This window comes from Furipterus horrens, unplaced genomic scaffold (assembly GCF_987537825.1).
Source record: "Furipterus horrens unplaced genomic scaffold, mFurHor1.1.pri manual_scaffold_1, whole genome shotgun sequence".
NCBI lineage: Eukaryota > Metazoa > Chordata > Mammalia > Chiroptera > Furipteridae > Furipterus > Furipterus horrens.
In genome coordinates, this window is record NW_028327171.1 from 162,405,183 (window position 1) to 162,477,271 (window position 72,089).

The 72,089-nt window shown below is 36.7% G+C and overlaps 1 pseudogene; it reads left to right on the plus strand.

Annotated features, from left to right (window-relative positions):
- Nucleotides 1–11,018: 11,018 nt before the first annotated feature.
- Nucleotides 11,019–41,213, plus strand: LOC150022162 (KATNB1-like protein 1; annotated as a pseudogene).
- Nucleotides 41,214–72,089: the final 30,876 nt, after the last annotated feature.

The window sequence follows — 72,089 nt, forward strand, 5'->3', positions numbered from 1 at the left end:
CTTGCTTACCCCATGTATTTGTGCATATAGCCAACTCAATAAAAACCCTAAATGAGAAAAGAGTGATCAGTGATCTCCTCTGAGAGACACTCACCCGATTCTCTCTCCCCAGATAATTCATCTCTGGGTCAGTTTTTTTTTTTTTTTAATGTGTTTTATTGATTATAATATTACATTTGTGCCAATTTCCCTTCCCTCTGCTCCCCTCCACCCGGTGGCCCCCCTCCCTCCAGTTGTCCCCCCCTTTTATATCATGTCCATTAGTTGTGCATACAGTTCTTCTCAACCTCTCTGTCTATTCCATTCCCTCCTACCATGATCCTTAATTCCTATATCATCTCCCTCCCTCTCCCCATTCCCCCTCCCTGTTGACCTCCCCCCAATATGATCCCCGTACCTATAGTTCTTTTTCCAGTCTCGTTGCCTGTTTAGTTTGCCTTTGTTTCAATTCCCTAGCTTCTGTTGTTTCTTGTGATGCAGTTTTCATTTTAGATTTCATTGTCTTGATCCTCCTTTTTCTAAACCAGTCCCTTTAACATCTCATATAACAGTGGTTTGGATCTAATGAACTCTTTCAGTTTTATTTTGTCCTGGAAACACTTTCTCTGTCCTTCTATTCTGAATGACAATTTCGCTGGATAGAGTATTTGTGGTTGTAGGTTTTGGATTTTCATTACTTTGAATATTTCTTGCCAGTCCCTTCTTGCCTGCAGGGTCTCCCTTGAGAAGTCAGCTGATAGTCTAATTGGGACCCCTTTGTACATAATTCTTTTCTTCTCTCTTGCTGCTTTTAAGATTCTCTCTTTATCTTTAACTTTTGACATTTTGATTATAATGTGTCTTGGAGTGGTTCTCCCTGGGTCCAGTTTTTTTTAGAACTCTCTGTGCTTCCTGGACCTGTAAGTCTATTTCCTTCCCCAAGTCTGGGAAGTTCTCCTTTATTATATTTTCACTCAATTTTTCAAGTTCTAGTTCATCTTCCTCGCTCTCTGGCAAACCAATGATTCTTATGTTGGGCCTTTTATAGCTGTCCCAGAGGTTTCTGATCCTCTCATTGTTGCTTCCCATTTCCTCTCGCTGCATTGGTTGACTGCTTGTTCCTTCTCCATATTCCAGTTTGTTGAAATGAACTCTGGATTGTTTTTCCTCACCATCTGTCTCGTATGTGGTTTTGTTCCTTTCGTTATGAGTGTTTTTCGCTTCTTTCTCATCTTTTTCCAGATCTTTTGTGAATTCTGTAAGCCACCTGATAACAATGGCCCAGAACTGAGCCTCTGACAGGTTTCTTATCTGTTCATCTGTCAGGTTCTTCATCTGTTGCCTGGTGAGCTGCGCCACCAGGATTTCTATAGTTGTCTGCCTCAGTTTGACAGATGCGTTTTGTTTTCTTGGGCCGGCTGTAGGGGGCAGTGCCTGTGTACTCGTAATGACCCAGCGACCGGCCGCCATTCGGCAGCCTTTCTTGCTGTGCCGTGGTGCTTTGTTGTCACAATCCAGCGACAGGTGCCTGTCCGCGACCTGTGGCGCTTTCTTTGGGGGCGGGGGTCCAAGATGGATTCACACAGTTATTCCGCTAGGAGACCGGGATCTGTCCTCCCGCCCCCCTGGGCCTCACTGTTCAAGGCGATGTGGTGGCTGCTTTCCCCAGCGTTGGGGTCGCGAGCTGCCGAGGGTTCGACTGCAGCCGGGATTGTTCTCCCCACCGCTGTCCCAGGTGCGACCGCAAACACCGCCGCCCCCTTTCGCTCTTACCTGCCCAAAGGGTGCCGCTGGTTTATAACTTCATACGTTGGGCTTCCGTGTAGTTTTATTTTCTGGAATTTCTAGTTATCCTTTGTTTTGAAGTAGTTGTATTCCTCTCTAGTTGTAGAGGGAGACCTAGCGCGTCCGTCTAAGCCTCCATCTTGGCCGGAAGTCCTGGGTCAGTTTTTTCATCTGCACCGAGAGATCTGTGGGATCAGAAACTCTTGCAATTTCCATTATTCACAATATTAATAAAGATTATGACTACAGTGGCTCAAATTATCACACACTGGAACAAAGGTAGACCCATCCAATTCTCTTTTGTGTTTTTTATTTACTACCAGTCATTCCTACAAGCATCCTTGTTTTCTGACAATAATATGATATTCTAGGAGCATTCAGAGTTCTTCCAACTCCTAAGCATAGCATCAGCTAGACTCTGAGGATCCCAATCCATTTCAGTAGAAAAGGGACAAAATTTGGAAATTTAGACTTCACCAGACTGATGGTGGTGGGTCAAGTCCTGCTGCTGTTGTTAGCCAGGTTGAAAGATAACATTTGAAATGCCACATGTTCACACTAAATCCAGGAAAAGTCTCATGCATGTGATGACTTAGTCAATGGTAGAAGTGCCAATATATATTGGAGAAAGGATATATATTCAATATATGTTGTTGTGACAATTGGCTATCCACAGAGCAAACAAGTAAATGCTAAACACCTAAATATAAAACATGCAATTAAAATACTTAAAAGAACCTTGAGGATGTTTAGTTAATGATTTTAATACCCAGGAAGCGAAGGACACATTGTGAGCAAATATAAAAGGTGGATCACGATACTGAATTACTAAGATCTCAATGACAAAGACACAATAAGCAAAATGAAAAGACTTTGAAAAGACCCAGTTGAGAGAGAGTATTTCCAGCACATATAACTGAGAGAAGGTTAGTATCAAGAAAATATATGTTTAAAAGTTCTACATAACATTAAGGGAAGGAATTGATATTAAAAGAAGCAAAGAATGTAAGCAAGCAATTCACAAAGGAAAATAACATATTGTCAATATCGACACGGAAAAATGTTCAATCTTTCAGATATCACACAAACACAAATTAAACAACTAAAAACTAATACCATTCAGATTGACAAATCAAAAGGAGTCTGATAATTCCAAGTGTTAGCATGAAGGTGGGAAAATCAAATCTCTGTGCAGCGCAGATGAGGAAGGGAGATATAAATTGATATAATCGCTTTGAAGAACAATTTTTTCTTATGTAGTGGAGCTGAATTTATAAATACTCCATGTGACCCAGCAATTCTGCTTCTCAGTATATAAAGCAGGATGGCATTTTTTCATACCTTTTCAACACCTGTGCATAGACATATGCAAGCTCACACAGAAGTTTCAAGAAATAATTTTTATATTTTAACTTGAAATGCACTGTTGTTTTTATTCCATTTTTATCACTGCATAACATGTCCTATCCTATGCAGAACTGCACAGACCCCATGGTACTGAGGGGCAGGATGATCTGACACCCTCAGTGTTAATGGTGACAAGGTCCACGCCAGTCGGCACTCCCAGATTGGTAGAGCTTAGCGCCAGTTCCCATAGAAAGCCTCCCGAGGACCGAGCCTGACCAGACACAAAGGCTCATTCTGGTATAGGTCCGTTCACACACCCAGCATCTCGGACAACTGTTGCTGAGGAGAGGAGCATATTTATCCTCCACCCACCCTTTTAGGAAGCTGGGGTAACAGTATGTGATTTGTCTTTTCTGAGTAATTTCCGGGGGTCCTCACAGACTCTTTCAGAGGGGATGTTTTCATTACTCCAAGGCGATTTTCTGATTCCCATCTCACAATAAAAAATATGTGTGTATGTATTTATTTTTTTATATAAATAAATTTGGACAGGGCCCCAGCCACAGATAAACAGCAAAAAATACTACCAAAGACTCCCCACTCTCCTCTGTGTCTGCAGCCCCTTGCTGTTCCCCACACAGCTGCCTTGCTCTTTGCTGAGGCTTTGTTTCCTGGATCATTTGGACTCAGGTTCGCTTGTCTTTCCAGACCACTTACCGTGTGTCCCACACCACTGCTTGGGTAGCAGCCTGCAACCATCCTCTCCGACCCTCCCTCCCACCTACTGGTCTTACCTTCCGTTACTCTGTATTTGCCCACTACTGGGAGAACGGCATCTAAGGCAGTGACGAAGAGGAACTTGCCTGTATATTTCAACATTATTATTCAGTGAGAATTTGCCTTGATAAAGTAGTTTTATTTTCAAAATTTAAAGGAAGTTAAAGAAGATATTTGACACAGATTTATCCATTAAATAATTAATGATGCAAAATGTGTCTATCAATGTTTATGGCTGGTTGTTCTTGATCACATAATTTAAATGGCATCTTTCTGTATTTTAACTTTATTTGATGTGCCTCCTACATAGAGTCTCTTAAAAACAGTTGTTACAGGACTGTATGTTTATCTTCAGAAACACCATTCTAGATGGATTTTCCAAACGAATAATTCTCAGTAAGAACTTTAAGGCACCAGGGATTCATTTCCTTTTGTGTGTTCTCTTTAGTATTCTGATTCCAATATAACCAATTCATATTTACAGTATATTTTAATTGTTCATGATTATTGAAATAACTCTTGGATTTAAAATTTTCTTGCTCTGTGTATGTGAATACAGCAAGTGGAGAGGCACCCTCTGACAGCCTCCTGTGGAAAATAATCTGCAAAAATCAAAACAAAACAAAAAAACACAATGGCAAAGAATAAAGTTAATGACTATAGCCTGGCCCTGAGAAGTAAATGGTTTTCATTGTATGTTTTATTTTCTTTACATTGTAAACACAATGACTAGATGTGTCAAGCAGGTTGCAATGTTAATAACATTTATAGGTGGATGATTTGCAGCAAACACCTGAACTGAGCCCTTGGCAGATGGCATATTAATATGTCCTGTTTGCTGGTTGGAATGCATTTCGTTTGTCACTATTTGATGCCTCAGAAGACCAAAGGATACATTTTAATTAACCCTGGTGAGGTGCAGTATACAGAGTTGTTTTGTCTTTTTTTTTTTTTTTCCTTTTAGTAAATTTAAGAAAGCATATAACAGGAGTTTTAAAACCAAAGGCAGGGTTCCCCTTTGTGAAAGCATGTCAGCAGTACCACAAAAGACTTACTGTGAATAATTTACTGACTTCCTACAATTTGTATGTTATAATTTATAACACAACTCTCAGGACAGTTTGGGGGTGAGTCATACATTTAAGGAAAATATGTATCACTTTATGTCTCTGATATGATGGTAGAAAAATATGCATATGTATTTTGCTAATTATTGCTTTAAGTATGGTACAGTAAACAATGCTTGAAAATATATTTTAAGAAGATAACATTCTCATCTTCAATAAGAAAATAAAATATTCTTGAACTACTGGAGAAAGAATTTAAAGGTTAGAGATGAATAACTTCTTTAAATGAAATTTGCTTATCATTTGAGTTTTTTGTGAGAAGTAGATAAAAGGCGTTTAAATGAATTAATGATATAAAGGGTCTAATGTGGTATCTGACACTTTAGATCCCTCCTTTACAGGACTTGGAGTAGTTTGATGCAACGTGGAGTCTGGACATCTCTCTAAAATGAAAGAAATAGTATTCCATCTCAACTGTGGTGACCACCCAATTTTGGCATATAAGAGTCACTTAGAGAACTTTTTCAACCCAGATTAGCTAGCCCTTCTTTATAATCCACTCTGAAGATTCTGATAGGCTCTCTCCTCAGTGAAACTAATGGAAAAAACAAAACAAAAACACAAGGATTCTTCTCTAGAAAGCTACCCTAAATTTTTTGATGACTTCTCTTTTTTTAATTTTCCCTTCTTTCTATGTCGCCCACACATCTTAGAACTCAGTTTGGACTATGAGTATGTCCAATTATTTTATGCCATATTTACTTATCTGTAAAGTGAGTGAATGTTCCTCACACAAATATTTTATAATGCAGACTATTTACGTTTCTCCTTTCTTGTTGAAGGAGAGAATATAGGAATTACACTTGAACAATTCACATACTGATTTGGTCATTGTAGTGAATGGATATGTTATGAGGAAAAGTTCTAGAACAGGTAGAAAGGGTGGTTTGGTTATTTGCATATTATAAATAAGAAGGAGGGTTTGGTGGTTGTGATGGTTAATATTATGTGTCAATTTGACTGGTCCCAGACAGAAACATTATCTCTGGATTTGTTTGGGAGGGTGTCTCAGGAGTAGATTAGCATTTGAATTGGTAGATGGAGTAAAGAAGATTGTTTGCACCAATGTGGGTGGGCATCATTCATTCTGCTGAGGGCTTGAATAGAACAAAAAGGTGAAGGAAGTACAAATTTGCTCTTTTGCTTGAGCTGAGATGTTCATCTTCTGCCATAGACAGGGATATTCCTGCTTCTCTCACCTTCTGACTTTGACCAGGACTTGCACTACAGGCCCCCAATTCTCAGGGTTGTGGACTTGAAGTACATTGTTCATGCCCCTGGCTCTCAGGTCCTCAAACTTAGACTGAATTGCACACTGGCCTTCCAGTTTGCCAAGGGCAGATGGTGGGACATCTCAGCCTTCATAATCATGTGAGCCAATTCCTATAGTAAAGCTCCTCTTATCTAACCCTGATATATCTATATTTTATATTTATCTCTATCTCTGTATATTTACCATTGGTTATGTTTCCGTAGAGAATCCTTACAGTGGTAAATCAAAGGTTGATTTTAAAAAATATTACTGCTAGACTAGTAGTTAAAAACTGCAATTATTTCTTATTTTTCTCTATAAAATTACTTCATCAATGTAAGCTAGTCATGTAAAGCCTCAGCCTAATGTGGTCATCCATAAATGAAGGAGTCGAACAAAATGAACTTCAGTGTCCTTTCAGCTCTAAAAATCTGGATTTTATTATATCTTTTTCAATAAACTTTGATTGTTAGGAATGCTAAATGTTTCTTGTCCTCCTGCATTGCTTTCAGTTTCTGTGTGTGAGTGTCTTTTATACTCATCAATTCTAATAATCAACCCTATTTTCTAAGATTCCTGTTTAGAAAGTGGAAGCGTAGTGAATCCACAGATTGAATGCACGCTTTCTGCTTCATTTTTCTTTCTATCCAAACATCAGCTATGGAGTGTGTCTTCTCAAACTCATGACTAAATTGCCTCAACATCTCTCATAATTGTAAAAAACATAGTCATGAGTTTCAGTGTTTTCAGACTGCAGCAATTTCCAGATATTTCTGAAGAGTATTTAGGAGACTGTGAAAGAGCTATAACAGTTGTCAGTTTTACTTATCTGTTTGTTTGCCAGTATTTACTGACAGTATTTACTTGTGTCTGGTTTGCTAAATGATGGAAATATGTCAACTTTCTTTGTCTTATCCATTAATATTACTTGGCAAGGGCTTATTCTGAGTCTATTTTGCACCACTGTAATTTTAAAGTCTTGTGTCAGCTGTGTTTTTAAAGATACATAAAGAATATTCAGTGTCTAGAAATGGTTTCTTAGGAAATAAAATGTACCTTGTCATTTAAAAAATATTGAATTATCAATGTGTTTTTTTGTGTTCCATGTAGTTTGAAAAATCAACATTAAATAGCTCTGTGGGAGAGGAATTTATTGATATTCTAAAATCTGGACTGCCTTTGGTTATGCTTTTCTGATTGCTTCTCATTGATTATGGCATACCTGCCATGGTTGAAATGGTTAGATAAACACTTTTCTATCATTACAAACAGAGAATTTTATTCTGTGGATTTAATGAAACAGAAAAGGGGGTTTATGGTACCAGTCATAAAATGATCTATATACATTTGACAGTCTGTTTGTATGATATAGACAATTTATACTATTGAATTATGAAGTGAAGAGGGAAGGATAATAGAGAAATGAAGTTACCAATGTGGTCAGAGTCTGGAAAATCCAAATTTCTGTCAGCTAGTGCCTGTATTTCTAGGATCAGATTACTCTGTTCAAATCTCGACTCCACATCTTACTAGCAATGTGATATCGGTCAGCTTATTTAAGTGGTTAAAATTATTGTATGACATGGATGTACTCCTTGTCTGCATGCTACTTCAGTTAGATCTTAAACTGTTAGACTCATTCACGTAGCATATATACTGTTCTACTGATCCAGCCAGGAGCTAGAACTACAGTCCGTCCAAGCAGGTAAACGTGTTTTTTGAGTGTTTTCTTCTCTGTATGTGATAAATACACTATGAAGGAGGTCCGCTGTCCTTATATAGGTTAATTTGGTCAAGTCATTTATCTGTTCTTTCTCAGCTCCAATTCTTCTCAGCTATAATTTGTTTGGTGCTGAGATTCTGCAAACTACCTTTTTTGACACTCCCTTGTTGGCTGCTTTTCTATTGGGTTACAACACAGGAGAATTTGAGGGATATCGGGAGGAGAGAGGGTGGGAGAAGATACTCCATTTCTATTGTACTGTCACGGTTCACATAGTTTCTGCGACCACAGTTGTGTTAGCCTCCAACTTCCTTCAACCAGCCCTGCAAGGTCGCCTCAGTGGTTCCAAGAGCAGCTCAAAGGCTCTAGCTTGTTAGAACTCTTGCCATCAGCTCCTTGAGACCTTCCTTTAATATCTTGTAACTTCACCTCTTTCTCTTTTGTTCTTCCTGGACTTGTGTTGTGACTGCTACCTGCTGTTATTTTATCTGGATTATCTCAGTATAAATTTAGGAATAAAACCTTTCATACTAAGAAGCTTTGACAATGAAAAGGTCAACAATTAAAAAGCGTTCTTTTTATGGTAATGGAAGGAGACTTGACTTGGGGTGGTGAATGTACAATACAATATACAGATGATGTATTATAGAATTGTACAGCTGAAACCTGTATAGTTTTATTAACCAATGACACTCCAATAATCAAAAATTTTTTAAAAATGGCTTTTGTTTGGAATGGCTATACTTACCCTGTGACTATGCAGTTGGTTATGAAAGCTATGATGATAAAAATGCCTCAAAATTAAAGAGCAGGTGTTCTTATGTTTCTCATGGCCTTTTCTTACCACTAAAATGTTACCTGTGCAGATAACAATTAACTCTATTTGTTTATGCTATAAGAATTACTGTATTTTCTCCTTCTTTCCATAATATGACATGAATAGCTCTATTGTAATATGACTGCTAGTGCAGTAACATCTATTACCTTACATAATTATAGAACAATATTGTTGTTTATATTCATTACACTGTGCATTAAATCTCTGTGGCTTATTTATTATTCATTACAACTTTTTGCCCTTAAGCTCCACCAGTCTTATCACACATGCCCCCCTATCCCCAGGTAACATTTTACAGGTCTCTGTTTTTCACAGGTTTAACTTTTTTAGAATTCCACAAATAAGTGATATCATATAGTACTTGTCTTTTTCTTCCTGATTTATTTCACTTAGAATAATGTGCTCAAGGCTCATTCATGTTGTAAATGGGAGGATATCTTCCTTTCTCATGGTTGGATAATATTCCATTCTGTATATGTACTATATATTTTTTATCCATTCATCCATTGATAGGCATCTGGGTTATTTTTATGTCTTGGCTATTGTGTATAATGCAGCGATAAATGTGGGAGTTCACATATCTTGTGGAAATTCTATGTTCATTTCCTTTGGGTATATACGCAGAAGTGAACTTGCTGTATGGTATGATAAATCTCTTTTTAATTTTTTGAGGAAATGCCATATTGTTTTCTGTAGTGATTGGACCAATTTACATTCCCATGAACAATGAACAATGAATGAGGGTTCCCTTTTCAGCACATGCTCTCCATCACCTGTTGTCTTTTGTCTTGATGGCAGTCATTCTAACAAGTGAGAGATGATATCTCATTGTGATTTTGATTTGCATTCCCACGATGATTCATGATGTTGAGCATCTTTTCATGTGTATGTGGTCTATAGAACAGGAAAAAAAATATTTGCAAACCATATATAGGATATAAGGTTAATATTTAAAAATGTAAAAAGATCTCTGTCAACTCAACAATAAAAAATGTGGTTAAAAATTGGAAGAATAGCTAAATATAAATGAAACAGAGACAATGTTTAGGTGTAGTTCTGATATCTCATCTTAGAAAATATTAGAGGATTAGATCCCTGAAAAAGGATTTATGAAGTTTTTATGAGTTTTGTTTTGTTTTGGAAGCTCTGCTTTTAGGTAGATTAGGAGTTTCAGAAACTCATATGCCTTAAGTTTAAAATAATATTTATGTGAACCCCTATATGTCCATATGGCCCAGGCAGGGCACCTGCAAAACCACCCCAGGGCCAGCGAAGGCAGGCACAGGAACCAGTGCATGAGCACAAGTCTGGTGAATTTCCTAATCAGCTTTATTTTTCTGACTCTTCACTGCAGTTTCAGAAGGCGTGTGTTCTAGGTCACTGATTCCTTGGCTTTTCTGAACAGGGTTTGGAGGTGAGTAGAGCAAAGGTGGTCCTGCTTGTTTATGAAGCCCTCCTCCCACCCGAGGAGCCAGAAGGGAGGCTGGGTGCACTGAAGGCTCAGCAGCACCAGCCTCTGGGGTTCCCTCTTAGCAGATGCATGTTTCAGATGAGTCTGTCACTGCACCAAATATTCCACCTCAAAAGCAGGGTCAGGACAGAATGAAAAAGTGACCCTATGCTCATCAGATTTGTTTAAAGACAGTTTTCACTGTCTCCACCCTGAAAGATGAGGGTTTAGGGCTGGGAATGGCACAGGGGTCAGTATGCAAAATGAGCGTGGGATAATACAGAACCTTATGTAGAGGAGAGAAAATATTCACGTGGACCTAGCCCTGTTTCCAAATGATTATAAATTATTTTACCTGTGCATTTGCATAGGTTTATAAAAAATCTATTATATATTTTCCCCTTAGATTGTAGAGATTCCAGCGTGACAGGTAATGAAATAATGATTTGTTTCAGATGCCAGTGTTTAAGCTGTATAAAGTTGATTTTATATATTTTTCTTGTCAGCTTCATTGAAGTCAATGAAATTAAACACACCCATTGCATTTGTCATCAAGAGACAAGAAACTGAACACATTACTGCTTTATTTTTATAATAAAATAAATTGCAGACTACTGCATTTGAATGACCCCGAGAGGGTTCACCCAGGAGCAAAGGGACTATGGGCTTCTAGGTGCAGCTCATCAGCTCCAAGGCTCAGCTGGGAGTATGACACCTGAAATCTATGGTGTGAAAAAAAAATGAAACTTAAGTGGGATCATTCTGTGCATCTTTCCAGAAAAAGGATCTTTAATTTCACTAATAAGAACATGAAGAAGTTTAAGAAGTCTACAAAACAGTTATCTACTTACATAAATAGAAGAGTTGGATGAGCTGTGAATAGCCCAGATAAACTACATAAGGTGATGTCCTATGGGAAGAAAGTTCACCATCCTTTTCCAGATGCTTGTTATAAAAAGAAACAGCCTCCTAGAATTTGGGGTTGTGATATGGAAAATAAAGAAAATGAATTGACTTGTGCAGCCACTTGCCTGAAAAATTACACCATGATAGTCAACATATTTGCTTAACTCCAGGGATGATGGTTCTTCACAGTCAGAAAGCCCATCATCAAAATACGGTGTTATTTATTTGTTTGTTTGTTTTCTGAGGTTTCTCAGGGCCATGAAACAATGGCACAAGTTTTGTTCAGCAGGAATTTGAGATTGGGTGTAATTTGAACTTTCTGGAAAAAGAGAAGTATAGGTGAACTTGTAGCTTATTTGGTGAGGATGGAAAACCTTGGAGTGGTAATGGGTTGCCTTCTTGACCTCATCAACAGTTTACAGGAAGAAAAATTATACATCTCACTTGGCTGCTGTGTAGACCTGTCTCTAGTAAAGTCACTAGTTAAAAGGAAATTTGAAGAATATATAATAGTTGGCTCAAACTGGCTTCAAGCGGTCATGTAAAGATGGTGGTCAGAACTATCAACCAAAACAAAAGTTGTAAATAATGAAAATATTCACATTTTATTTATTTATTTATTTATTCATTTTTATGGTTATTTAACTTTAATTTTTTATTATTATTTATACTTTTATAGTTGTCCCAATTTTCCCCCCTTTGTCCCCCTCCACCCAGCTCACCCCTCACTTCCATAGTCAATCCCCACACCACTGTTACAGAACCCCTGGGCTGCTCCAGTTGAAAACAAACCCGTGGGCTCTTTAGTTAGGGGCCCGATTGCCCGCCGCCAAAATTATAACTCTCAATACCAGAGTTTAGTGAAAAGAAAAAGAATAGTTTATTTAACAGTTATATAGATTTAGTTATTTGCGGATTTCTGTTGTTAAGTCTTATGTTCTTTAAAACACCCACAAACACATATCCTTGCCTCCCCCCTACCAAACCAGGCTAGTTTTAGAAAAGTCAGAGAAACCCTTTCCCTACTTTCCAAACACAGTTCAGCTTTACCAGTAGCTGCCAATCATTCAATCCTGATTGGGGAGACCTCGTCTGTGTTATGGGGTCCACCAGCTTTTAATCCAGAACCTCATGGATTCTCAGCCTCCTTGTAAACTGTATAGTTAGTCCTTTTGTAATCCGCACAGTCCGCCTTAACCTTAGTTAAATCCGCACAGTCCGCCTAAAATGTCTGCCGCTTATTTTTAAATCCCTGACTACATCCTCTGATGTAGTGGGTGCGGTAACCAGTTCTGACCATTCACAGAACCTTACGTAGGCTCTGTGTGCTTTCTCCATACCATCCCCTGGTTCAAGACTCCTCCCATCTGCCTGAGGCTTTGGATGCATTAAAGCCATTTTGCATAAAAAAGACACTAGCCACCTCAGGCATGTGGAGGCATTCTGAAAAGCTGCTTCCTTCTCCCCATCCCCCAGCTGCAAACTCTGGGGTTTTTTGGAACACCCCTGTTTCTGTAACACCACTGTCCATGTTCATTGGTCCTTCATATACAGGTGTCCCCCATATAACTTGGTACTTTTATAACATGGTTTTGCTCTAACACAGTTTCACTCCAACATGGTTTTGCTCTAACATGGTTAGGGAATTGGGGAACCCCCCCTGTATAATGTGATAAAAGCTTTTAAGAGCAAAAGATAACTCATTTAAATTTTTTTATTTGGGTGTGTACATCATATCAGTTTACTCTAAAAAGCATAAAGAAAGGCCTAGACTTAGCTGAACAGTTAGAGTTATATTTCTCAAATGAAGGTCCTTGCACCGAGAGGAGCACAAAATTTAAGAGAGAACTTCAAAAGTGCTTAGCACCATATAACAAAATTTATAAAGATCTCTCAGCTAAAAGCAAGCAATATAAAATAACAGATTATTTTGCAAAAAGTAGAGCATAGAAATCAAGATAATGCTGAAGAAAGTTCAGAGGAAGAGGATATCTTGTCAAAAAGAAAACATATTCCGTTAATGGAGCTTAGTAGCGATAACAAAGAAAACATTACTTAATTCATATTAATATGTTGTGCTTTTGATGAAAATTGCTTTAATAAATATATTTTTCATAATTATAACATGTAATAGTTTTTATTTTTTTAATTTTTGGAACCTAACCCCCCTTTTTGTACTATTTCTTTGTTTCATATAACACGGATTTACATAACATAGCATTTGTTAGGAACCTTAACAACTGTTATACGGTGTTACCTGTATGTTCTTTGACTAATTCCTTCACCCTAAAATTACAATTAAGTGGACTGTAGGAACAAGAGAACCATCTTACTTTGGTTCCAGGATATATTGATAATATAGCTAAGGATGTAGATGCCTATCTATTATAGTTGCATGGAGAGACTTCATCTACTAAAAAGCATTTGGTCATTCAAAACATTCCTGAACTACTTGATTTCCAAAATATTTCTCATAAAAAACTGTGAACTGTAGAAGACAAAACATTTTTTTAAAGCCACATGATGAAACCACCAACAAAACTGTAACAATCTGCTTTGTATTGAGTGGGAAAATACCTGAAAGGAGCAGCTTCAACTTCAATAAGGTGAAAGTGCACTATGGAGATTGTTCACATTTGCTGCATTGGGATTTACATGGTTATTTGGTAATATTGTTTAAAAACCGTTAGAACTTAATGCCATGCTGCCTAAGAATATACTTTATGTTATGTCAAAAAGTAAGAAAACATTATTAGAAACCACAAAGATCATTCATTATTACTTTTATTATGATTGCAGTTTATAAGAAAAAACTTGAATCTATGCAGCTATTTTCTTATGTTGAAAAGACTTTGAAAAAGACTATGTATTTGTATGAATCACTTAGTAAATTATATAATGTCTAACCACTGGGTTTTACACCTGAAAGTAATATAGTATTGTTATTTAAGGAAGAAAGCAAAACACCATGTGAAGATGCAGACACAGAGGAAGAACACAAAGTGTTACAGAGGCAGAGGTTGGAATGATGCAGCTTCAGGACAAGAACATCAGGGGTTGACTACCATCACTAGAAGATATGAATAGACAAGGACAGTTTTTTTTTGCCTGCAGGTTTTAGAGAAAGCATGGCTCTCCTGTGGGGTCACAAATAATAACTTTTTCCCACTGTCTTAAGTTCTAGATGGCCCAGTAATCACATTAACAGAGACAGATTAACAAGAGAAAATGTACAAAGTTTATTATGGACGTACATGCCATGGTTGTCATAAGATACAGGATCGAAGGCACACTGGGCAGTTGACGTTTACATGCTATTCTGGACAAAGGAGAAGGGGAGCAGGGATCTGGTATTTCAGAAGGAAAGTAGGTAATTCACAGGTAGAAGAAAGAACAAACAGATGGTAAATGAATTCTTGCCAAGCAACCCAGAAACAGTGGGAGCCAGAAGTAAATTCAACAGGCAGGCTTTGCTAGATGTCTGCCTGTCTGCCACATTTAGTTCAGACATGCTAAGGTGAATATGCTAAAGTGCTTCTTCCTTACATTCAGCAAGTTTTTCCTTCTGAATTTTTTAGGTAAGAAAGGGGAGAGTTAAAGGTTCTTTCTTTGTCTTTTGTTTCTTAATAATCAGTTTAAATTTAATATCCCGAGTGGCACATTTTGGATGGCAAAACTTTTGTTCCCTTTACTGACTACATGTTAAATTTTAGACTATATCTTCAAGAACTATGAGATAACACATTTCTGTTTTCTTAAGCTGTGCAGTTAGTGATACCTTGTTATGTCAGCCCTAGGAATCTAATATAACCAGGTATGCTAAACCTAAAAAGTAACTTTCTTTACCACAGCATTTTTAATTTTTATAAAAATTATGTAGAATATAACTGAAAAAAAATGAAAAGAAAAAGAGATACACACACACACAAACACACACACACAAACAATTTAAACCAAAACTGAGACCACCTGTATTGCTTATAAATTGATTTTTCAACTTGAAAAGCAGGTTTCGTTGGTCTCATAGGCCCAAAAATAAACAAACAAAAAAGATTGCAATTTCTGTAAGAAAAATTTCAGCAAAGATTAACCAGATCTGAAGCTGTTTTGTGAGTAGTAAATTATTTACCTGATTCATTAATAAATGCTATCATTTATTCATAAACAAATGACAAATTGTTCAAAATACAGCAAGTGATATATTATATATTTATCTCTGCATCTGTTTATTACCACATATAAATCAATTCAAGATTCTATTGTTTAGAAGAAGCACCATAAACTGACAGAGTGGCTCAAGGGTATGACAATAGTGATACATTTTCTTACAAATACTTACTAAATTCTTTCTAGTGAAAGACACTTCAGATAAATAAATATTGAAAAGATGTGCTTTTTCAGGAACTTTCATCTAGAAAGGACAGGACCAATGACAGCCTAAGTAAAGAGCTTGAACACACCAATAGAAAAGCACAATAGGGTATGTACAGGAAGTAAAAATCGGCTCTGATGGGATGAGACATAGAGTTTATAAACAAGAAGGGTGAGAGACAACGCTCAATGGGTAAGCTGGAGAAGGATTATGGGAGATTCTGAATAACGATGAATAATACTAACATTAATTGAATATTTAACATTAGTCCTATAGTTGCTTTGTCGTCGTCGGCAGCCGTCCGTCTCGAGAGACGATGGTGTAGCTTCTTAAGTGTCTATCTGCACCGCCGAGAATGGCTGTGCAGTCCGACTCGGGAGTGACACGGTATCTGTCTCCTCCCGTGTTGAATCGACATCTTGCGATGACGCTGGAGTGTCCTCTCCAGTGGAGCTGAAGCTACAGAGCCTGGGCAGGGTGATATGGAGGGTCTGCTGTTGCCCATGCAGCAGACCCCCCCTCTCTTCGCAGCTGAAGGGTCCAAGGGAAGACGGAGTCGATACAGCTTGGCTTCAGGTGCGCCGCAGGAGTTGCCGGTGTTGACTACAACGTCAAACCGCCTTAGGGACTCCGGCTCCGGATTTTCTGTCGGGGTTTACTCCCTTAGCCTTTCCCCAGAAGAGGTATGCCGCAAGGCAGCGGAGGTTTTTTGGAGTCAGAGTTTTCCTTCTCTGATGTACCCTGACTGGAAGATCGAACCAGCGACACTTAGCTCGCAGGCCGACGCTCAATCCACTGAGCTAAACCAGCCAGTTGCTTTGTATACATCAATTATTGAAATATTCACAATAATGCTCTGAAGTAGATACTAATATTAACATCAAATTATGTAAATCAGGATATGGAGGCACAAAGAAGCTAGGCAATTTACTCAAGAATAACAGCTGGAATTCACAGGACTTGAAACTAGGCAGTCTAGCTGCAGAGCTCTTAATTATTGTGCAATGCAGGCATTAAAAAAGAATGGCTACATGGAAAGCTGAATAATCTGACACATTTTTGCAGGCAATGACATATAAAAATAGGTAATTACAATGAAGTACGTGCCATGTGGTAGGCACCCTACTAAACACTTTGCATGTGTTACCTAATTTTAATCATCACATATTCTTATAAGCCACAGGACTAAGATTTTAGAGCAAATAATAAAATTTACCAAAACATTAAACTGATATTCTGGGGAAAGTATCTGACAAGTTGTATACTGTATCAATGTGGAGAGCTAAGAGGTGAGAAAATCAGTTATGAAGGTATACAAACCCAGAAAAGAGAAATAAAGCTTTAAATTTAGGGTTATGGAAGTGGGGGAGGAAAAAACTAATAGGAAATACTGTAGGAGTACAGCAGATATTATGTGGGCAACTAGTCATAACAGAAGAGAGTGAAAATTGTTGACAAATCTTAGATTTGGAACCTGGGTAACAGACAGAATTGTGGTGCCCTTGATAGCAGAGGGGACAGGGAAAGAAGAGGAAGAAAAGTTGATGCTGTTTCAGCATGGGCAAATTTAAAAAGTTGATGGGGCCATTCAGTGGGAATGGTTTTGGTCTTCAGAAATGTTGACAAAAGCTCAGAGAAACTTCAGGACTGGGGAAATAATCTTAGAAATGATCTTCATAGAAAGCAATGGTGTAAGATTAGAGAAAGCTAACACAGAAAAGAAACAGACACACAGAGAGGGTCCTGAAGGGTTACTATGGGAGAGTCTTCTCATTCCATTTCCTCCTCTTATTCCTTTTCCTCTTTATTCCCATTTTCTCCTCTTCCTTCCTTTACTAGTATCTTGGTATATAGTAGATGCTCTGTATTGGATAAATGAATGATAGAATAAAGGAATGAAGAAATAAATGAATGAGGGAAACTCAATACTTATAATTGTCAAACTCAAGAAATCAAGTCAGAGAACAAGAGAAATAAAAAATAGTGAAAGAATCAAGAATTTAAAATGTGATTACTTATTTATTTTTTAGTCTGTAAATTACTAGATCCTAAATATAGATGTAAGTTTCCTTCTGAAAGCATGTGTAAATACATTTCTTATGAATTTAATCTTATAAATCAAATATACTAGAATACTTCTTTAAATAGCAGGAATATTGTCATTATTTCTAGGGTAAACTGAAAAGTCATCCAACATTGAAATTTTGAAGATATTTGCATCATAATATAATAGTATTTTTTACAGTACAGTTTTACTTGTTTAGAAATTAGCTTTCTTTCTAGGAGAAAGTTGCTTTTCTCTTGTAGTTTATGTAACAACCCTTAATGTAAATAAAAAGATAAAGAATTCATTCTGTGAACTTATGTCTCTATTTCTTGGGTTTTCTGATGCATAGGAGATAAGCTTGTTTTTCAAAATAAAATTGACTAGAAAATTTATGTTACATATAGAGGTATATATTATATATAATTTATACTCAGTCACACAAGCATAAATATGTTTAATTACATATAACACTATGAAATTGATATGTATTTCTCATCTCGGTGCACATACCTATAAAATGTTATGTATATATATAGCTCATATATAAATACCGTATTTTTTGCTCCATAAGACACACTTTTTCCCCAAAAAAGTCGGGGTGGGGGAATGTCTGTGTGTCTTATGGAGCAAATATTGCGTCAGAGACCATGATGTGTGTTACCTAATCTGTCAGCGGTGGTGACAGCTGTTAGAAGAGGAAGCAGTGGGCCCACACAAAACCTCTGGGGGTGCTTAAATGTCCCACTTTACTGCTGAATCTCAGGGCGTTTGGTCAGTATGAAGTAGCAAAGAAAGTGATAGCAGTAATTGTGAGCAACTGAACTTCATAAATTCTGACACTAACAATGATGAGTTCTTCAGGTTCCCAGAAAACTAGAAGAGTACTTGAACCTTAAAGTCTCTCCTCATTTGTTAATGACAGTGATGATGGTTCTTAATACTGCTGTTGATTGCTGTTCACTTTACATGGTTGAAATATTATTCTGTTATATTTTATTAAATATTTTAGTACACCATTTGGTTAAGAATTTTTTTTTCTTGTTTTCCTCCTCTAAACCTAGGTGTGTCTTATGGTCAGGTGTGTCTTATAGTGTGAAAAACATAGTAATTTAATATGTGTCATATTATATACATGATATACACATCTTATCTGACATACATATTTTACTTATTTAATATGTAATTTGCCCTATCATATACTCATTCTGATGCTACTTTCTATATGTTTGTTTCTCCAAACAAAAATTTCACACCTATGTGCATCTCTCAAAATCTGAGTGTTCTGAGTACTGACTTGTGATGTTATCATGCATTTCAGCATAATCATATTGTGGCTAAGGTCATTTTCTATATTCAACGTGTAAACTAGCATAGGTGGTTCATCACATATCATGTGCAATATTTTCTTTCTTCTCAGTCTGCATGTGAGAGCCCATGGGATGCAGGTGTATTATCTATACAATGTACTTGTAAGGATTGCTTTTATGACAGGAAGACAGACTGCTGAGACAGGCACTATTCTGCCCTCTTTTCACTCTTAGAAATCAAATGATGTTTGATTTTGCTGTAAATACACATTGCCTTTAAAAAGTGAGACAATATAAATGGATTTTTGAGAGTACCGTAGGATTTCTTAGGGTGATAGAATTCTTAGGATAAGATAAAAGAGAAAACAGTTACCTCATAAAGCTCCTTATTTAACTGAAGGGGAAAGCAAGTCTCAGGAAAGGCGAACAATATTTTGCCCAAACTGGCACAGTTTTGGATGGCTAAGTTGGTACTAGAATTGAATTTTCTTTTTTCTCTTCTGCTTTGTTGCCTCAGTGACATGCATATTGAATCCTATTTTTCAGTTACACTTAATCACATGAGTTTTATTTTATGAGAAGAAAAAAAAATGAATTCATTCTAACAAGAAACTTTTCTTTCTAACTTTGTATAGCAACGGTATCATACCTACTGATGGTTCTAGATGGTTTAGGAACATAAAACAGGCATCAAAGATTTCCTCTGCTGCACTGTTTCTTTCATCCAAAGTGCTCAATCTATGGACAGCCAGTCCCTGCTATTTCTCTCCTTCCTACTCACAAGAGATTTAACCAAAGTGAAGGTATGAAAAACTGTGGTAATTTTGTAAATGCCTATGTTTTATAAGAACAGATCTGCAAATGTTGACTCATATTTTACCTCAGCACTTCTGCATTTCTATGGAATTCATACTGTCCCTTCCTGTCAGCTTGGCTGAATCTCCCTTTCCTGTTGGTGTACTAGGTTCTCCATGTTAGACTATGTTTGCTTGAGCAAGCAGAACAGACTTAGAAATCTGAGGGGGAGCAAACACCATCCTTACTCCGCCACTTTTTTTTTTTTTTCCTGGCATTATAAAAACATGAGTTGGATAAAGTCAAAGTGAACTATCATTTTTTTTTTTTTAAAGCCAACACTGATCTTGAAGAATTAAGAAGCAGTTTCTACCCTGATGGAGCTTGTGATCTAGCAGGGGAGAAAAGGTTAGCTAGTTTAACATAATTCAACAACATGAAATACTATGGGAGGCAGAGGAGAGACAGATAATGATACAAAGAAATAAGATTTTTCAAACAATCTTCTTAGCCAAGAGAAAAAACATTTGGGGATGCCTATCACATGGCAGAGATCTGTATTTTTCAATCTGCGTTTCTCATCCTAAACACAGTTCTTCCAGAGGTTGGACATGCCTAGTACTATTTTAGATTTATAGGAGAAATGGTAATTATTACATATAATGGATGCCTTAGGACATTGGGGCTTAATTCTTCCATGGAATCCTGGTGAGACAGCTCAGATACCTCCCTGAAAAGGCCAGAGTATTGGTCATGCTAGTTTTGGTCTTTAGAAGGAGATGATTTGTTCAACGGGCCTAATTTTCTGTGTGAAGAGAGACTCAAAAAGAGCCGTCTTGTTCAAAACGAGAGAGATTTGTGGATGTGAGAGTTTAAGTTTTCTTACATTTTACAAATAATTCAATCTGATAAAAAGAAACAAAATTATTAAAGTGAAATTCTATATACTAGTAGTCTGGAGTGCAAACCTAAGGGGGTCTGTGTATTGATTAGAAAATATAACCATCATATTCTATCACATCTTCTCCAGAATTTTGACTGTTAAGCTAAAATAAATTCCCTGAACACAAATTAGAATTTGCAACACACATTCTAATTTCTAGTGCCCATTGCAACAACAGCAAAAATTTAGTATTTGTTTCCAGACGTTTGAAGACAAGTCCAATGAACAATTCATTTCCCATCCAATCAAGTTGCCCAGTACCTATGTTTAGGTGAACTGAAAATAATCATTTGATGACTGCTGACTTTCAGTTACACATTTGTCTGCTCCAGGGGCTTTGGCTTCTTGTGTCTGGCATAAGGTTAGAGCCAATTCTTTTTCTCACAGGTCACTTGGCTCTCCTCAAAGACTCCCTGCTGAGCTTCTCTGTACACAAATCCAATATCTTGAGTGTGGCCTGTCTCTAGCTTCCTGGCTGCCCACCTTCCACAAACTCTTTCTTTGTTGGAGTCCCAGCCCTTTCTTCTGGAACCAGGAGTAAGTTCACCTTCCCATGTAGTCCACATCTCTTCTATGTAATCATCAGTGCATGCTTAACTCTGATAAATTCTGGGAGTTCAGTCTGAGCCCAATATATGATTTTTTCTTCATATTGCAACTTTCTATGTCTGCAAACACCAGAGGCTGTCTCTACAATCTCACTGAAGTCCCACCAAACTAAGCTTATGGCTAGCCAACAGATTTCGCTATTCCTTATCTGAGGATGAAGCTGAGGGGCTCACATCACTTCACTGCCTTCTATTGGGTTGGCCAAAAAGTCCATTCAGGTTTTTTTTTTTTTTTTTCTGTAAAATAAAAGGCAGAGTTTTTATTTTCACCAATAAGTATTGATTTGGATATTTTGAGTATGTTGGCTATCTCCTGCTATTAGCTTCTAGTAGGTAGAAGTCAGAGGTTCTGCTAAGCATCTTCCAATGCATAAGATAGCTCCACAGCAGAGAATTATGTGGCCAAAATGTCAATAGCACCAAGAAAACTCACAAGTAAATTTTGACACATTCGATCAGTCATAGCACCTTCTCCATACACTGCACAAATCTTTTTGGTGTTTCAGTTGGGTTTTTATCTTTCTTGAAATAATAAAGCATAATATGCTAAAATGTGTATTTTCTCCCATCTTCAATATTATAATGGCTGCACAAAAGTTCACCAATTTTGATGCTTTTTAAAAAAATGCACACTGATATGATAGCTATCATAATGCTATCTAACAAAATTGTTTTGAGTCAAGTTAAAGACAACTAAGTACTACTAGAACCATTGTACAGAAAAAAATAAGCAAACATTTTGGCCAACCCAGTACAAAGAGAAGCTCCCCAGAAATGTTCTCTTTATAATCTTCTCTCTGCTAACAACTGAAACCTCTTTTTATAGACACCATCTCTTTGCAGATGTAATAACTCTGGCCTATTTTGTGAAATTTGTCATGTAAAATATTAAAAATGTCTTCACTGTGCAGTCACTGTAAATTACCCTATTGTGAATGTGTATCATAGTTTGACAAAAAGAATTCACCCAGATAGATTCAATTATGCTATGATCACCCAGTAAGTGTTATTTGTTATGCCAGCCATCAGAATGGTTTAAATCAATTATAATTGTTAGTTGTATACATATTCAACTTAATATCAAAATAAATAAGTTAAAAACATTAAAGAATTAATGTTAGTAACTAAAGAAATAACATACTCTTAATCACATGAAGTAGCTGACATTTGTTCATTTATTTTCCCTTTATTGTGAAAACCTCATATTTTTTGTCATATCAAATTATTGGGTTAATAGTCCACATCTTCCACTATGAAATCCTTAATGGGAGATCCTTCCTCTCCCTCTTCTCTTTAAAACCAACATGAAAATACTATGTTATACAGATCCTAAATATAGATGAAAGTTTTCTTCTGAACACCTTATGTAAATAAGTTTCTTATAAACTTAATCTTAGAAATCAAATATATTAGAAGATGTTTTTAATAGCAGACATATTATCATTATTCTTAGGGTAAACTGAAAAGTCATTTCACATTAAAAGTTTATTTATTTCTTTATTTAATCATTGACACTTCAAGAAGTAATATGCAAGAGAGGCAAGGATAGTTAGAAACTAAGTAAGTACAAGTGATATGGTGATTAACTTATATTTAATTATTGCAGATTTTTCATTATATCAAGGGGTTTTGCAGTGCTGTATACGTATGTTGTTAAAGTTACATAGGTTTAAGAGTGTAGAACACGTTTAAGAACATAAGTAGTGTTTATTAAAGTGTGGAAAAGGTTAATAAGGGAGTGGGAAAGGTTAATAAGGGACTGGGAATGGTTTTTAAGTGTGTGGGGAGAGTTTATAAAGCCTTAAAATATATATAAATACTAAAATATATGTAAGGTTCCTACTTCACAGATTTTCACCTATTGTGGGGGGTCTACAATGTAATACCTGTGATAAGTGAGCGAATACTGTATAGAAATCTTTAATCACACACACACACATAACACTTATTCTAAATAAAACACTATTAAATCCCCTGAGAACACACAGCTACAAGGGAGAATTTGTAATAGTGTAGAGGACTAGAATGATTCAACTGAAGTTATTCATATAAGACTCAAGACCTGGCATTGTCTGTTATTAGCTGAGTGTTTTAAAACACCTTACATAACTTTGTTCTTCATGGTACCATCTTGTGAGGAGCGTATCTGTGGATCTGTAGTGCTTAGCAGAGAGCCTGTCTGAAATTATAATAGGTACTAAATAGAAGTTAATATTCATAAAGCTAGAGGGTATTTCTATTTATTTCTTGTATTCTTTGAAGCAACCCTTTTATATTGTAGGTGAGGGTTACTGTCATCACTGGGTATCTCACAAAAAGATACATTTCAGACATCGCTTTCTCCATAATGTGATTTATGGCTTAGAAATGACTTTTAAAACACATAATAAAAAAAGGATAACATCAATTATCTGAAGTTAATGAGGACATAGAAGAACTTTACTTAATTACAGACCATGGGAGACTAGTAATAAGTAGGTTAAACAGTGTTGGAACAGATAGTAAAACACAATTTTGTATGATGGATTGATTTAATCATAGTTATTTTGTTATTAAAAATCAATTACTATAAAACAAGGTGGGAAAATGTTGCCCATGTTGATACCACACTATTAAAAAACACTGAATTTAAATAGTCTAATGAGGTATTTATTTATGATATTCTCCTTCTGATCCATTATTCCCTTTAGGATTGATTACCTTCGAAAGCTTTCCTGACATAAACTTTTATATGCTGACAAAGGGTGGGGAAGCAAACTATCTTGATTAGTTACATTGTAATCAATATTTAATAGAGCTTATCAGAGCAAAGAACACATTGCATGCACTTAGAGCAGTGATTTTCAAACACTGTGACTCAAGGAGTTTTAAAACATTCAATACCTGACTACTTAGTCAGGGGCACTGACCTCTTTTCCCTTAGATTATCAAGTAAAAAAATAATGGCCAACACAATAGCCATCTAGTATAAAGGAATCAAAATTATACCTATTGTCTTTTGTCAGATCAGTATATATATCTATCTATCTATAGATAGATAGATAGATAGATAGATAGATAGATAGATAGATAGATAGATAGATATTAGCATGCTGCAGAATTTTAGCAATTAGTTCATAAGTGCCATGAGATGAAAAAGGTTAAAAATTATTGACTTGGAAGATGCCTTCCAAGACAAGCTGCAATAGAAAGCTCACTTTGCTTTTAATCATATTTTCAGATTTAATAAGTTTTTACCAGAAGTTCTGGTACCATCATGTTAACTCTTTAGATATTGCCCCCCCCCAATATAGTTAAAAAAAGAACAGTGTTATTCTTTTTATTTTATTTTTTTCAAGAAATCTGAGACATGGGCTTTTATAGATTTGGGCTCCAGCTGAAGCTCCTCATTATACTTTATGTGCTTGCTTAAGTGTAAGAAAAATGCAAGCACTTCATTTGAATGGATGTATATGATGTGGTTAAGTTTGTTTTGAATCTTCTTTTCAGAACAGATTTTCAAAGAAATCCTAAATAATCTCACTTTTAGCAAGAGGATCCATATTTCAGGTTTTTGAAGTCTCTTCAACACTGGTTTATTTTTACATGAACTAAAGAGGCCCACAATGTGACCTTTAAAGATCAAGGATACTTGGAACTGAGTGGCTCACTGAACTAAAGAATAGCTCTGGCTGTTGCTTAGACAGCATCGTGTTCCAAAAGCAACACAAGACTTTTCATATTTATTAGAGCAATTGGGTAAAGTACACAAGAATAATATTATTGAAATTAATGATCAAACTTGACCTTGAATGTGTTGACTCTTCAAGATTTATACATGCATGTATACATGCAAAGAAAAAATGAGTATTTTAAAAAGTATTAATAATTCAACTTCTTTTCAACATTTGATATTTTGTATTGGGGAAAATAAAATGTTTTTTATTATATAGAGCCATTACTTAATAAGAAAAGCATGAACATCAGAGACAGCTTTGGGTTGGAAATTGCTCTAATTCTTAAGGTGTAGTATAGGGCAAAGAACCTACATTTTCTGAGTCACACATTTCTCATCTGTCAAGTGGAAGTGATAATAACTACTTATTAGTGTTGTAAAGGTAAAGCACTGATTTCCTATTTGATGTGTAGGATATGCTCAACAATTGTAATTATATTGAGGGCGGTGATACTGATAATTATGTATTCTTTCTGTATCAGCCTCTCTTAGGTAAGTGATCATGAACCTCATTCCTGCCTACAGTCATGCTTCTGAGCTCATATACAGAACATTACAAACAGCTGCTTCTGGGCACTTAGTATCTGTTCCAACCTATCGGGCTTTTCAAATAATCTGTCCTTATAGTCTGCACATGATAAAAATAATTTTCTCTAGTTTGATAACTCAATTTCTTAAAAATTTTATGACTTGGTCTCTTATTTATATCAAACTATTTAGTATTAAAGTGTGGGGGAGGAAAGAACTTGACTTTCTTAGTTCTTTTGGCTGATCTAATTATTAAGTCTGCATGAGACAAATTAACAAGAGAAAATAACCAAATTTAATTACATATGTACATACGGAAATCCCACATACATAAGAGGTTTGGAGACAGAAAGGTGAAATGAGGTGTAAAAGGCATTCTGAGCCAAGGAATGAGTTAAGGTGCTGTGTGACTCCTGAGCGGAGAAAAGAAATTCACAGGACAATGAGGAAGGCAGATGTTCAGTGATTTGCCCTGCCATATAGATAGTTATTTTTTATCATAACTCTTCTTATGGGCAAGGCCCCCAATTTCGAGTCTTTTAGGTGGTTACAGGAGGGGCAGGAGTTTCTCCTGGGCCTGAAAGCAGGGTCTCAATTACCTTCCATTCAAAATAGTTCACATGCCAAAGTGAACATAGTTCATATGTTCAAAGGCTTCTTGGGGAAGCCTTGTTCTGAACCCCTCCAAAGGTGACTAGGAAACAACCCTTTAAGAGACTACTGACATTCTATTATTTTATATTCTTCATGTAAAAATGAATTGTTGCAATATATGTTATAACTTAATCACTTAAGTAGTCCAGAGTATATGAAAATTCATCTAATGGTATTTTATAGTTGTGATTCTGAAAGTTTAGGAAGAATGTTCTGGACAATAATAAAAATATAGAATGGGAAATATTTTACCTTGTATATGTGAAAACTTGGCATAAGTGGAGCCTTTTAAAAATAGAGCAAGGATATCCCATTCTAGAGGACCTTCCTTGCACCCCTTACTTCTCAATCCTTTGGAATGTTTGAACTGGGCAAAATAATTTTTGGATTGGGCTAAACCAGCACTGTGTTTCAAATAGATATTTGCAAATCTAACAGGAAAGCAGATATCCTGACTACCAGACTGAATGAAGATGTTCTTTTCTTAATTAATTAATTAATTTTTTGAGGGGGCCCTACTCTGTAACAATTTCCCCCCTCTCAGACTTAAGACCCTTTATCATCTTATAAAGGTCAATGGACGAAGGTCTCGTGCTCCTCTAGCTGCTCCAAGCTGGACATGGTCATCGTCCTACCTACACTTGGGTCCAAAAATCCCTAATAAGAGTGGAGATGTGGAGGGGAGGGTGGTCTTCCCACATGTGGAAGGATCTTGCAGACGCCAGGTCAGTTGGCTGTCCCTGGGCAATGGCATGCTCAGTTTAACAAGCCGGCATCCTTGTTGTATTCTGGGGACAACAGATTTGGCAACAGAGTTAAAAGGCATCATTAAAACCATAACCACTAGATGACAAAAGGCAGGTATTAATTTTTCAATGTCCCACATTAGGGAAAAGAAGGGCTTCTTTGGAGGAAGGTGTGCCAGGCACATCTCATTTATCCAAAGCCTTTTTGCCCACTATACTTGGGCTGAGGGGAATATTTTAGGTTTCTCCTCCTCTCAGACCTCTGGGCCCTTTCTGTCCAAGCCATTAGAATAGAAAAAAGAGAAACCAGTTTTAAAATAAAGCCCAAAGACCACCCCATATTTCACCAACCCAACCACTTAGTTCAGCCAAACCATTGAGTCTCAAGAGGCGGTGATGCAGACAGGATTAAGTGAGGCCTATACATACAGACAAACACTCAGGTAATGAGGTCATAGGCTTATGCCCTATGAAAACAGAACACACATGTTAATTTATGCAACATAACTTACAAACCAGTCTCTAGATTTGTGAGACTGTCTTATTGGGAAGACATCCAGGTGCAAGGCATTTGATGTTCTTCTTGCTTGTAAATTAAGCATCTTGAATAAAGATATTCTTTAGAATTAGCACCACCATGTATAGCTGAAGAATAACTTAGCTTATTTGGACCTATCAAAATTATTTCACTGACCTATTAAAACTAATATAAATTTCTTTCTATTTATGTAATTATTTCCCTTCCTTTTTTCATAAAATCCCAGTGACTTCATCCCCTAATTGGAACATTACTTGGATTTCTGCCTGAATCAGTGCTTCCTGAATAGCTATTTTCTTATCTTAAATAAATGCTTTTTACTTTTTACTTTTCACTTTGGCCTTTATTTTTAGGTTAGCATATATATGTGAAATACCAAATAAAAAAATTTTGGTTATATTCCTAAATCCTATAAGATCCTACAAGGATCCTAAGCAGCTTTGCTGCAGTATTATGCTTAGGAATAAATGCAACATATTCATATATTTTGCAGATGTTAGAATTATAAAATATCTGCCCTAATATTTTCAGAATTTAACAGTATGAGGAAAGAAGGGGTAAAAGGTTGGCAGAAGATGGAATGGAGAGTAATTTTTAATATTTGATTTAATGTTTGCAAAACATGTTCATTGCCAACTAAATATTCATTGGTATACAAAGGCAGCAGACTGTTTCTCCCTATTGCTGTTGCAAACTACTTCAGTATTTCAGTGAAATACATTTATTTTTTATTTTTTTTTAAAGATTTTATTCATTTATTTTCAGAGAGAGGGCAAGGGAGGGAGAATGAGAGGAAGAGAAACATCAATGTGAGAGAGAAACATCAGTTGGCTCCCTCTTGCACGCCCCCATCCAGGGATCTGTCCCTCAATACAGGCATGTGCCCTGACTGGGAATCAAACCAGCGACCTTTCAATTCGGAGGCTGGTGCTCAATCCACTGAGCCACACCAGCTAGGGCCATTTAGTTTTTAAATGCAGATTACAGAATTCCACTTATGCTAAAGGAAGAATAAATTTTGTTTGTTTTGATTTTGTTTTTTTCATGTTTTTAAGTTTTGTTTTTCAATGTTTCTTTTCAATGTAGCCTATATGTACACTCTTCTTCCTTTTAACTGGAATCCAAGACCCAAGAAGCAAGTACCAATCTAATTTTTGTCTGGAGTCGCTGGTTTCCAAAAGGCCAGCAGAGGGCAGCAAAACCTAGACATCAACAGTAACTCCAGCACAGGAAGAGCAAGGCTGGGAAATGGCCTGCAATCTGGTTTGGCTTGAGTAAGATGTACACAGCGGATGACAGTTCCTTTGGATAGGTTATTTAAGATTGGTTGGAGTGGGTCTTAGAACATGAAGACATCATATAACTGTAGTTTATCCACACAGATTGAAAGCTCCTGATTTTATAGATAAGGCCACTGAGGCTGTTTTTTCCAGTGAACAACTAGCCTATTGAGTAAATGGTCTAAGATATGTTGAGCAAATTGATTAAGAAGGAACAGAAAGACAGAAACCCTGAGCTCAGTGAATGAGACAATAAGAGTGACGGGTTGTCTTGACTCTTCCCTCTTTCCAGGATGTCTCTCCTCTTACTTGATGCGCTGTCTTCTGTCTCCCACTGACAGATACAAACCAATCTGCTGCTTATCATGTTGCCCCTTCAGGAGACCTAAACTGGAAGGGTCTCAAAACATTTGAGTTTTTCAGGTTTAGGTGTGTAAGTTTGCTCCGTAAAAACAGGAGAATTGATCAGTAAAATGTATTTAGCAAAGTTGGTATTGCTTTAATAGAAAAAAATCCATTACCACATTAAATACTCGGTAGACTAAGTAGGGACCCAGCCATGTCTACACCTTTAACTAGAAAAATGTTCATTATCTCAAGGATGTTTATTTAATAGTTAAAATAAGAACTGAAAATCTAATGGCCACAAGGAATGGAACTATTATTTTCTGTCATTGTTATCTTCAGGAACAGTGTGTTTTTAGAGCTAAGAAGCAAATGAAAATTTTCTTAGGGAGTGTTCATTTCTATCAGTCCACTCATCAAACCACTGGGGGTAACAAAAGTATGGTTATGCGATAATTGTTTTGCAAATGGGGGCCTTCTTTTAAATTCTTCATCTAGTAGGAGGTCCTTATACCTGCTGGGAAATTTTGGAGACAAAGCACAACAGGATATTTTTCTCTCTAAAAACAGTTTCTATTAACCTCCTGAAGGTTGGCTCAGAGGGTTGTGATTATGATCCTGCTGACGTCAACCACCCATCTAAAATAAAGGAGCAATGTTTTGGCTCAGTAGTGAGAGGCTGAAGTCTTGGATGTTTCCTACTTGATCACGTAACTGTGTAAGAATTAAGTGTAAGGAAACATGTTGTGCTATCCGCCTAGCTGTCTAGTGTTAATATTACTTAACAAATTCCTAAGGTGTTTCTATCATGATCTTAGTAATGCATTGGGTCCTAGAAGGTTACAGAGAAGCATTGGGCATGTCACGTGGTTTTTGGAAGCTTGTAATAATTTCCACATAATTCCCAGTAATTTCCTTATTGTGGAAATGAGGATCACATAAACACAAAATGCCACATGATTTTTAAAATTTATTGTTTTTTCTATTACAGTTGTCCCCATTGCTCCCCCACACCCTGCCCATCCCTTCCTCCACAGTCAATCCCCACCCTGTTGTCCATGTCCATGGGTCATTCATACTAGTTCTTTGACTAGACCCTTCCCCTTCTTTGCCACATGAATTTAATGCTAGGTTGAAGGGATTCCTGTCAGAAATCAAGTGTGATTTAGACATTAAATGAATCTGCTTGGTGTTTAAGAAAGGAGAAAAAATTCCTCAGGCGAAGATACATATTGGAAAACACTCTAACTTGCTGTCTGTTGCAATTTACATATTTCAAGTTGGTTAAATAAAAATATGCATCACTCTATTTACATTCTGGCATTCTGAGGAGTAAGCCCTTCTACTTTTCTCATTTTGTAAATAAGGCAATCAGGATGTTGGGAGATTAAGTGATTAGCCTTGGGCCAAAAGGATTAAGAATTAAGGTTAGTATTTGAATATACACTCCTTGAATTTTTTTTGTCTATTGCCCACCCCAGAGTTGTGAAAGCCATTGAGCAAACCTTCAACAGTAACTATGTTAATAGATTTATTAAATATCAACTGAAATATATTGGCTTACTTAGGATAATTTAAAAAGTCTTTCAGATTAAGGATGAAATATTAAACAAAATCCATAATAATAAGAAAAGTAAACTAGGTTCTTCAGGCACTGTGACCATGCTAAACTGAGATGAAATACTATTAAATTTGAAACTGAGTGATTTTAATCTTTGCCTCTCTGCAGTAAATATCCTTCACTGATGCTAAAACCATCTCAAGACTGCCAGTTTTCACCCTGTGGATCTTCACACTTTTCTAAGGCAGGCATAATGTCTTATAAAACCTGTAAAACCCTACACGCTGTTATTGCCCACTAAGAGGAGAGGGTTGACTTGTCCAACACTGATTATCAGCAGGCTGGCCTCCCGGGAAAGGAGTTGCCTTTCCTGGGAAGCTCCATGAAACTGGCAACGGCTGGTGTTTAAGGCAATTAAGGTCAAGGACAAGGCTTGTACTTCAGTTTCCATACGATGTCAAGAGGAAAGGGTGTTTCTTCACCACCCATGATTGGTGATGTGGCTAATTCTGCTTCTACCTGTAACATCATTAAATTGCAACCACAAAGTTTGGGCCCTAGCCCCTCATCAACCCAGAGCTAAGCTGGTAGGACAGGACTGGAGCCAAGATTCTCCCTCATTGTATTAATATTTTACCCTAGTCCTTGACCACAGCAGGATAGGGGCCATTGTTTTTCTAAGCATCCAGCTTAATGACCCTAAAGTATGAGAGATGGGGTATCTCCACCTTTAGAGTACTAAAGGATGGTTACAACTCTTCAGTATGTAAGGCAGGGGGGATATTAGAGGTGGACCTGTCCATTCAGAAAAAAAAGGGATTAAGTCCACCCCTTACAAATGAGTTTAGGATAGCCAAGTAGTCAGTTTGATGGAGTAGTTCCTGGGTGGGTCACTAGGCTACTGATCCCTGCAAACCTCAGAATCATCTAGTTTCTTGGATGCTAGGCAGAAGCTTTTGCTGTCCCTACATAGCAATCACATCTTTGAATGGATTGTAAGTGATGGCACCTTCTTGTTGGGAAATCCAGAATTATTCCCATGGATAACTCTGTGATTTAGGCATTATGACACTGGGCAGTCCAAGGTGTCTGTGGAGTATGTTTATATTCCAGATACCTCAATGTATCTATTTCATAGTATATACAAGGGTGGGAAAAAGTAGGTTTACAGTTGTGCATATGGAAACTATACAATAAAAATAATAATATAAGAATAAATGTGTTTTGCATACTCACAACTGTCAACCTATGTCTATATTCCATATATCTCTATCTATATTTATATCTATAGAGACCTAGAAGAGTTGACTCAAAGACAAAATGCACCTGTACTGGCCTTGTTTTCACTGGGAGGCTGGCTGTACTTTTTGCTTAAACAAGACAGTCTTCTCTTGAAGGGGTCCATCTCCTCTGAGCTTTCTCAGAAATTGGAGGGTGATAAGAAATTCCTGGAATGCCACAGATCTGTATAGGGATCTGATCCATATAAACTTTTCCATGTATCTTTTCTTCTGTACACAAAATTCCTCAGATAATTGGCAAATCTGAATAGCACTTGTTATAGGCTCAAGGTTCATGTGCTTGGCACTGTAAAAGGCTAACACTTAAAATGTCAGAGTTCGGAGCAAGGAAGGTTTATTGATCAAGAAGGAACCAGCTTGGAAAAATGGGGGCTTCCTCAAATTCATCTTTAGAGAGCCTAGAGTTCAGGCTCCTTTTATACCAAGGAAGGAAGAATGAGTGGGGCAAGAGGAGAGTGATGATCACAGGCACTTGGGCACCAACAGGGATCCAAGGACATGAAATCTCCAGATCTTCTTGTTCCCAGTTTATTGACCCCTGATGACCCAAGTCTGGTTTTGAGGCTCCTGCATACCTTTAATGAACAACCGCTATTTTCGTAGATATTTCTTTATTCCTCAGGAGAAGTATCCTCTGGAAAAGGGTCCTGTTCATAAAGGAAAAAAATAAACTCAAGCTGCCAGCAGAATTTCTCTAATGATCAACTTGTCTATATTTAAGACCACAGCAGGCTTGAGCAAGACGGGGTCAGAGAGGCCACATATTTCACTCTGTTATGCACCCTATGCCAAGGAAAGAGCACACACACCAATCCAGTAAGCACTGTTACTGACTGGCTGGCTGTTTTTGACCCACGCACTTGAGGCTGCATCCATTGCCTTGCCTCTCACTCCTGACATAGCAGTTCCAGATCTAAACATTTTGTGTTGAACCTTCCACGCTGGCCTCCTCACTTGGGTTGTAGCTTCTAGATGTGTGCACTCAGCTGCCACAGGGTCATGGGTGTGCAATGGCTGGCAGTGATGGCATGACCTCTGAATAATCCAAATAGTTCTTGCCTGATAGAAACATGTATCAGGTGCCCAAGATCATGCTCAGGTTCAATGATTCTCTGGGAAAAAATCACTGGGCTTAAAAGCTATTACATTCAGTTACAGTTTATTGCATTGGAAGGATAGAGATTAAAACCAGCAAAGATAACAGGTACGTGCAGTGAAGTCCAGAAGAAATGAGGTGCAAGCTTCCAGATATCTTCTAGTTAAGTCACACAGGGACACGTTTCAATCTCTCAGTGACAATATGGTATGTGACAACACATTCAAAGTGTTGCCACCAGGAAAGCTCAAGCATTGGTGTTTAAGGTTTTTATTGGTGGTCTAGTCATTCAGGCTTGCCTTCTAGGAAGAGAAGTCTGCTACTCAGACTCCAGTAAACAACACACACACAGCCCAAAGCAAAAACAGGCACTTGCCAAAAAACAGATTGTTAGGATAATCCTATCTGGTCAAACTGGTGCAACATGGTCTCAAGGCCTCAGGCACAAAAACAACAAAACCACTTATATCATACAGAATATTTCCAGGAGCTGGCCAAAAGCCAGGCCTGAAGACAGCTTTTTTTTTTTTTTTTTTTAATTTTTATTTTTAATTTGTACAATTTGAGAAACCAGGGCCTGTGAAGTTAAACCTTCTCTGCCCAGAAAACAACACCTGAGATTATGTAAGAAAAGAATGCATACTAAATTTTCTTGCACAAAAGTCTTCTAAGATAACTGTTGCCTGGACTTCCCTGAATTCAATATGTGCATCTCTAGCAAGTGGTAGCCCTCTCAACTACTCTCCTGATACTGAGCTGATGACCAGTACTGACATGTCACACAGAAAGCTAGTGGCCATCCCAAAGTCTACTAATGGTACTGTTATGCTCCTGGAGCCTCCCAGACTCCTGGCAAACATCTCTGAATTATAGCACTCAGTACCTGACAATCTATTAACAATGCTGGTAAGGCCAGCTGAGCAGGACTTATGGTTCTTCCTTCTCTAGTCTTCAGGGGAGATTTGGCAGTGTGCCATTTCCCAGCCTCCCTGCTGCTGCTGTGCATGGCAGCTTTGTGACACTCTCTGGACTGGACATCATACATCTCTTAGTCTATACTTGGCCTCCTACTTTGCTTTGGAAGAACATGACTTGCTCCTGGGGGCTTGTCTTCTGGCTATTCCTAATCATCTTCTGGGTTTTTTGCACCAGCTTCCAGGTCTGGTCTCATAGCTCTTAGGCGTTCAGACAATAGGGATTTCTGACAGAATGGGGTATGACATTTGTAGTCCATTATTTGACATCAGGGAGGTGAACTGAGAGAATACAAGACTGAATCTATGGGCTGGACTCACAATGAAAATAAAAGTCACAGTGGCAATTTGACAGATCCTTCTTGCCTATAAACTGAGCATCTCTGATGATGTTACAAACCCAGTTCAACTTCCAAGTGAAAACAAATTTTGAAGACAGTTAGCTGCACTAGTCTAATGTCAACCATGTGATTTTCCTCCAATCATAATTTTTCTCCTTAAGATCACCCTCATTGTCATTAAAGGGACCGCATTAAGTCCAGTTTTAATCTTTCCTGTTCATTTTCATGAACACAAGAGCAATGATTGATCACATATGATCTTTAAGTCTGCTTTGCTGGAACTCACATAGGAAACCTTTAGAATGACTTTTTAGTCTGCATTTCAGGGCACGGAAGCCTAGTCACACACCTGCCATCTGGCCTCACCTGTGCCACCTGCTTCTCTCAAGTCCTTGAGGTTTCTATTGTGCCTTTTTAACCATCATTTGTTCCTTCCCTGGAAAGATTGCCACGAACCACACAACCTCACTAGCTTCAAAATCATTCCCAGTTCCTAAGGGCTTTCTGGTAACAACCAGAGCCCAGGCATGCCTCTTTCAGGCAAGACATTTCAGTCAAAGTCTTGGTTGACAAAACCACCATTAATTAGCAACTAGTCTTATTGGTTTTATGAGAAGAAACCTTATGCCATCATTTATTCATTTAGAATGCCAAATTCTGGAGGGATCAGGTAGGGAGAAAAACATACAGTGTGAAGGAAAATCCTTGTCCTTCGAATATTCAATGAAATTGCATCTTCATATCTTATACCTTCTGTTGCTAAACTTTTCCACAGTGTGAAGATTTAACTCTCCCTGGGAAACCTCAATTTCCTTCTAGAGCAGGAACAGAGCAAATATCAAAGCAAAAACAAAAGTCTAAAAGAAGAAGGGGGACTAAAAGTAGCTCTGGAATCTTGTCTCATTTAGGCACTCTCACCCACCAGCACATACACTGGTCTCCTGGCAGAGATAGGTCCTCTCACTACCCTGTCTCTTGGCAGAGACATCCTCTCTTGTCTCAAGCCAGATTCCACCAGCACCAAATGACCCTTTTTAGGTCCCAAATGGCAAAGGCATTCTCCCCAACCAGTTTACAGATGGCCTTCCCTGGGTCTTCTTGGCTAAAAAGCAGAGACAGAGGATTCCCGATGTACCCAAAACAGCAAAAGTCAAGCCATGTCCCTATAAGATCAGAAAACAAGCAGCTGAGATTTCCTCTCCTCCAGGTTTCAAACTTTCACAACCTTTCCATTGATATTTACAGCTTTCTACAGATCTTCTACAAAATTCACAAACTTTCTAAATACCTTTACTCCTTCAGATTTTACCATAACTCTCTTTTGATTCTTGTTATTTTCCACAGTGAGAAGGACTATACTTAAATTCAGTATCTGCCAGCTAAAAGTCCCTAGATTTACATGCACATGAATAAAACAAAAGAAACATTATCAACCTGTGTTGGGGCTCACAGTCCTTTTCTGGAAGAGGAATTTCAAATCTTTCAGAGTGCAAGTCCAGTGTTACCTTTCCCATGGGTGTTGATTTTTCACTAAAACTCCCTTGATTTGCAGGGACATCCTGCAGCTTCCTGAAGCTTAGACCTTGCAAATACCCTGTCATGCAATGACCTGAATGCTTGGCCATATACTGTCTCATCCCACGTCCCAATTCATAGGCAATAAAGTTCCAACTTCATGATGGATTTGCAATCTAGAGAACTATACATGGGTCATCTTTCCCCATAGACCAATGCATATGTAGGCCAAACTGTTGCAGTAAAAATTTAATTCCTCCTAACTGATTGGAGAATGGCTGTACCTGTTCTAGTCCACCAGAATTCTATACATAGGGTTCCCCCTAGGAACCAACACAGGATAGCCACTGTTGGACCAGAAGTACTGCAGGCTCAAAACAATGAACAGAAAAATCCAGGCAATCTGGGCACACACAAACAAAACTTGAATCCAGAACTCTAACAAACAAACTTTGGGGGCCACATCTATTGCTGACCCATGTTGTGGACTGTGGTCCTCAAACTGTGACCTCTTAGAACTTTGATGCTCCTTTTCCAATCCTGGATTCATAGCCTTTTTCGGGACCCACAGGTGGGACCAGGGGGCTAAATAGCGACTTCTGGTTAGTGGCCTCCCAAGGTGGCCCTCACCTCCTCTAAGAGTCTGTCCCTCTTCCAGACCCATTTCCTCAGTGGCCCCCTTTAGTCCAGGCACTTCTCATGCAGAGCCCTGTCTGTGGTTCCCAGAGCAATCCCCATTGGATGCTGGGCCATGGCATACAGAGCTTGGATGGCCATCCTTGAACCCCAGTTCATGGCCCTCAGTTCATGTCCCTATTGGACACCTGTTCATGGCCTTCAGGATCAGAGCCCAGTTGCACAGAGAACCCTACTGGTGCAGTGCCCATACAACATATCACCTGAGGAGAGCGCTTAGCCCTCCACCTTGCCCACTTCCAAGATGGCAGCACCCTCATGTGTGGCATCATCCAATATGGCAGAGCACCCACATGATTTACCCAAAATGGCAGCACACCCATGCTGCTTAGTGTCTGATCCCCATCATGCATGTGGGTTTGACTTATAGAGCCTAGAGGTTCTCTTTCTCCCCAAACCTATTTTCTTACACCATTGTGGGGTTCCTGGCAACTGACAACTTGAGCTGGGGTGCAGGGCAGTTCTCTGAGACTGAAAAGTCCCAGAACTATGCTCTAAGGGTCAGTCTGCCCCACATGGCTGGACTCTTACTACAGGTTTTCTTAGTCCCATCTGGGTCACCAAAAGTGTTACCAAGCAAAGCAGGGCTCATTCATGTTGGTGCCTAACAATTAGTGTTGAGAAAAACTGGTCTTTATTTACAATATCATAACCTTGGGAGGGGATGGAGGGGAGCTGGGAACACTTCAGCTCAGACCCCTATGCTTGCCCAAGACCCAGCACTTCTCTTGCTCTTTAAAAGGCTATAAGCCAAAACCAAGCCAAATAGTTCCCCATTCCTTATCTATCAGCTCTCTCCTTCAGGATCTGGAGTATGTTGTCATCAGCCTCCGTATAGTAGTCCTGGAAAGCATGTACTGTGTTACACTGGATCATGGTGAAGTCCAGGAAAACACAAGTCCTAAGAGAGTTTCCTTTTCATATGTCCCAAGTTCCAAGAGTCCAGGTAGAGTCAAGATCTTCAAGGCAGAGTCCTTGGTGGCTTTGAAGTCAGCTGAAGCAGGCACAATCAAAGCAGCAGCATGCCTGCTTTCCTACTAGCCCAGGCTGCATGGCTGAATCCTGACTACAAACTGCATAGCTGCTTCTTCCTTCTCACTGCAGACTGACTTCACTACAAACTGCATAGCTGCTACTTCACTATAGGCAGCATGGTTGAATCACTGTTCAGCTCATGGCCCCTTCCTCATGGCTACTCCTTCTCTTCTCTTCTACATTCACTCTGGCCACGTTGCCCTCTCCCATGGCAGACCAGCTTTCCTAGAAAGCTGTCTAGCTGCTACACCATGGCTCTCTTCCTACATGCCAGATCTTGTAGCCAGCTCTCATCTACACGCTTTCAGACCTTGGTTTCTCTCCTTTTTGACTGCCTGCCCTTATTTTAAGTGCTGACCCAGAGTACCATATGTCATTGTTATGAAAAGTATCTTAAGCCTATCATTTACCCTTTTGCCCTGGGCTGCAGTACAGCTATTATCTAGTTACCAACTTTCCATAGATATGCAAAGTACCTTAAAAGCTGTACTGTCTCCTTTTCCCATCTCCAAAATCATGAGCTGTGTGGACTGTGGGGACCCCTCTTCTCTGTTACACTGTCCTGGCTGGTGTGGCTCAGTGGATTGAGCGCTGGCCTGTGGGCCAAAAGGTTGCTGGTTTGGTTCTTTGTCAGAGCACATGGCTGGGTTGTGGCCTGGGTCCCTGGTTGGGGGCCTGCAAGAGGCAATTAATTGATATTTCTCTCTCACATCCATGTTTCTCTCCCTCTCTTTCTCCATCCTTTCCCCTCTCTCTAAAAATAAATAAATAAAATCCTAAAGAAAAAAAGGTCCTCTCTGAATTTTCATTTTACCTTGGTCCACTGTTTATAGAAATCAAATCTGGACCCTGGCTGGGTAGCTCAGGTGATTGGAATGCTGTCCTGATACGCCAAGGTTGATGGTTTGATACCCAGTCAGGGCACATACAAGAATCAACCAATGAATCCATGACTAAGTGGAAGAACATATCAGTGTTTCTCTCTCTCTTTCTCTCTCTCCCCCTACTCCTTTCTCTCTAAAATCAATAAGTTAAAAAAAAAATGTTTTTTTTTTAAGAAATCAAACCTGGTTAACTATAAGAAGTGTGAAGAATAGAGACATTAATGATCTATTTTCAGGGTAGTATAGTTAATGGAAAATAGCATAGTGGATGTGCCCAACTGCAGGGTGCTGGTTAGAGGGTCTCTAAGGAAACCAGAGAACAAAGAGGGAGCAGAATCCATGAAAGGGGGCGTGGCAGCGGCTGGAGTCTTCCTCAATTTTCCATGAAGGCCTTCGAGAACAAAGGGAAGAAGGAATAACCAATCGTTTTTTAGACACAGTTGGAAGGCTTGTGCCTCCCAGAGTACTCAACCAATGAGAAAATGGAGGAAGGGACCCCCCCCCCCAATTAGGGAATAAAAACCTCTGCTGTGCCCTGACTCGGTGTACCTGACTACATACTAGACAGACACCTGATCTTGCAAGGTCAATATTAAAGTCTCGCTTTCGCTACACCCTTTTGTCTCCAAGTCCACTTCTTGAGTTTTGGATGGCTTGAAGGCACTTCTCACAATAAGCATGCCAGAGTGGGCTTGCTGCTTTGCTACTCATAAGTGTTTGTTTGGTAAATCCTGCCACAAGCTTGCTGTGTCACACAGGTGGTCCTTGCCCAAGCCATCGGTGTTCACCTGGCAAGAAATGGAGCCATATTATCAACACATCATACTGCTTTTGAATCATGACTCCTAATCCCAGCAGGGAAGAGTCAGTGCACCCCTAATCACGCATGTTAGAAGCTCTTACCACCCAAGAAGGCGTTGTCCTAGAATCTGATGTCCAGCCCTGTCAGGTTTGTGTGTACTAGGCAAAAATGCACTGGAGTTAGGAAGCACTCACATTCCTGCTACCAATCTTGCCTGCATTACAAGTCTCTGGATGAATTCTGCTATAGAGCAACTGACCAGATTTGAGATGCTCAAAATCAATGACAAAATGGCCTTTTATCTTGGCCATTGTTTTGGTTTATATTTTGGTATTTGCATGATACAATTCTCAGCTCAGTTTTAGAACATACTTGGAAAACCATGTATAACTTATTTATGTGTTTGTTTTAAGTCTAGACTGTAGGTGGGGGCAGTAGTTCATTATTTGTAACCTAGGTGTACTATTTTCTCCCCTGCCCATGATGGGAGCTAGTTTTAACCTCTTTAAATCATTTTGAATATCTGAGAAAGTGGTTAATAATACTTGGCTATTGAACTCCTTGGACTATTTATTGGTTTTTGTATCATATTAGCAAAGCACTTAAAAGTGAAAAGTACTGAACACATTTCTCATAAAAATAAATGCTAGGAACCTATATTTCTTGCTTTATCCTTTCAAGCATTGAAAGGATTATCTTTTTTTTTTTTTTTTTTTTTTTTGTGACAGGGGCAAGGACGGAGGGCTGAGTTTTTGAAAAGCAGAGAACAGATAGTTTAAAAACTAAATTAAAAGACCAAATTTGGAGATACTGTGTGCTATAGTCAATATTCTAGGTAGTTAAAAAGTCTGAGAACTCACCTAAGGCACAAAGGACTTTGCTGTATGATTTATGTACTGGGTTACTTTATTATGCACTGTTGTGAAAAGAGTATAAAATATGGCTCAGGCAGCCATTTGCATTTGGGAGCCAAATAATTTACATACTGATAATGTGATACTTTCTGAAAAGAGTGAGAAAGAGAACTTCAGGACTCACCTGAGACAAAGGAATGAGTTAGATATTCTATGGTTTGGGACATATGAGTACAAGAACTGCTTTGATACAGTTCCATTTTTTGAGTAATATATCTCTTGCTCTATTGAAAGAGAACTTGCTCTATAAAAACCTTATAAGCATTGAACTGTTTATTTCAAAATGAGGCTCTGGGGAATAATCTTATAAGAAACACATCTCACATTTGTAGAAAAATCCAAAGGGATAGTGTTCATGAAACATTATCCCAGTGCAGATTTAAAAAATGAAAACCATTGCAAACTCATCAAGCATTTGAAAAGGAAATGCTTGATTACAGAAATTTTTTTTCCTCCCCTGCCTCCTGCTATTCCCCAAATGCACAAATCCATCATTCTGTGTTATAGACAGACTGATGGTTTTCTTCTCTGTTCCTATATAATTGTCCTCTAGTTCCCAAACTACTACCTAACCAAGCAAAGCAAAAGTAAAATTCATGACAGACCCTAAAGATTTTTTTAAGTTATAACTCAGATCTTTTATGTCATGCAGTCTCTATTACATGCTTTGTGAATAATAATTCTTGTTATAGGTTTAACTCGTAAGGTTTAACTATGGTATAGGAGCACATGGAGATTAGTTGTAAGGTGTCAGGTGTTCAGGTGTTTGAAAGATTAGCTGTCTTATAAATTATAGTGGATTCAATGTTACCCCTATACTAGTGTCATGTTCACTGACTTGCTTTTGCTTTTCAGAGTCAGAAAGTGCTGGAATTACAATTAGCTGAGAGCACTGAGCTGAACTACAAGCTTATGCAGGAGCCTGGAGAGGATCACGAATGTGACCTTTATCCACGAGATTGGTTAAAACAGGGGAGCCATTGTCCTGGATACCCTAGTTGGTTTGATGACATAGTGCCATATATTCCTTAGTCTAAATTCTGTGGGTTCCCTCCCTGCCTTCTCTAGATAGTTTTTAAAATATATATATTTCAGATTCTATTCTAAACGGGTAGCCGATAAATAATAGAAGCAAGCAGTTGCTTTTCTTTCTTTTTATTTTGCTCACCAACCCAAGAGGTAGCTCAAGAAACTATAGAAGCCAATGTATGGGCAGAATTTCAAGCAACATCATGAAGGAGACAGTGAAATTTGCAAAAGAGCTTTGGCAGAATTCAAATCATAAAACAGACAGAATGGTGTGTAAAGTAATGAAAATAAATAAAAATGATGACCAGTAACCCGTAGAAAATAAATACATATCTTCTTTCACTAAAGAGTGTAGACCTTCTTCAGTTTCAGAATAATGATGGAAAAGGTTCGAGGGAATATGGGGACACTGGAACAAAGTTACCAAATACCCAATATGATGTCATTGTATTGGTGGCCCAGAAAGTTGGTCAGGTTGAGAAATGGTGATAGCCATATTATATTTCCACAAAGGCATCATATTGCATCACAGAAGTATGTTTTTGATAGGAAATTTTTTAATATTAATAGTGGAGAGGTGTGATCATTTTTCTAGGCAACATGAGAACTCATGTATTTTAAGTAAATATACTGCAGGACTTTGAGATTTCTATTCCTCTGGTATCTTGTAAGTATTAAAACACTGCAGTGGTAATCAAAAGAGCTATAAGAGTTACAAAGGAAAAGAGAATTCAAATAAGTCATCATGATGACTTTCTATATTCAAAAGACCCTAAAGCAAAATCCTTTTATTGAATTCTATGATTGGGGGATTTTCTGTGATGTGAGTTCTCCTATACACATTCAATTTTTCCATGAAAAGAGAAAGAAGGAACGATCAATACTATAACTACTGCTTCTCAAGTTTTCCCTATTGAATTACCCTGATGGGATTTTAGTTTATAAGCTGACCACAAAGGATGACATGTTTGACCAAGGTCAAAGAAATTTGAATCTTTCATGTCCCTGCATGTGTAACACTACAACAGAAGGACTGATATCCAAGCTAGTTAGGATTTTGTTGTCATGAGCTGGAAATTGGGCTATGTTTTTCATAGACCTCTGCTATAGAAAATTGCAAACCAAAATCTGATGGCTTCTATGATTAGAACTTTCTGTTGCTCTCCTTTTTGTTTCTACTTTCCCTTGCTGAGGATTTCTACCTAAATGTAAGGATATTTTTCTGACTCATCATGATCATCAGGTCACACCTTCTGGAACTGCTTTTTTTTTTTCTTTCTTTCTTTCTTTTTTTTTTTTTTTTTAGAAGATGAGGATTACAGGCTTTTCTCAAGAATTTAAAGTGAAAGAAATAGAATTGTCCTATAAGAGTTTAACTTTAAAATCAACATTTAAAAGCCAAGTATGAAGACCACAGGTCTTAGGCTGTAAGGTTTACTTGTACTCTGATTAAAGTTAAAGGTAATGTACATGGATTCATAGGAAGAGGCAAACACTAGCTAAAGCCACCCATTGAGTAAGAACACATTGCTCATGAACACATGTGTGTCTGGTGCAGGTGGCAGTTAATGACTTTAGGACAGAGTGAAAAAGTATAAACTTTCTTTACATGGTTCAAAGGTTTAATAACATTGGGTCACACAGCCCACTTATTCTGGCCACGTACTCACTGGGCAATTTTCCAATCATGATTTAGCTTTCCATGGAGTTTGCTTACTGAGAGATAACATATTGCCTGCAGAATCCCACCTGTCTAATACCATTGGCAGATATAAGGCTTTCATATTAAATTAACAAACTGATTGATATCCAGATTTTAACTTGACAACTCTCTCTCCAGTTGCCTAAAGGGGCAGTCAATATGTGTTTTAAAAAAGATGACCCTAGGGCTTTTTGTCTCAGCAAGAATGATTCTCTGATATAGAGAAATTTGGCATTCTGATTTTAAACTCAAGTCTCTTGAGTTCAGTCAATGTGAGTCTGTTTCTAGAAATGGATTCAGGTCAGGAACAGATAAAATCAGTTTGGTTAGCCTTCGAGGCTAAGGCCTCTTGACTTCAGACTATATATAGTACTTTCAGTAACCTCATGTTACCCTGTCTGTTGCTACTTTACCAAGCAATATGCTCTCCCTAGGATTATTCATACTCTGTTGCTACCATTACTTAGAAATACTGCTCAGAATTACTTAGAATTAATTAACTTATTTCAATGATCCAACTTTTTAATTATTAAATTTTTCTATTGTGCCATATTCAAGTAAGAAATGATGTTATGAATATTGTTTAGTCCTCAGGTTTTTACTTCCTAGTGAATCCATAAAAAGGATTTGAAATTCCCAAAGCAGAATGAAAGCTGGAAAGAAGTATTCTATAATTCTAACATAAAGTTATCTCCAAGCTGCAAACCAAGCCTGTAATGAAATATAGATTATATTCCCAGTTAAGTTTCAGAGAATGAGACTTACTCAAGTTAGATGACTGATTCACATGTGGAAGCTATCCTTTTTAATTCAAAGTTTATATTTATTTGTCTTTCAGTTGTTTCTTCTTCTTCTTTAAGATCTAGATGGATTGATTCAGATGTGTGTGTGTGTGTGATGGAGGTAGGTAAATTCAAGAGCAGAGTAAAGCTAAAGTTAACTGAGAAAAACTTTTGGTAGCACAAGGTCTGTACTCAAGGTATCCAGCCACGTGATGTGGAAAATAAAGACATTTATTGAAGAAGATACAAAATACAGGAAGCATTGTACATAGGACAATGATGCCTCAGCTGTCTCCCAAGTAAGCACCTTGAGACCACACACAGTTCTCCCAATCACCATGAGCTGCCCTATTGTATTTTTCTGAATCTTATCAACAGTCTGAAATGTTTTCCCTTTCAAAAGGGATTTTAGTTTGGGGAAAATCCAGAAGTCGCAGGGCACCAAATCTGGGCTGTAGTGAGGCTGAGTTACCTGGGTGATTTGAGGTTTTGCCAAAAAATAAACAAATAAATAAATAAATACATGAGATATGATATATGAGCAGGCATGTATGTTATCATGATAAAGCTGTTAATCACCAGGTGCCCATAACTGCAGCTTTTTGAATTATCTGAATAGTTTCCATGGATGAATGTTCAAGCTTAACTCAAAATCTGATGCAGATTCGTTGCTCTACTCGCTCAGTCATTTTGAATACTACAGCCACAAAGTACATGTGCTCACTCAACTGCATCTACCACCCCCACTGACTAGTACAGTGAAGTCATCATTGTTCATGCATGCACATTCCAGTCCACTCTCCTTGGCTTCCAGGTTACACTGATGTCATGCAAACTGTTCTTGCTATATTAACAATGGCTGGATTTTTTCCAGACAGACCTCATATAGTATCTATTGAGTGAATGCCTCAAGCATGTCATCTTAGTTAAGGAACCCTCTAGTTTATTTTATTTAAAATTATTTTTATTTTTAATTACCATAAACTCCCTATACCCTTTAATCCCCTATAATCCTCTATATCTGATAAATTACTTACCCCCATTTCATTTAGTTCTTCTTCTGGAGGATACTCTTGTTCTTTTATTTGAGGGCTGTTTCTTGCCTTCCCTTTTGGCTGCCTCTTTTTGTTTGTCTCTATGTATTAGGTAGATCTGCAGAGAGTCTTCTGGAAACCTATGTCTGATGCTGCTCATGACTGGCCCTGTGAAATCTGTTTGGAGCTATCAGTGATCCATAGCATGTGGCTTCCTCTGTGGGGCCTAAGGGTGTGCAGAAATAACCAGGCTGTGCACTAAGGCCAGCTTTTACCAGCGGCAGCCCAGGAAAAGGCCAGCTAAATTCTCAGAGCACCCAGTGATGCACCTTAGTTGTTAACACTTAATCACTGAGATAACCTCTGGGTGTACTCCTTTGCAGCTGTGCTTAAGCTCCACAGTGTGGGGCAGAGTGATTCCTGAAGATGGGGCTATTGCTTCCCCTCTGGCTGATACCACTCAGATAGAGTCCTCTGCCTGAGAAATGTGGCCTCTGAAGTATGGCGAATGACTCAGCACAGGGATCTTGGCAGCTGTTCCTTCAGTTTTCTCCCCAAAGCCACCAATCCCAGACTTTCCTGAGATTTTTCTAGTCCACTCTGCCCTCCTTCTGCTGGAGCCCAGGGTAAGTGGCTGAAAATGGAATTTTGTGCATTGGCCCTTTAAGAGGCTCTCTGTGTATCCAGCCATATCTCCTTGCTAGAAAGACACCCTACTGTTTTTCACAGCCAGATGTTGTTTGGGTTCCTTTCCTGGCTCTATTGCTGTAGGCTGGTGAGCCCAGGTTGGGGTTTAAGCTTCACATGTCTCAGGAATAACACCCTGGCCACTGAAATATCCCTCCAGAATTTCAGCTGCTGCCCTTGGGAGCCCAGTCAGCTCTCTCATGCTTCCTTTACATTCTCGATCAGTCTCTTCCGTTTTCTTTACTTGGTGGCAATGTTTATTTTAGGACAACATAGTAAATATGTAACACATGTGTTAGTGCTTAGTCAATATAAAGTTCTACAGGAAAATGATAGGTGAACCTCTAAACTGAAGATTTAATAGATAATGTTTCTATTTAGCACATGCTAATAGTTGCCATCTTTCAAAAAAACATATTAACATTATAGCATTATTCTAAGGGGTCATATACATAGCATTAAGAAGACTCTATCTTCACCATTATAAAGTATTTTTATTGCAGATCAGGTTGAATTGCAGAGATACAGGAAGTTGATATTTCTAAATTACTGCCTTAGTTGAGTCTTAAATGATTATAAGGCAGGTAGTTTTTGTGGGTGTCTCACTTAAAGTAAAAGAGGTGGCTTTAATATCATCTTTACAAAAAGGAAGGTGAAGCCCTGGCTGGTGTTGCCCGGTGGGTTGAGGGCTGAACTGTGCATTGAAGGGTCACCAGTTCGATTACCTTTCAGGGCACAGACATGGGTTGTGGGGCCAGGCCTCTGGTTGGGAGTGCATGAGAGGCAACCGAATGATGTTTCTCTCCCTTTCTTTCTTCCTCCCTTCCACTTTCTGTAAAAAGATAAATATTTTTAAAAAAGAAAAGAAAAGGGATGTGAAGTCTATCTGGTATGATTTTATTACAATTTTTAAAAATACTGGCTGTAAATTCTATAAATCTAAGATATTTTTGCCCTTGAAACCTGAATATTTAGAAGGTAGAGAGATGAGGAAGGAGAGCATAAACAGACAAGCCCCTTCTCACCCTCACGCAGATCATTTGCAATAATTTGATAGTGGCCAGGAATTGTGTTAAGTGGGTGCTTATTATTTTTTGGTTCTTATCTTATGTTTTTATTATCTCTCTCTCCTCACATGGAGCCTGACTTAGCTTTCAGACACCTACTATTTTGGGTCTGGTCCCTCTCTGATCAAGTATACTTCCATCCTTAATTAATAGCTAAAAAGCTATACAAGGAGAGCTTTCATTTCCCCAATAAAGAAAGGAATTTTTACTAGAAAAGGATGTGCAGATCGACAAAGTTAACTAGATTTATAAGCTATGATTATATTTTATCATGAAATAAAAAGGACACATTTTTATTTGAGAAACTTTTTAAAATAACAAAGCATTATTTGTCTTTTGAAGTTTATGCTCTAAGATTGGAATTAAACAGACATGAAATTATACTAAGTATTTAGATGCTTTGCAAGTATAGTGGAGAGTTCTTTGATTATTTACTATTGTTTATTCAATTAATTGTTATTTAATTAATATATAATAATTCCATGCTAACAGATTAATAATACTTTATATGTTACATTACATTGTTATTTATAAAAAATCCTGTTAATCAGAATATTTAACTAATAAGTATTTCATATTATGTAACAAGGCAAAAGTTATCCATCCACTTATTCACTTATTTATCTATTCGTCAAACATTAATTAGGTTCCAATTATGTGCTGCAGATACAAAGATAAATAGAACAAAGCAGGAGGACATCTCATTACCACAGTGTAGTACGTGATGAAGTGGAGGTAGGAACATTTCATTAAGGAGAACAGAAAGGGTCTCTTGGTGTTATCATAGGATGCTTCTGGAAGATGAAGCATTTGAATTCCATGTTGAACAAAGAGTAAAGGTTTTTCTTAATATGAAAGTATGTGTCAGTGGAGATGCATTACTGGTGAAGTGGGAAATGAGAGAAAAGATAATTTAGGCAATAGAGAAGGTGTAGTTGAAGATAAGAGGGAGAAAAATGTGTGGAATATTTAAGAAACTGCAGAAAGGTTATTATGCTTGGAGTTCTTGGTGCATGTGGAAAGATGCTGGCAGGGGAGGGAAGCTGGAAAGAATGGTGTTTGGACTTGACTGTCTAGGTAATGGCATACCATTGGAACATTTTAAGCTGAGAAGCTAAATAATTAGTTTCTTAACTTTAGAAATTCTGCTCTGATTACACTGTAGATGGATTGAATGTAGGGTGCTAGAGAAAGTGGAAAGATACTAAAGCAGTTCAGGAGAGAAATGATAATGGCATAAGCTAAGACAATGACATGGAAGTTGAGAGGAGAAGATTGGTCGAAAAGATTTCTAAGCAGTAGAATCAATAGCATAGAGTTAATAATTGAATATAAGAGGTGAAAGAGAAGAAAAATATAGAATTATTCAATTATTCTCAGTTTTCTAGCATGGTGGTATAGTGGAAAATGTGCTGATAACTAGAGTGGCAGAAAATATGCAAAGTTTCAGAAAAGTCTGTGAATGGTATAAATGTATGTTCTGAAGATTCATTTTGAAATAATAACTGACATACACATAGTATTGTTTGCATTATAGTAATTTGTTTACATCCACAACCTCTACTGTTTGTATTAGCAAGCTCTTGAAGGTAGAAACTATGCAAGTGGCCAAATTTTTTTGGCCAAGTTTCTTTATACAATTTCGACTCAAGTACAGACAGTTTTAATGATGATAAAGCTACAACCAGGAAAACTGGATACACCCTTAGAGCAGAAAACACCCCATCCCCCATTAAGTTTTGAATCTTACTTAAAAAGCTTTCAGTTTCTAAGTGGAGTCAGTCTTGAAGATGAATGATTGTATTTCAACATTAATCAATTTCAAGCATAGAAGCAAAATAAATTTATGCATTCCTTAAAGATAACATTAAGGGAGCAGTTTAACCTAAATGGTTTCAACTTAGGATAGCATAGCATGTAAAATTCAGTCAGGTGATTCATTTGGCATTTGGTGTCAGTTCATTTGGTGTTGCCAAGATGAAGACCTGAGCCACTGACCACAGTGAGTAGTGGATACTGTTACAATTATAACCCCATTTTTACCTACCTAAAATGCAAAGAGTCTAGAAAATGCTTTGTTAAATGAATAATCACCCTGGGAATACTCCTCACCTTTATTCTTTAGTGTAGGGTGGGATTTCTTTCAGACAAAAGACTAAAGGAACGCAGTCAGCAGGCCTATTGTGGTTGATGAAACAGGTCTTTGATGATTTTCTGTTAAGCCCCATCTCTAGTCAGAGGAACATATATTGCCTTTGTTGACTCTTCCATTAATTTTGATTAAATCAGCCAAGAAAAGAATGGAACACTTTTTGTCAGATTGCCTATATGGTTATTTTCTAACTGAACCCATTTGCTCAACTTCTCCTTAATCGTTCCAACCCCCACTCCCCAACCACACTACAGTCAAGTACAAATAATTCAACAAGGGCATGGGATTTAGCCCGAACTGACTACAACCATAGTAATTATTGAAAGGATTAGCACTTTTTCCTCATCCCTTCATTCTTTTGTATAATGCCTTCTCTCTTCTAGAGACACAGTCCTTTGGTTTTAAACTGAGAACTGATGCGTTGTGTGGAAGGTCCCTTGGCTCACTCAGTTTCACCTGGATGCATAATTTTGTTTTCTTTATGTATGGAATCTTGCTCAGGATTTCTGACGTGGAAATCTATGCAATGCCCATAAATATGTGAAGAGTCTTAAAGCTAATTACTATGCTTACAAAACCCCCATAACTTAAAAACACAATTGGGAGGAATGAGGCAGAAGGGAACTTAAAGATTAAACTTAAATCACAAATTTAAAATTGTCATTTGGTTGAGTAATGATTTTTGTGACTATTGAATAAATAGGAGTAAAATTCTCATTTTTTTGTAATTCTGTGGCAGATTGCCCAAAGCATAACATAGGATGAGTGCCTAAATCATTATGCATTTGTCATTAAGAATAATGCATTTCCTGTTTCACCTAGCTAATAAGGACCTCAAAATCAATTTGGGTCTCTTGGGATTAATGCATAACCTTAATTCTTGCTGAAGGTCTTTGAGGTTGAGAAGTTGAGTTTTCTGATGTTTTTTGCTGTTGAGTGAGTATGAATACTTGATAGGAAAAAGAAAAAAGAACATTCACTGCAGCAAGGAAGTTAAAGAAAATATGCAAATGAAATTTATTTTATTACATAATAAAGATGTAGTGCAGAAACTAATGTAGCTGTCAAAGTAGCTAAACCTGACTTGAAGGAAAAGGCTGAGTATAATAATCATTATTATACTGAATTTGTTTCTCTCTAGGCAGATATCTTGCAACTATTAGATTTTCTCACTTTGTAGCATGAGAAACCATTTTAGGCTGTTAGCCACCATTTAATTTAATTCCTACTTCTTTTGAACTAAAAGAAAATTGAAAACATTTGCAAATATCACCGAAGTACTGTATATCTTGAGTTGTTTTCTCCTACTTCACTAATTGGACAAATTCTCATGGTGGTTGATAAAACATTGCCTTATTGTAGTATTCAAGTTATTTAACATAACAGAAGTCTTTTTAAAAACACGTATTTATTTTGCTTAAGAATTGTGCAGTATAAGAAGTGGTAACTGTTTTCTAGTCTCAGCTCTATGGAGTCTTCTCTAGTCATAGAAATGGCGTGCAAAGTGGGAAGTATCCCTGAAAATATTTTCCTCACAAGCCTATGGTTGGGGGAAGGGAGAGCTGATGATACAGCTTAAGATACTTTACACACAAAAAGCAAGTTAATAGCTATGCTGCCCTCCCAACCCCTACCCCCTGCAAAACGAGGACATGATCTGAGAGCATTCAGAGACTCATGATGCAGCCGGGGGAGCTTACAGTGCCTGCACTAGAGGCAGGGAGGCAGAGGCCACTGCGTCACTGAGAACACTTGCTCTGACTAAAGGTGGCAGCCGAAAGAAGGTAAAAGATATAGGGGAACTGGTAAAAGTAGCTCATGTAGGAGGAACCGGATATGAGGTCAGGTAGGAAGCTCTGGGTCAACATTTAAATAAGGGCAGGCAAAGAGGGAGAGGAAAGCCATGAGGAAGGAGCCATGAAGTAGCGGGATTTGGCCATGAGCTCTGAGACAGGAGGCAGCAAGCTGCTATGCAGTTTGTATTCAGGATTCTGCCATGCGGCCTGCTGTAGTGAAGTAGGAGAGAATTCCGCCATGCGGTCTGTGGTGAGGAAGGCAGCCATGCGGGTGAGGAACGGGTGTAGGGAGAGAGCTGGTGGAGCTCTGCGGGAACCTGCAGAACCAAGCACAGATGAGTGGGAAATGCCTGGGATCCCACATGTTTTCCTGGACTACTACATGGAGGCTGAGGGCAACATACCCCAGATCCTGAAGGAGGGAGCTGCTGTCAGAGGATAGCGACTCTGAACCCACGAGTGTACCTTCCAGAGGGCATGGCGAGCTGTTTGTGCAGCTGGCTTAAGAACAGATAAGGATATGGGGAACTTATGGCATGTTTTTTGGCTTAAAGCCTGGTGGGGAGCAGGGGCAGTACTGGGTCTCATGGGAGAAAAGGGCTCTGAGCAGGAGTGCTCCCAGCTCCCCCCACCCCCGAAGCTGGAATCCTATAAATAAAAGCCTGTTTCCTTCAATACTAATTGTTGGGTTATACATCAAGGCAACATGTGGATGGGCCTCAGTTTGCTCGGTTATAATAGGTCCTCTCTGAAACAGAACTCCCAGTCTATAAAATGAGGATGAGGGACTCGCATTGCATAATTGATGCTTTGTTTTCCATTACTAATCATTGCAACAATTTTTTCTTTAAAACTGTAGGTATCAAAGAACAAAAATCTTTTGCCCTATTTGCTTTTACAATGAATGGATCTGTAAGTATAGAAATATACATATTAGAAATGAAGTCTTTGAATGAAATCCTCTCTCTTATGTGTGTAGCCCTTGATTTTGATATGTCAGATGACATTTTGGAGTTTGGGGTGCGGAACTGAACATAATACATTCTCCAAAAGATGCAGAGGTTGGAATAGGTAAGGAAAGTAGAACAGTCCATCTTGGCATAGGTTTGTGGAAGGAAGATGGAGTACTCAACAGTGTGCATGACGTTGCAGACCAGATTATCACTGGTAGATGATGGATGAGTAAATGCTGACATTTTTCATAGAGAAATTTGCCTGAAAATACAATATTGTTGAAGTATTTTGACATGTAACTTCTTTTATCCTTCTATAAAAATACTTAAAGGCCCTAGTTGGGATATATATGAATGTTCAAGAATGTGATGGTGATCTTAATGTCCTGTCCTCGTTTTTGCTTCTTCTTCTATGAGTTAGTATTATAAAACACTGGAATTCGGTTTCCAATTTTTTTGTTTCTGTTGAGAATTTCAAAGGAAAGAAGACACACATTGTCTATTGTCTTTTCTTTTCTCAAAGGGGAGTTGTCTGAAAATGTTCTTCTCTCTCTTCTTACCTTGCCAGGTTAGCATTTTGTTTCATGAAAACATGAGAGAAGAGATAAATCTTTCTTACAGAATAATTCCAAAAAATTTACTTAGGTATTGTTCCTACTAGTGCTTAGAATTGAGGTCACTCCCTTTCTCCTTTGGTGTGGGCTGCAGTTGGTAGCTCAATTCTAAGAAATAGAGTGTGGAAAGGAGGAGTCCCATTATAGTGGAGAATCCTGGAAAACACTATGTTAGCAAAGTGATCAGAGTTAGCATCACCAATGATAGCTGACATTGATGCTGTGCACCATTGATATGATGGAATAAAAAGGGCATTTTATTGCTATTATATTCTTTCTCAAAATCCATAATGCCAACCTAACCATGAGGAAAACATCACATGATCCCAAACTGAGGGACGTTCTGCAATGTAATTGACTAGCATTCCTTAAAACTGTCAGTGTCATTTTAAAAAAAGAGAGAAAGAGAGAAACTGTCTCAGATGAAATGAGGCTAAGGAGACACAGTGACTAATATAGTATTCCAGATGGGACTTTTAATATTAAATAGAATTCTAGAAAATAAAAAGGGACATTAGTGGAAAAACTAGTGAAATCCCAATTACATCTGGAGTTTAGTTTGTGCCAGTATTGGTTTCCTGGCTGTGGCAAATGCACTATGGTAATGCAAGCTATTAATAACATGGGAAGCTGGATGAGGGGTATTTGGGAACTCTTGGCTATCTTTGTACTTTTATGTAAATATAAAATAATTATAAAATTAAATATTTATTTAAAAATGGAAGCCCAATTTCTTTATTTTATTAGTGTTACAAACTCATTTGTCTCACTTTATAATCAAATATCTTAAATAACTTTCAATTTTTGCCATTATGTTTGTGTTAATTCTTCAATGGTTTGAAAGTTAGGAGGCACTACATAGAAAAGATACTGAATTTAAAAATGATAAATTGTTATTTGTGACCCACAATGAGTAAATAAATAAGGAGGAATGGCTTTTTAAAAAATGGATTTACAGAAACAGCCATTTCACAGTAAGGAAAATGGCTCGAGAAGTAAAGTTTTAAGGGAAAAATTGCATTAGCCTATTTCAATGACTTAAAATGTCAGCTGATTCAAAATTTTCCAAATTGGACTTTAATAAGATTTGAAATATGAGGGAAAATACTTTGTAGAAAGTCATACTATGACCTCACAAAGTCAGTGTTGAGGTCATTGAGTATTGACCATGGTGCAGTTAAATAGTATCAACATATTAGATAAGATTTAAAAATTGAATGCTAAGAAATTAAAAGAAAAAAATTAATATATGGCTTCTTTAAATGTGGAGTTAAAGATCTGCTTCCTAAGCAATATTTTTTAGCTATTGCAAAATCCACTCAACGAATATATTAAATATTCCATATTTATAAGGTATTGTGCTAAGCTATATTTAAAGTGTTGTAGTAACAACCAGATCAGTTTTTAATTGAATTTCATATTATTTAGCTCAGCTTAAATAATATTGGGATTCTTCATTTGCAGCATATTTTACATGGAATCTATTACCTTCACATCATTTTTTCTTATTGATTTATCTTGCTATATAAGATATTATGTTAAATCTCACTAGCAGAGTAGATTTTATATCTTCTCAAATTCCAGAAATATCTTCCATTGTGTTATTGTTATACACCAATTAAAAAGAAAATAATATTTATCATATGGAAACACCACTGTAAAACAATACTACCAAGAATCAGAGTGTAAGATAAATTAACTTTCCCCCAAAGCAAAACAATATAATTGCTGTAATTCATATATAAAATCAACTCGGAAACTCATTATTTCATGCCCCCAACTCTGAAGCTCATTATTTCATACCCCTGTACTATTCTCTAAATAATAATTAGGATGAAATGAAGAATTAAACAAATGTTAAAATTTCACAAGGAAGCTCAGGCTTATATAAACATTTGAAAATAAGTCTCATATAGGGCAAAGTTGTGAAGTTTGCATTATGAAAAGTATGACTCGAAATGTAGCTTACATACTGATAAATTATATTGTGTATTTATGTAGAGAGAAAACAGGGTGCCTTAGAGAAAATGGTTGAGAATAAAAATAATATCTACAGTAAAGCAACATGTTTAGATTTAATTTCTTTTCATAAGGCAGCTACATGTTGTTGAGCGTACAGGGAGAACCAAAATTCAAGGAAAAATAGTCCCAGGAAAACAATATAATTCTAAAAGTATCTTATTGCAGTCAACTAAGAGATGGGTGAATTATTAGGTGACATTTGTTCATTATCTGAGCTAAAAGCAAACCCACTAGTCTTTGGTTTTGTCTGATTGTAGCAGAGCTCTAACATGGTGCTTTCTTTGCAGTTTTCAAGGTGACGCATGGTTCAATTTGTAAAAACATTATGTAGAGAAGGAAGATGAGACATATGATTCAAAGACAATCTTTAAAATGTGCTTAGGATTTATGGAAAGCAAGTCAAGGTCATCTTTACGTCTATGCAAAGGAAAAAAATCTCTGCAGAGAGAAATGAAAAGAGTGAAAGTTTTAAATTATTAATAAAATTTAATGCATTACAAAACCTATTCTTAGAGAACAGTATATGCACATCTATTCTGTAACTGGAAATTGTTGATCTTGGCTCTCCAGAAATCATTTTCAAACCATACCCCTTAATTCCAAAGCAGTGTTGAAGAAAATTGTTTAAAGGTCAATGAAAAAGCATAATTATGTAAGAACTTGATGAATAATATATTGGCTTGCCACCTGCCATCCTATATGCATTCTAGCACAATCTGAAGATAGCTTTATTTTGTATAATGCTTTCAATCTCTGAGAGGGAAATATAAAGGAAATGGTCGGTAACTGACAGGAACTGAATCCTAACTACCTTATTTTAAATATAAATTACAGTTAAATGAAGCAAGGTTCTGGTAATATATGATCTGTACAAGTAAAATCAGATAATAGTATATAGATTGCTTGTTCCTTACATTTTCTGTGCTTTGAATATTAGCATTTTATGATTTTTATCAATAAATGAGACAAACACAATGTTAATATCACTTATTTCAATATTTCAATACTTTTCTCTTGTTCTAAAATATAGGCCATCTATATTATGACTTTTTTGCTGAAATGACAGCATTCAGAATTTGGTGACATTGGCATTGGTTTATCAGGTTTCTGTTACTTTCCTTGAATATATTTATATATCTGTAGTTACTTTTCATATTTTCTAGTTTGCCAGAAAAAAAGGTGAGATGCTTGAATATATTTAAAAGCATAATAATTCAAGCTGCTGGAGAATTGAAGAGAGGTAGGATTGTGTAGTGGTTAAAAGGAAGGACTTTAGAGCTGAATTTCAAACCTGGCTCTTTACTTTTGAGTTTTGTAAACTGGCGTAACATAATAAACTTCACTAAGCTTCAGTCGTCTCTTTAAGTTGAGACTTACAACATAAAAGACTATCTTTCTTTATGGGCCATTGTAAGAAGTGACATGATGAAAACATTTTTAATAGGTCACTGTTAAGATTAGCAATGATTATTATGTATGGATGGTAGACTTAAAAGAGAATCACAAAAGATATGTATATTTGCACCTTTATATATTAAACTTTACCGTGGAGAAACAATATCTATTGCATATTGCACTGTGTTAATACTATTGGACACAGATTTATTTGAAAAATATACTAATTTAAAGATAAAAAATTCTTAAAGTATCCTAGGGGTGAATTATTCAATTATTTTATTTTCTAAAAAAATTCCACAGACGTAGGGTTGCAGGGCAGGTCCCTAGTTGGGGGTGCACAAGAGGCAACCAATCAATGTTTCTCTCTCACATCAATGTTTCCCTCCCTCTCTTTCTTCTTCTCTTCCCCAGTCTCTAAAAATAAATAAATAAATAAATAATTTAAAAAATTCATTAGAAATAGAATTTATAACCACAAATGATGAACATTAAAAATACTATAATGTAGTATTGTCTAATATATGTAATAGATCTAATATATGTAACCTAAGATTTACTACTGACTTCTTTCTCCTTTCTTAAGTGGAATTGGATTAGAACTTTTCTAAGATTCCTTTTTTGTGCTAAGATATTGGCACTCTAAGTTCCTCCAGAGCATAGCAATCCCTTACATGTTTATGACACTTGGTAGTTTACTAACTCTCATTAGATTCTTACAACAATCCACTCAGGAAACATTTAAATCCTGTTCTTCAAATTAAAATGGAATAAAATGAGACTCAAGAGCATCGAGGATCATATCCGAAGCCACATGACTAATAACAATTAGAACAGGGGTAGGAATTGTCCTCCACATTCAGGTGTCACTGCTTAGGAATCTGTGTATTTTTCTCAATCCTATCTTTGAGGGTCTAGAATAGGATCTTGAAAATAGTGGGTGTTTAATAAATACTTTATCAATTACTTAATCAAAAAAATAAATAAATAACCAAGATAGAAATTTTCATTTTTCTAATACAATTTAATCTTAATTTCCTTTATGAGCTCCTTCTATTCCTTTATAGCAGCAGAACACTTAAAAATGCCTTCACTTCCTGGCTGGGTGGCTCTGTTGGTTGAAGTGTCATCCTGTGTACCAAAAGTTTGCACGTTCAATTGATCCTTGGTCACGGTGTCTTTGGGAGGCAACCAATCCATCTCTCTCTGTCTCTGTCTCTCTTTCTCAAAAAGCAATAAAAACATATCCTTGGGTGATGATTAAAAAAAAGTGCTTTCACGTAGTTTCTTTGGAGTAAACATTCAACCAAGTGCAACTACTTTCCTTTAATCACTAATCACAATTCCTTTTTAAAAATTATTTTCCTCTTCTTAAGCATTATTTCTTCCCCATGTCCTGGTCTCACTTCTATTTTTCACACGGTTCTCTGTGTTATTACTCAGAAATAACAAGAAGGAAGGAATCACTAAGAAGGTTATAAAGGCTAGGTTTACTTTGATGGAAATGGAAGGGAAAATCTAATCTCTCATATTACTTTGAATACTAGGGGGCATTCAGTAGTTGATGTCTATCTACATTTGGATCAGGGCAATAATGCTCTAATATGAACTCGTAAGTGGCACATAAGGTGAAGTTTAGGCACCAGCTTGGCCACATGGAGTCTTCTTGGCATAGGTTCCACTAGAGAGACATGTAGCTCTATATCATCCTTATAGACAATTCAGCCCCAGAGCACCAAAGGCATGATGTTACTCTCACATAGCAGCCTTCTGGGAGGTGACAGACTGTGTATGCTCCAAATTACTGAGAACTGAGAATCCTCGGAACCTGAATTCATGGGAAGTTGGAGGTGATCTTTGCCTTTTCTCTACTGGCTCTGCTATTGTGGTGTCTTCCTTCAGATGCAGGATGGTCCTGTGGTTTCTTTTATTCATCATGTTAAGAGGAAATGATGTACTTTTGGTTTACACTGATCTGCAAACATTAATGAATATTTTCTTTCCCCTCCTCAAATACCTGGAGAGGATTAGGTAACTATGCATTCCATTCTTATACAGAATACAATACAAACTCCTTTTTTTAACTTCTGACCAGGCTTGTATACCAAATGCCCTAGAAGGCATCCAGTCCTATTTTGAACTGGATAATTCTTCATTGTGCAGAACTATTCCAGACAATACAGCAGGTGTTTTATCACTAGACCTCGGGTACTATGTACAAGGAGCACTACCCTAATCCCTCTAGAGATAGCTAACACCTTTGGTTGAGGATCTATGGAGATACCAGAGGTTCTCTTTCCCATATCTTTCCCAATTACTTTTTCCTCTAAACCTGACCCACTGAATGTGACACTTTGTTATTATGTCTTAGTTCTTAGCTATGGATTTTTGCTTTGCATTTAATTATGTCTATATTTTTCAGCATTATTGAGATACGATTGCATATAACACTTTATATGTTTAATGTGTGAAAATGCTGATTACATACAATAATATATTGCAAAATGATTGCCACCCTAGCATGAGCTAACACCTACATCATGTCACATAATTACTATTCTTTGTGGTAAGAACATTTAACATCTACTCTATTAGCAACTTTCAAGTGTATAGTACAGTATTATTAACTATAATAATCATTTAGGGATACATTTTTTTGTATGTGATAGAGGTGAAACCTCAGAATGAAGAAATTAGAATTCATTCAATTATAGTTATGAATAAACACTTCAAAGATGCTCCCAAAAGTTCAGGTAAATGCAAAAGTAAAAACAAAAATTACAACAAAACCTATAAACCAATTTCAGGAAAGCCAATAGAAAATTGAATATTTATAAAATTATCAAAGCATTTCTGTAACATTAAATATTTGGTGGAGTGGGGAGGTAGCATAATCTTTTCTGAAAAGAATGATTTTTTAACACTTAGAAGTTTTGGAACTTCACCAATTTCAAGATTATGTTCTTAAAGAATCCCACAAAAATGGGGGAAGGGAGGAAATCAATCATTTATTTTTAAAAATAAATTTGAAGAACAATTTTTATAAGACAGCTCAGTAATAAGACCTCTAAATCTTAGGCCAAAGACTCTACATATTATGTCAAAACTCTTATCTTCTTGCTCCTTCCCACATTCTATCATACCATCCATTTGCTTTAATTCTCAGCATCAAGAACATGGAAAAGAAATTAAAATATCAATATGCTAATGTTTTTAGGCCTAGTCTTCCACAGAACTCTGAAATGGAAATACCAAAGAAGGACATAGAAGTATTAATAACAAAAAAGGTAGAGGGTGTGGAGTACAATAAAACTACAATACAGCTAATAGTGCAATTCTTGTTATGAAGGCAGGAAAACCAACACAGATCTTCTTAAATTTTAGGCAGAGAAATCTGTTGTACATTTATGATTTTAGGGCTTTAGTTTGGTTTTTATAGTGAACTTATGTGTAATTGTGTTTGTAGAGTAAATGACAATTCTAATTAGAGGGTGGAACACTCAGTCAAACAGGAAAAAAAAACAAAACTGAACACTATGTTATAACCTGAGTTTGATAATACAATTAAAGGACATCTAGAATATTTAGAAATGGAACATGTTATAATATTTTATAGACAGAAAAAAGACTAAAAAGGAAGGATTTAGTTGCAATATTTTATAAATAAAAATGTGTCTTTACTTACTAGATTCAAACTAAGAGAAACAAAGTCCCCAGATAGCAAAAGCTTTACTCTGTGAAGACAAAATCAAAATGGATGATTTTCACTAAGCAGTCATATTGTCACTATTTACTTCACTGATTAAAATGTTTAAGTTCACTGTGCCAGATGTAAAAGACTACAGAAATATGTAGGTGTAATATTACTTCGTGAAACTTGTAGAAAAGGAACTTGTATTCTGATTTCATTTTGTGACAGTATATCCAACTAATGACATGAGAAAATAAACTCTAAAAAAAATATATCTGAACTTTGGATTTTGTCCCTAGTGATGGTTTTTCATTCACTCATTTGGGAAATGTAATCTAGATGCCAGTTTGTTGTTGAACAGAGAGGGATGCTTCTATGCTACATTAATTAGCACCTCTAAAAAGCTCAAATATGTACAATATTACTTAAAAGAAAGAGTATGTATGCATAATTAAAACATATAAATATATATATACACATATGTATAATATATATAAAATGACATATATAAATACAGGAATATGAATATATATATATACACACACACATATATATGCATATGCACATACACACACATAGAGGAATGAAGTGGGACAGTTCTTTGAAGTGCATATAACATTCGTATCTATTTTTCAAAAAGAGACCCAAGGCAAATATGTACATTTTGGCATCAGTTGCATTTGAATGGTTATATAGGTGCCATTCATATCTATTTATATAAAGCTTTGTATGTTTGAAAACTATATGAATACAAACAATACAATATATGAACAAATAAACAAACAAAGGCAAGGGAAACTATCATTCCAAGAGAAATGTCAACATGTTCTTACAGACAAATAGTGCAATGAGAGGTAAAGGAAGAGAGAAAGTATCTCCCAGATTCCAGCATCTTTGTAGTTCCTGCCTGTTCTCTTTTCGGTGACACTGTCTGGAGTATGAACATTTCTGTGTGTAGCTCCAGACTTCAACATTTACTGTGCCAGTTTAGGTTAAATCTGTGAAAGCACTCTCAACATTTCCTGCCCAAAATAAGACTTAAAAATATAAAGAAAAAAACAGAGAGTTAGGGTTTGAGAGCAAGAGAAAGAATAAGTGAAAGAAAGCATAAGCAGCAGGAAGAGTAGATGCAAATCCTGTGGTTTGTGTCAGGACTGTAAGCATGACAGCACATTCACACACACACACACACACACACCCCTAAACTAAGATATGAAAGACAAATATAGACACTGGAAACATTGTCAATCGTAAAAAATCAGAGTTCATTTCAAGAGTTGATAATAATACATTTGATAAAAAATTACAGAAATACAACATGGAGATAGAGAAAAGTTAAATTATATTTTAAAAGGTATGTATGGAAATCATAATACAACTAATTGGAAAAGAGCTTTATCTTTTAGAAAGAGAATATACAAATTTGGGATGTTATGATAACAGGGTAATAAGTAAATATTCAAATGGAGGCTATCAAATTATGCAAAATCATTTAAGAAAGTAAAATTATTTCTTATTTTAAACACTTGCTTTTATAGAAAATTTAGGTTATTAATACATAAAAGTATTGCATAAGTTTGAGTCCTTGTTCTTATAACATCAAATGTGATTGATAAACCAGTAAAACATTAAAGCACTTAAAGTTTAAAACAAAAAATAAATAAAACAAAACCAAAACCAAAAATGATTTCAGTTCCCATTCCTGCCTCTTTAATCTGTTTAATGACTGGCCCTTACTCCCTTTGAATTTTGTCTATGTATAAAATAAATAAAATAATATCTACTACATAGGGTTGAACAAATAGTATAACATATATAAAAAGGTTTGAAAAGCTGCAATATAAATACATAAACCTATATATGACTCTTGTTAAATAAAACAATTTACTGACAAGAGTCATCTCTATAATACACAGAAGTCCAGCAGTATTTTTATTGACTAGGTGTGAAAGTATAAATTTTACTCATAAATCTGTTAACAACTATCGTAGTAGGAATTTGTTCTGCCACGGGAACATTCATTCCCATCTTCCGAATTTGTTTTGGGAAACTATCTCTTCCTCTTTGGATGCAGCATTGATGATACCATCTGCCAAGGTACGCATATTCTCCAGATTCTCTTGGCCAAGGGTTGGACTCGTGTCCTAATGGAGTATGTTTCTAGGAACTTTAATATTAAACAGTAATTGAAAAACAAACAAACCTGAAAATAATTGGAATTTTTATGTTTTCAAAGTTCTACCCTGAAGAGACCGGTCTTTATTTCTGCTCCTGAATCCTCAGCCCTGGATAGTTGTTTTTCCTGTTGTTTCTAAGTCCCAGTCTTTCAGCTTTCTTCCCCTGTGAACTGCTCCTAACACTTCCCATATACGGTAATTAATTTTTAGTAAATTAGCTACAGTTGATTTTTGTTGCTAGCTTCCAAGAAAGCAGTTGGCACAATTATTCTTTTTAAATGGAAATTCAGTTTATCTTCAGCTTTTAGATATATACCTACTACTTACAACATTAATCAGTTGGACATGCTATATCAGTTTTATTTCACCTGGTTTTTAGATGCATAACTAAACAATCTATAAGCAATAATAGAGATAAAAACGTAAGGAAATGTATAGAAATTCAAACTTCACTTCCATATGAGCTGTGCTGTACTCTCCACACCCCCTTCTTTTCTTCCATTCAGTATTTACCTTTCTATGGAGAAAAGATAGAATAGGGGGACAAAATCTGAGAGAACTTTAGCTTTGCTTCCACCCAGTTATTTGACACTACCTAGAAAGAGGAAGTAAATTGGTAAGCCAGTTTGTGTATGAACCTCTGCAAACATAGAAATTTATCCTGTACAGAATATATCTCATTGAATGTTCTAGAAGGAGGTAGATAGCATAAAGAAGAATATAAGGAAAATGCTTTAAGTTATCAAAGTCGTACTTGGGAGGAAAAAAGCTATAATTATCCCTTCATCTTGCTGACATGGCAGAGAGACACCATATCCAATATCATCTTAAAGAAGAAATCAGTATTTTCAGCCAATGCTCCTTTGCAAAAAATGATTACTAAGAAACAAAAATAGTTTGTAGCCACATAATGACACTATCATGTAAACTGTGAAAACTATGTTTATTTAATTACTGAATTGATAGGTATAACTGTTTCTTTTAATGAGCTATAAAGAGAGCACCATACAGTATGTCCCTTCCAGTGTTGTAAGAAATATGGCTGACATATCTCCTAAATTGTTTAGTTGTAGAGATTTAAATAACGCAAATGGAACAATTAATTGTTAATCATATTCTAGACCTGCTTGGAAAGCTAATTTTCAATAAAAAGAAATATTATAGGGCTAGGGCAGTGACCTCTATTTCTCTGTATTCTTCAGTGAGTGCAATACAGTGCAGGCTATTGGTAGATGCTCACAACTGTTTCTTGACAGTAGTCCTGTCAAAGTACAGGCTTGAGAGGTCAGCATGAAGTTATTTTGATTACATATAAAAACAATTTTTCAGAATAGTCCTTTAAGAAAAACTGTAGGTTGCTGGATCATGAATAGAGACAATTTCAAAATGTTGCATTTTTTAAAAATCTTTCTTTTCTTTCTCTCTTTCTTTCTCTTTCTTTCTTTCTTTCTTTCTTTCTTTCTTTCTTTCTTTCTTTCTTTCTTTCTTTCTTTCTTTCTTTCTTTTCTTTCTTTCTTTCTTTTTGAAAAAGAGAAAACACCAACCTTGAACATACATTTCACTGAATGCTTGTACATCTGCTGTATTTTGTAAGAGAATATTTTAGCTGAGTGAAAACAGAGTCCCAACAGAGGAAAGGTTAGAAGGGACTGTGAAAAATGTTTGGGGATGTACTGTGCTCAAATGTAATTTATTATGCATGATGTGAGGATGCCAAATCATCAAGTTTAGTACCAGGCCTTCTGCTTTCAGAGAACTTGGAAAGGACATGGTATCCTTCACATTTATTTCTGCTGCTATTAAAATGAAACTAGTTTAGCTTCTCAAATTTCTTGCCACAAAATCAGGTTTGCTTGTCAAAATATGTTATGGATGAGAGTGAAGCACATAATAACAAACAAGTTAGATAAATGGATTAATATACATAATCACTTAAACATTTTATCATTTGTCAAAGGAATTTGAATTAACATTTTGTATTTGACATATGATATTATGTTTAAATTAAAAAAAAAAAAAAACCAACAGGTTTTATTAGCACCAGGTGACCATTACCTCTCCATGGTAGTAATCAAAGTCCTAGTTAATGTGTTTTTCTGAATGAGTATTTTTTAACATGCCAACTAATTTCAAGTACAAATATGTGTAGAATCTAAATTGTTAGAATCTATTTCAAAGATCATCCACACACCTGTTTTTAATACAAAGTCTGAGCTACTATAAGAATGCATTTTATACAGTTGCCAATACGACAATTTGCATTTATATAAGACCAGTATTGAACTTATCATAATGTGAAACATTAAGTCTATTTTTGTTTGACTACTGAGGAGATTTTGTTAAATGTTAGACATACTGTCAGAAATATGTCAATAATTCCACTTATTTTTGAACTTGATAATGTTAAAAAAATGACTGTTTTAATAAAAGAAAGCCTCGGTTTTCTACATTAGGTTTTTAATTTTATGGCAATCACTTTGTGGAACTAGGTTGGCTATGTTGAAAATTAAAAAGGGAGTCATAAAATAATGTATTATTTTTGGGATGCATATGTATATATTTTGAAATATAAATGAAATTGCTTACCTATTGCATAACTGCTTATTATTTCTCTAATTAATTGCAGAAATAAAGAGGAAGTACTTTTAAGTTTATTTCACATTAAAAATTAACCTTCCCTTCTATTGGGGAAAGGTATTATAATTTTAAATTATATCATCAAAATCTAGAAAAAGCTATGCAAAATGTCTTATAAACATGAGAAAGCACTCATCTTTGAAAAACATGTCAAGATCACAATTTAAATTTTCTGTCTTTGAGGTATATCTTGATATATTTTGAAAGCTAACTGATTGCAAAAAATAAATAAGTAAAGCTGTTTTCACTGTTTACAAACATCATTCCCTGGACTTCAAAGTAAGAGATTGACATATTATAAATGATAATTCAACACATTTGTGCTTCCCATAAATTAACATTTAAAAGGTAACTTTTAAGAATGTATTCGAGACATTGTTACTGTTTAAGTGCACATGGCCACAATTTCTAATATGGAGGGAATTTATTAAGATGAATAGACATGATAGAAGATTTATGGTTCTGGGCTCCATTGGCTTCCATTGTCTTTAAAGAAGCCTCACTGTGTCTTATTTTCTGAATTTATAAACTAGAGCGTATCTATAGATATAGAATCCTGAGACCTTTGAACAGAAGTCAAATAGAAGGTGCCACATAACAGAAAAGAATTATTATTTAGAGAAAAATCTTATCTTGTTCACATTGCCATTTATCTTTCTCTGCCTATCAATCGATAAGTAATAGGAAGAAGGGGAAGTGCTGTTTCCAGCATACTGATGATCTAATTTTGTTGTGTTAAATACCTGCTGACTCCTGGTCCCCTTAATCCTTTTTGTTTCCCTTCATCATTTTTCCCACCAAGTAACTAAAATGTAGTAAGCCACAGAGGACTATACTTATTATTTTAAAATTTTACAATATTGCTTATAGAATTAATTGTGTATGGGCATAAATAGAAAACCAGATATATCTAGGAATTCCTCGTAGCACTGAATCTGTAAAGACTATCAAGATTGTTCTTGCTCTGCAAATATGGTATTAATTTTTTAAACTGTATCTTTCTTTGAGAAACCACTTGAAACATCTATGGAAATTAAAAATGTGCAATTGCTATGACCTCTACTCCCACTTCTAGGAATCTGCTTTAGCATATATTTACTCATATGTGGAAAGAGAAAAATTCTAAGATGCTCATTTAGAATTGTTGAATACCAGTGAAATACTAGAAACAAACAATACATATGCCCATCAGTAGAAAAATAAATCAACAAAAAATGTTATATATACACAAATACTTTTAAATTTTACATATTCATAAAAATTATATCTATACAGATCAATGTGGAAACTTTTGAAATATTGTGGAGTGATATTTCAGAAAAAGCATGTTATTCTTTATGTAAAATAATTAAAATGCACAAAACTATACATTTATTCTGAATATATATGTAAAGTTTTAAGAAAAGGAATGGAAGAATAAATCATAAACACATAGCAACTGAAAGTTCTAAGTAGGCATCAAGTAGATGGGAATTTAGGAAGTAATCAAGTGAGCTTCACATTCTGTTGTCTGCTAACAATTTCTACTGACAATGTATTCTGGTAGATACCATGTAGAGTTATTGTAACACAGGAGCTCAGCTCCGGGCAGGTTTACTTTGGATTTGGGGAGACCAAAAAATGACAGTGGAGCATTGGAGAGGGAATTCATACCAAGTTTTATTATCCTAGCGACAAGCAAGAATAGGAGTCAAATCCACCTTCAGCTCCATGGCAGCAGGCTAGGACAGGAACAACAGGATCTGCCTTCAGTCTAGTCTTGCGGCAGTGGACGAAGACAGGCACCAAAGCAGCCGTGCTGCCTGAACAGCAGGGGCTCTTACATGCACATGAAGTGAACAAAGGTGGCACGTGGCCAACCAGAACTGTGTAACACCGATGCAATAAGGAATTCCCTTAGATAAGGGTGACCTAAGAAGATGAAAATACATGCATGTGGAGGTGGAGATCCTGGCTATGGTGACCCTGACTTGACAGCTATAGTCAACTGTGTATGACATAAAAAAAACAAAAACAAAAACAGAAATTACTGTGGTTTATAGAAATTAGAAGTTGATTTCTCTAGAACATGAAGGAGGCAGGTTACCAGGGCTGATACAGTAACACCATGGTGTCATCAGGCAACCAGCCACCTAATTATCTTTTCTGCCATGCTCAGAATTTTTACGTCAAATTATGATCCAAACTGGTTGTTGGAGCTTTAGTTATCATTTTTGCATTGTAAACTAGTAGCAAAAGGGAGGCTTTATAAAGGCATATCTTCTTTTATTTAGGGTTATAGACTTATCTTTGTTTCCATCTCATTAGCCAGATTAACTGTATAATAACCGCTGGTGATAGGGATACTGAGACATGTAGAATTCTAGCTTGTTCTGATAAGGCCTAGAAGAGAAGGGGTGTAGGAGAACAACTTCCATTTTGGGGGTGGGGCGTGCAGGGTGGAGGAATATATGCAAGAGCGGATAGTAGTTAAATTTGCCTGAGGGGATATAAGTGGCTATATTATTTTGTTATCGTCGGCAGCCGTCCGTCTCAAGAGACGATGGTGTAGCTTCTTAAGAGTCTATCTGCACCGCCGAGAATGGCTGTGCAGTCCGACTCGGGAGTGACACGGTATCTGTCTCCTCCCGTGTTGATGACGCTGGAGTGTCCTCTCCAGTGAAGCTGAAGCTACAGAGCCTGGGCAGGGCGATATGGAGGGTCTGCTGTTGCCCATGCAGCAGACCACCCCTCTCTTCGCAGCTGAAGGGTCCAAGGGAAAGACGGAGTCAATACAGCTTGGCTTCAGGTGCGCCGCAGGAGTTGCCGGTGTTGACTACAACGTCAAACCGCCTTAGGGACTCCGGCTCCGGATTTTCTGTCGGGGTTTACTCCCTTAGCCTTTCCCCTGAAGAGGTATGCCGCAAGGCAGCGGAGGTTTTTTGGAATCAGAGTTTTCCTTCTCTTATTTTGTTATACTTTTTAATATTTAAAACATCCCCTTATACTTTAAAACAACAGTGTTAAATTTGTCTTTTTTTTTTGAATAAATTACCAAGCTCAATCCGGTGAACAATATTGCATCCGTAAAATGTAGATAATAAGACCATCTACTACATATTCCAGAGAATGCTTTCCGGGAGTCACTGGGCCTTGCAGCAAGAAGCTGTCAGGGCACATGCTGGCTGCCAAGGTGAATGCTGGCTGCCGAAGAGTTATGCGTGGTCACCAATGATGTATGCTACTGATGCCTCGAGTTCCAAAAGATGCATCTGACTAAGTCTGTCCCTACGGGTGTTTATTTCTTTTTGAAGATGCTTAGGTAGGGAATGGTTATTGTCCTTGGTGAGTGGATATTGAAAATTTAAGTTGTAATTAGAGTGGTGTGATTTTACTCCAATTTCATTTACTCAAACTGGTCCTACAGCATGCAGTAAAAGGAACAAAACAGATATTCCAAAATTTGTTATTCAAGTGCTGTTCACAGGGGGGCATTACCAAGTATGTTCCTCTGAGCGTCTGTACCTGCGACCCTGAGATGGCAGTTAGAGCATCACTGTGTATAGAGGTGCTTCTCTGATGCTTTTTCCTGGGATCATAAACACAAGGTGGATTGATAGTTATAAACTCCAGAATAACACGCATCTCTTTGTTTTCTCCTCTTGTCCCCAAGTATGCAATGGACATATGAAAAATACAAGTTCAGATTAATGATTATTTGACTGTCAATATTCAATACTGTCTTTTTGTTTGCCTTTGTTCTCTCTCTCCCTCGCTCCCTCCCTCCCGTCCTTCTATACCTCTTTTCAATAAAGTAGACATTACAGATAGAGCTAAACCCATTTCCCCTTATATATTTCTTCTCTCTCTTTTCTGAAGTTTATCACCCCAGAAAGATGAGTGGCATTTTTTTGTATTTACACATTAATAAAATCATAAACCTATCCTTATTCATAAAGCCTATTCTTGCTTTTTTGCTCTCATTATGCTTTGGAAATGTATATATATAGATCTAGCTAGATTGTTTGATTTAATAGCTACTCTTTACAAAAAGATATTTTATTATAAAGCTCTTTACTAAAACTAGTAAATGTAAAATGTGAATTCTAGCTATAAATGTTTATGTATCTATTCTAGTAGCCTTTATTTAGTCAATCATTTTCATATTAGATAGATTATATAATTGAAAATTTGGCAGTCTTAGCAGTAATAGATTTTGTAAGCTTTTAAAATAAAATGGTTATGGGATTTTAGAATGCCTTTAGGTCTATAAATTGGTCAGAAACCTCACCATCTTTTTGTATAATATTTCTGATTTTGACCAATGACATTTTTATACTTTTTATATGACTATTCCATTATTTAATAAATGCTTTCCATTATTTAGAGTTATAGCCTATTTTTTTGGTCCAATGTGGTATATTGTGTTTTCAGCTCTTAAGTCATTTACATGAATCGTTTGAGTGAGAATATTTAAATGCATTTGAGTTGTCAGGGCTAGGATATACTATTTTAAATGCTGAGCTATAAGGTGTGTTCTTCCAGCAAAGACTGTATTGCACGTTGTTAGGCAATAGGTAATTCAATATATTTATCTGAATAAAGGCACATAAACAGATTATATACTCAAAATGTAAAATTGTATGTAATCAAATGAACCAATCAAGATAATTAAGTAGCAATACGGCATCTAGCAATATCACCAATTGGCCAAGAATAGTCTCAAAAGGTAAACTTAAATGCAGATATATATATTTTTTAAATTAAATATGTTAAGTAACAAATAGACAAAGAATCAATACTTGTAAATCCTGGTTTAAGAAAATGAGGTCTCTGGAGGTGTTGAATCTAAATACTTTCCATGAAACATTGCAGCACTTTTACATTTAGTGGAAAAATACAGAAGAAATAAGAGACATATCCTGGGCCCATCGGGAATCTATGATTAAATACAATATGAACATAAAATGAAATAGCACAACGGAACAACTTGTCAAATACATGTTGCTATTGTGGAAACTCTTTGAATTCTCAGTTTTATCCTGAATTATTTGTATAAGCTCATTCATCTAAAAGAATTTCTAGCTAGCTGGAATATTGAAATGTCAATTATCTTTAATGTAATTATTTAGATGAAAACCATATATAAAAGAGGACATACTTCCTAAACAGAATATTCTGGGCTTATTTGCTGTGATGAAATAATTTTTCTGTCTCCTTTTGTGATATCAACACATCTACTTTCATTCCTCTATTACAAAAAGTTCTGAAAAGAAAATGCTAGTGTGTGTTCCCCACACTGTGCAACACAGAGGGAAAGATGTTGAAAGATATTTAATGGAAGGGTGGGGATTTTTAGAGACAATAGCCCATACTGAAAAAGTTTTAGAGACAATATGTTACATAAAACTAAATAGCTGTATTTGCTTTAGAATCACTCACAGCCAATACACTGTTAAAAATTTCAGTTTGAATATTTTGTTTGCAATATCTTACCAATTTTATTATGTCACAGAACTCATAGTGGTATTTTCAAGGCACTGGTGTTCCATAAAACACAATTTTGGAAATACCTACTCTCTATATAACTCCCCATTTATACACAAGTGACTTATCGCACCAATATGACACATATGTCTATAGAAAACTTTAAGTTTAAATTTAGAAAAAATTAAATATTGTTTAGGCTCTCTAAGTTCTTTGAATCTTCATATACATTTCAAATCAGCTTGTCAATTTGTACACAAATGCACAGTGGGATTTTGATTGGTATTACAATGAGTCTAAAGATCAATTTGGGGAGACCTAACTTCTTAATAATATTGAATCTTCTAATCTATGAATGTGGTATAATAATATATTTATTTAAATTGTCTTTAATTTCAGTAGTATTTCTTCAACATCTCTTGTTGAATTCATTCCTAGAAATGTCATGTTTTATGATGCTATTGTAAAAAAATATTGTTTTAACATTTCCATTTCATAATATACAGAAATGTAATTAATTATTGTCTGTTGACCTTATATCCTGTGATTATGCTAATTTTACTGACTAATTCTAGGATATTTTATAAAAATCTTAAGCCTTTCTAAGTAAGCAAGCGTGTTCTCTGTGAAGAAGACAGATTTATTCTTTCTCTCTCAGTAATATTGCTATATTTCAACTGCCTAAAACCCTCAGTGCAGTATATATAAGCAGTTGGAGTGGACAGCTTCGCATAGCTCCCCGTTTTAGAGATTAATTATTTAATGTTTTACCACTAAGTATAATAACAACTGTAGCTTTTTGGAGATGCCCTCTATCAAAATGAGGAAATTCTCTTATTTTCTGAGTTTGCTGAGAAGTTTTTTTTTTTTTTTTTTAATGATGGATGTTCAATTTTGTCAAAGTTTTTCTCTGCATCTGTTGAATTGATCATGAGTTTTCCCCTTTATTCTGTTAATGTATTGAATTACACTTTTGATTTTCATTTATTGAGCTAATTTTCATTCCTGAGTTAATTCCCCGTTGATCACAATACATTTTACTTTTATGTAGCTCTGTGTTTGATTTTCTAATATTTTTCTAATGATTTTTGTGTCTATGTTTGTGAGGACTGTTGGCTTATAATTTTCTTATAATGCCTTGGTCAGATTTTGGTGTCAGGACTATGCTGGCACTATATAGTAATTTGGGAAATATCCCCATGTCTATTTTCTAAAAGGGGTTTTATAAGATAAGAATTATTTTTCTTACATGTCTGGCAAATTTACCATGCAAATCTTTGCCTCTGGAACTTTTACTGAGGTTGAGTTTTTTAAAAATTATTATGACTTTGATGACTTTTATAGATAGAATGCTATTTTGACTTGTTCAGAGTAGTTTTGATAACTAATTTTTCAAGAATTGTCTTTTTACAACATAACAGGAGCAAATGCTCTACCTAAGACACAGAGGCAAACACACACAGGAGACTTCTGGCCAAGATGAAGTCCGAGACTGACATGCTCCATCTCCTTCCACAACTGGGAAGGAATACAACTACCACAAAACCAGAAATAACCAGGAGTTCCAGAAAATAAATGGAAGTCCAGCATATGAAGTTATAAAGAAGTGATGTTTGTCTGGAAGGGTGGGAGGGGTAAAGCTGGGGTGGAGAGGTCAAACTGTGCTGGTAGCTGTGGCAGCAGCAATGGCAGAGGGACAGCAGTAAGCACAGACACCCGTATTTAAGGGGAGGCGAGAAGCGCCTGGGGAGCACAACCAACTGCAGACCAGACCTGTCAGCTTGCGATTCCAATGCCAGGGAAGGCAGATCCCCATTGCCTTGGACTGTGGGGCCCAGAAGGGGTGGGAATGGAGGAGGAGGCTCCTGGTCTCTCAGTGGAGAGTGAATGGCAGGAATCCATCTTGGACCTCCATGCCCACAGAAAAAGCTACAGTGTGGTGAGAAGGGTCGCCCAGCTGTGACGAGTGCATGGGGCTCTGCCCCCTGTAGCATAGAAGGTGTGACAACCCTGTCCAGGAAGCAAAGGTAAACACAAAACTGTCAGGATGGTACAGATCATGATAGAGATCCTGGTGATGCAGCTGACCAGCCAGGAAGTATCTAATCTAATGAAGCAGCAGATAGGAAATCTTTCTGAGACACAGTTCAGAGCTTTGGCTATAGAAATGCTTACAGACATAACAGCAGATCTTAAACAAGACAGGGAAGGAATGAAGGCTAGTCCTGCTGAAATGAACAAAAACGCACATGAAACTAGTGGTAAGGGCAAGAAAACCAGGGATCAAATCAACAAATTGGAACATAGGGAAGGAACACACAGTCAACCAGTGCAGAAAGAGGAAACGAAAAGCGAGGAAAACGAGGAGAGGCTCAGAAACCTATGGGACAGCTATAAGTGGGCCAACATCCAAATAATAGGGTTGCCAGAAGATGAAGAAAAAGAACTAGAAATGGAAAAATTATGTGAAAAAATAATGAAGCAGAACTTCCATAACTTGGGGAAGGAATAGACTTACAGGTCTAGGAAGCACAGAGAGTTCCAGATAAACTGGACCCAGGGAGAACCACACCAAGACACATTATGATCAAAATGTCGAAAATTAAGGATAGAGAATCTTAAAAGCAGAAAGAGAGGAGAACTATGTACAAAGGGGTCCCAATAAGACTGTCAGCTGATTTCTCAAAAGAAACTCTGCAGGCAA